Source organism: Periophthalmus magnuspinnatus, chromosome 11 (assembly GCF_009829125.3).
Source record: "Periophthalmus magnuspinnatus isolate fPerMag1 chromosome 11, fPerMag1.2.pri, whole genome shotgun sequence".
Taxonomy (NCBI): Eukaryota; Metazoa; Chordata; class Actinopteri; order Gobiiformes; family Gobiidae; genus Periophthalmus; species Periophthalmus magnuspinnatus.
This window is the reverse complement of record NC_047136.2, coordinates 4,455,723-4,527,811: the sequence shown is the minus strand read 5'-3', so window position 1 is coordinate 4,527,811 and position 72,089 is coordinate 4,455,723. Positions and strand designations below refer to the sequence as shown.

General features: G+C 41.1%; 1 protein-coding gene across 1 annotated transcript; it reads left to right on the top strand.

The window, feature by feature from the left end:
• Window positions 1-35,851: 35,851 nt before the first annotated feature.
• LOC117379045 (kelch-like protein 10) lies at window positions 35,852-71,617 on the top strand. The gene is made up of 6 exons (XM_055225473.1): window positions 35,852-35,913; window positions 68,337-68,422; window positions 68,774-69,147; window positions 70,239-70,829; window positions 70,911-71,060; window positions 71,258-71,617. The coding sequence occupies exons 1-6, from the start codon at window positions 35,852-35,854 to the stop codon at window positions 71,615-71,617; spliced, it is 1,623 nt and encodes a 540-aa protein (XP_055081448.1).
• Window positions 71,618-72,089: the final 472 nt, after the last annotated feature.

Genomic DNA, 72,089 nt, shown 5'->3' with positions numbered 1-72,089 from the left:
TGAACTGAACGGGTCGTGACATTAACAGAATTAACAGTTAAAGTGCTGAAATGTCACTGTACTGTGTCTTTGGAGCTTGTACGTAGCAACGCACGAGCTCCAAACGCAGACTCCGGCTCTGTCTCTTTATTTTTGTCCCTCATCCTTCCATAGCACGTGTGTCAAACTCAAGGCCCGTGGTCCAAATGTGGCCCGCCGTGTCATTTTATGTGGCCCCGACGAGGTAAATTAAAAGGTATGACTGTCTTAAAATATCAGATTTATCAGGAGATACACAGTCATGTTACAAATATTGCATGTGGATTTGCAAATATATGAAAAAATGGCTAAGTAATAAATATAGAAACGGTTAATAAACAAGATTAAAAAGTAGTTGCATTTATTTTACATTAAATTTGGTGACATTTAGTTACGTTTATACCGTCTTAAAGTTACATCTGGCCGTTTAAGAGCAGCTATTTTGTTGTTGTGGCCCTCTGAACATGAGTTTGACGTCCATGTTCTATAGGATGGAAAGTCACCTACACACTTCAAGACAGTTTTGATTAAGTTTATGTTATTAAAGGTTCACTGTGAAACTTTTCCAATGAACAGTCTCCATAGTTGAGGGTAGAAACGTAGATTGAACTGGTAAATCGAGGTAAAGCTCTCGATTTACAGGTCAATCTGCGTTCCTCCTAAGACTGACCCTCAACTGTGGTCATGAGCTTTGGGTAATAAATGAAAGCTCATCGTGGATACAAGAGGTCGAAGTGAGTTTCCTCTGCAGGGTGGATGAGCGCTCCCTTAGAGATGGAGGAGCCACTGTTCCTCTACGTCGAGAGGAACCAGCTGAAGTGGCTCAGATACCTCCTGGACACCTCCCTGGAGACGTATTTATGCCCCACCAGGAGGAGGCCCCGGGAGATCTCAGGACACGCTGGAGGGTCTCTCGGCTGACCTGGGAACACCTCGGGGTCCCACTGGAGGAGCTGGAGGACGTGTCTGGTGCAGGGGAAGTCTGTGGGAGTCGCCTGCTTGGCCTGCTGCCCCCACGACCTGCCCCCAGATAAGCAGAAGAAGATGAATGAAGTCTGCTGTCTAGTTTTCCCCAATGAGACGCTGTTGCTTTAATGGGAATGTCCCACAGTATGACATTGAGCTCTATCTATCGCTCTCTGCATCTCTCTATCGCTCTGTCGCTCTCTGCATCTCTCTATCGCTCTGTCGCTCTCTGCATCTCTCTATCGCTCTGTCGCTCTCTCTATCTCTTTATCTGTCGCTCTCTCTATCTCTTTATCTGTCGCTCTCTCTATCTCTTTATCTGTCGCTCTCTCTATCTCTTTATCTGTCGCTCTCTCTATCTCTTTATCTGTCGCTCTCTCTATCTCTTTATCTGTCGCTCTCTCTATCTCTTTATCTGTCGCTCTCTCTATCTCTTTATCTGTCGCTCTCTCTATCTCTTTATCTGTCGCTCTCTTTATCGCTCTCTATCTTTTTATCTATCGCGCTCTCTATCTCTTTATCTATCTGTCTATCCATCCACCCATTTCTATCTGTCGCTCTCTATCTCTTTATCACTCTCTCTATCTCAGTCAAGTCAAGTTACACGTCAGATCTCTGAAAAGGCCACACGTTTTACAATGGATTTTGTATCAATAGAAAAACTATTTTTTTTGTGCAGTTTTCTTATAACACACTGTACATGTTTTCAAATGTCCGACACTTTCAAAAACATCTTCACCCCAAAACTCAGGACTCGACGAACCAAAACGCGCTGAAGTCTTCGCTCCCCCTTCGTCGCCCACGCCCCCGAGTCCGACACCTACAGCGCCAGCGATTAAAACACATCGACGGGCGTGCGCGGGACGGCGAATATAATTAAAATATTCTTCGCTAATGTGTCAGACTTTGATATCAGAATCCGCGGCAGATACAAATGGATAAACTCACCTTGCGGCCGCTCATTAGCCAAACTGTTATACGAGCGCAGGGGGGGCTGATTGCCTGAGCTCTTCTGTTTGTTAATCTGATCGTGTTTGGAGCTGTACAAACAAGCGAGCGTCAACAAGCTGAAACCTATCCACCGCACGCACACACACACACACCCCCACACACACACACACACACACACGCTCTGGCTAAATAATGAAGATCGGGCGGCACATCGCTTAGGTGATTAATTATCCATGTCACCAGATGGGACGAAGAGCAAAGAAAAAAAGGTCTGATTTTCGTTTTTTTTCCCGCTCTTAAATGCATTTTAGAGTGAGGATTCGATTGGGGTAATGACAGCCATATGTTGATGGATGACCAGAGGCGAGTATTAATCAGAAATACACCAGGACGAAGGGTTAGATGTGTGTGTGTCAGTGTATTCCTATGTGTGTATCGGTGTGTGTACGTGCGGACCTTTACAATTCAGCAGTAGCGGCGGCGGCAGCAGAGCGAAATTACAAAAGGAGCCAAAACTTTGAAAGAAATGAGCTGGAGATTGCCCGAGGAAATATTTTGCATAATGTATTACTAGAAATAAGGTCATGAACAAAGAGTCTTTAAATACTTTTCGGGGTTTTTTGTTTTTAATTAGTTTCTGCGGATTGTGAAAGCGTTTTTTTTCCCCGTTGTAAACAGTCTCCTTGTTGTTCGCCAACACTCAAAGCATGTCCGTTTTTATAAATCTCCAGTTCGTTTGTTTAAATCTTCGACGTAATTTCGCCAATAGGTTTCTTTTCTTCCAATTTAAAGCGAAACCGACTCGATTAAGACGTTCCTTTGCGTCCGAAACATCTGTACGGACTGACCTCTTGATGTTCTTAGTTTGAAAGTGGAGTTGACAAGAACAAAGAACAGACAAGGTCAAAAAGACTCGCGTCCGTTTTAACTTCGCCACATCCAGCGCTGCCTCTTTTTCCTCCACAAAAGCAGCTTTATGTCGCAGCTCGGGACGTTTCAAATGATTAAATTAAACTTGTCTAACTTGTATTTATTACATAACGGATTATTTTTGCGTTTGTGCCGAGTGGGTGTCACCAAACTGCACTCGTCTAGTTCGTTTATTTATTTGAAAAAGGGACGTTGCAATTAATCAACATTAGACGGTGTAAATGTGCCTGAGTTCGCTGATTGAGTTTATTTTCCGCTGTAGTCCCTTGGCCAGATGTAAGAAAGGAAAACTAAAAATCCAATCACGCAAAAAATGTCGCAGACGCATGACGACGGCCGCTTTAACGTGTTAGAGGTCAGTCAACTCCAGATGGGGCCTGACACTTATACCTTTAATGTGACTGAGACTTTTTTGAAGCTTTAACTGTTGCCATTTACGTTTTCACAACACTCATTTAAGTTAGATTTTTAGTTTTCCTTTCTTACATCTGGCCAATCACAAAACATGTCGCAGATGCACAACGACGGCCACTTTAATGTGTCAGAGGTCAGTCGACTCCAGATGGGGCCTGACACTTATACTTTTAATGTGATTGAGACTTTTTTTTTTTTAAGCTTTAACTGTTGCCATTTGTTTTCACAACACTCATTTAACTTTTTTAAAATCATTTTTGCACGTATGAGTGACAGTAGCTCAGTTGGTAGAGTGTCCACTGATCTGAAGGTTGACGGGTGCGATTCCAGCTCCCACAGTTAAATATAAATGCTGTCGTGTCCTTGGGCAAGACATTTAATCCACATCGCCCCCGTGTCTGCGTAAACTGTATGAATGTCTGAGTGAATAGATGAGTGGTTCCATCTTCGTTTGAGTGTCTAGAACAAGGATCGACAACTTTTAACCCCCAAAAAAGCCATTTGGACCCAGTTTTCCTGGAAAAACAAAACAAAACAAAAACACTAGGAGCCGCAAATACTTTGACATCTAAAATAAAGATAACACTGTATATATTTAATTTGATTTTTTATTTATTTTGTTATTGTGTCTTGTCATTTAATGGGTTTATACGACACCGGTAACAAAACACAACAGGCTGCGCAATGAACAAATACAATGAGCTTCACTTTTCACTTCTCCAACTCACTTAAATCAGAGTTTTTCTTCTTCAGGGGCTTGAGAAAACCTCAGATTCTAGGGTGAAAGGAGGGATCTCTGTCGCATCTGTGCTGCAAAGATCTTTACTTCCTGCTCAAATTTGCTCTGACATAAAATTCAGTCTTAAACTTATTTTTTATTTGAATATATGTTCACAACTTGGGTTTAGCCAAGATCCCACCGGTTTTTGCTCTTATTTTGTTAACGCTGCATGGCAAATTTTTATGGAATATATACTGAAGTTGTGATTCCGCCTCTATGTTGTATTTTATTTATTTATTTTTTTAATTTACGCTTTGTATAAACAACTATAGGGTGTTACTTATGAAATCCATGAAGTCCTACAGAGTCTGCAAATCGGGGCTGTGTCTTTACGCAGGACTGAGGTGTAATGCTCATTTTGTGCGACAGAAAACAATAAAATAAAAACTTGAATATTTGAAGATCATACCAAAAGTTAAATCCGTCAACTGGACAAATCGTTGTAGGAGTGAAGACGTTTCGCCGCTTCGATACTTGGACGAGCCGCCCCATTGACAGATTTGAATTTAGTTTTTAGGATCAGACCTGGACGACTGAGGGATTACACAGACATATTTCAAGATCGCAATAATCTTCCAATGTAAACTACAATTTAAAAAAGAACTAATAATTTATTTTCCCAAGCCACACAGAGTCGCAGTACAAGGATGAAAGAGTCGCTGGTTGCCGACCTCTGGCCTAAAAGGATGAAAAGTGCTGTATAAAAACGCGACCATTTACTTTTACCAGCTTTTAACCAACAGCTCCAACAGTCCGGCCTCGTCTGTGTCTGAATCCCAGGGTCGTTGGTTCAAGACCAGACTCTGGCCGTGACCGTGATCTCTGCGTAATGGCTTCAGCTGCTGCGTCTTTGCGTCTTGTTCAGCCTCATTGTTTGAACAGTTGAGGACACACTGAGCAGAACCTCCCGGGCTGTTTGTGGTTGACGTACTGTATGAGGTTGAAGTCCAAAGGCCTCGGGGATGCTGGGCGCACACAAGAGACCAGTTATGGAGCTCGGTCAGGCGAAAAGGGAAGAGAAGGTCTTTATATCCCTCATTGCATCGGCGTACGCGTCATATCTGCACCATGGGCCGAACCATCTCAGTACTAAAGGCTTTTGAAGATAAGGCAAGTTTATTTCTACAGTACAGTTTGCACACAAGGTCATTCAAAGAAATAAGACATTAAAATCACTATCAAAACATAAATGATCACAAATAATCATCAGATTAACGTTAAAGGAGAAAAGTGCAGAATAAAACTATTTCAGTCATATGCAAAGAAAAAAAAAACTGATTTGAGTCTGGATTTAAACATTGTCAAAGTCGAGGTCTGAGTCACATCTTCAGGAAGAATGTTCCAGGTTTTAACTGCAGAAAACTGAAACACTGATTCAACATGTTTAGTCCTGGTTTAGTCCTGGTTCAGTCCTGGTTCAGTCCTGGTTCAGTCCAGGTTTAGTCCAGGTTTATTTCATATTTAGTCCTGGTTTATTTCATATTTAGCCCTGGTTCAGTCCTGGTTCAGTCCTCAGTTAGTCCAGGTTTAGTCCAGGTTTATTTCATATTTAGTCCTGGTTTATTTCATATTTAGCCCTGGTTCAGTCCTGGTTCAGTCCTCAGTTAGTCCAGGTTTAGTCCAGGTTTAGTTCATGTTTAGTCCTGGTTTATTTCATATTTAGTCCTGGTTTATTTCATATTTAGTCCTGGTTTAGTCCTGGTTCAGTCCTGGTTCAGTCCTGGTTCAGTCCTGGTTCAGTCCTGGTTCAGTCCTGGTTCAGTCCTGGTTCAGTCCTGACTCTGGCACCAGCAGGAGGCCGGTCCCTAAAGTCCTCAGAGTGTGACATGGTTCATGTGGCACTAAAGATAAAAATAAGACAGGAACAATCACTCTGAACAATTTTGTTAACACTTTATAATACTTTAAAAGGTCTTATATCACACAAAATGTAAAAATGTACTCCTATGAGCTTTTAACCACGCTGGACTGTTGTCCCTCATCAAAAACAGACCTGGAGTCGTGTTTTGTTAGAGTAATCCTTTATTTAATTAGTCTGTACATCTCCAAAGCTCAAAATGCTCTTTCACCATATGATGTCATGAGTTAACAGCTCCTTTTTACCTTTAGCTCTGTTCGGTTCTATGCAGGATTTGTGCGTTAAACATGTGTGAATGAAACAAAACACAACTTCAGGTCTGTTTGTGATGAGGAAACAATCATAACAAATCAAAAATAGCTTAATATGTGCCCTTTAGTCGCATAAATAAAGCGAAACGTATCAAGAAAGACGCTCCCTTAATGACTAATATCCCCTAAACCTGACTCCTAACCTCTTAATTAAGCACTGACTAAGCCTGAATCAGTCTAAATAAACAATTAGTCGTCCCTTCGGTGTTTTTTTCATGCTTTAAGGCTAATTAAGACATAACGATCTTGCTTTGAGTTTGTCGGTGAAACTTGGTGTTGTTTTCAGCGAGAAGCCTCTTGGTCAGAGTTTGTTAGTCTCAGCAACAGTCCTATTTATATCACTGACCTGTGTGGCCTAGATTTTTCAAGAATGCTATAAATAACTAACCACTACCAAAGCATTATTCTACTGGAAGGTGAAAACGCAAACCGCGCTCAACCCACTTAGAAAAGGTTTGCTCGCCTGGAAAAATAAGCATCTCCTGTTTGTTTAGAGCTTTTTTTTTCCACGCTTGTATAATTGTTGGTGCAAATTCGACACCAAAATAGAGTAAAAAACATTAATTCTGCTCTTGTATGTGCACATTTTCATAGCAAATATTAAAGAAAACCTGTTGTGCTTGTGTCAAAAGTTATAATCTATGACACCTGTGGATTATTATGTTATAATTTGTGCATTTTGAAATCGCAATATTGATCTAAAACGACTTAATAAAAGAAACGAGTGGCTGACTTTCTCGATAAAATTGAAGGAGGAAGTACGTCGGCGAAAACGGAGTTGATCGGCAAAATGGCGTCGTGAAAATAAGCGATTAAAGATGAGTCGAACCTGCGCGAATCACTTCAGAAAAAACATTGAGAGAGTAAACGAGACGGAAACAACTATAACGATTTTGCAGAATAGGTCTGTTTTAAAGCTGCACAGTGTAACTTTTCAGGTGGACGGCTTTCCCACTATTGCTGCTTTGGCTTGAATGTTCCACGGTATAGCATTTATTAAATTATTATTCATCACCGACAACGCCGAAGAAAAGGCCGCATTCTTATTCTGAGCGGACTCGCCTCTCCAGAAACCTGACCTTTAACTCGGCGTAGAGGCGAAACCTGCTTCCACCGAGAAAAATAAGTTTAATTCGAAACCGTGGGACTCTCTAGAAACCGACGACATCTCCGTGACGACGAGCAGACGGCGGGTACACTGCGTATCACCGGAAAAGTTCCAAAGTGCACCTTAAATAATGCATTTTTTGGTTTGTTTTTGCCAAAGTGCTGATAGATACTACACTTTTTTTTTTTTTTTTTTCCTGTGTGAAAATCAGTTCTAGTCACACTCGTGCCTAATGCGTGACTTTTAAACGCATCGACTTTATGCAAAACGGAGTCCGCACGTCCAAACAGAAGCGGAGTGTTTGTGGCCGGACACTGGCTGTGCTCAGAATATGAAACGTGTAAGTGTTATGTATATAAGACCCAGAATGAAAAGCACGTAGACGACGGGGACAGTGAACTCTGCTCCTATTGATTCGCCTCTGTCTGAACGGACCATTATTGTGACGTGAGGAGCACATCAAGTCCAACAGCATTACGCACGCTGCTGCACGAACTTTGGAAATACACCGGGACAGTCTCAGCGTGAAATATAAACATCAAACATCGGCAGGTGACACCACAAACTTTCCCCGACGCTTAAATCAGACAAATTGTGTGTAATCTACGACACCCGTGGATCGTTACGTTAGAATCCGTGCGTTTTAAATCACAATATTCATCTAAAACAAGTTAATAAAAACAAACAAGACCGCTCATTTTCATGTTAAAGTTGAAAGAACGAAGTACGTCACAGTGGGCGTGTACGGGTGGCGGTGAAAACGGGAGTTGATCGGCAAAATGGCGTCTTGAAAATAAGCGATTAAAGAGCGCCCAAACCTGCATGAACCACTCCAAATACAGCGGTCCTTCGTTTACGTTGTAAAAATAACCCGCGATATTCGAAATCCGTGAAGTATCAGCTTTATTTTTTATAATTATTCTCTATGTTTTTGGCTGTAAAACCCCTCACCACACACTTTATACACTTTTCTCACACAGGCGTTAACATTTTCTCACGTTTCTCTCTCGTTTAAACTCTCTCAAAGTTCAAACCTTCGTAGGCGTCTTTGTCGGTGCAGAACGTTTCATCGACATTGTGGGTTTTGTCGGAGGAGAAAACAAATTGCAAACGTACAGCACTTCAGAGTCACACCGCGATCCAACGTTTATGTAAATTTGTCTGAACACATTCTGTACTGGACAGGAGACACGGCACGGAGGAGACTGATGGACAATGGTCTACAGTCCAACAGCCAATCAGGACGCAGGACACAATGCACGATCATACAATGGAAAAAAGCATGAAAATCTGCACTAAGAAAAGGCCACGAAAGGTGAACCGCGATACAGCGAGGGACAACTGTACAACTTTTAGAGCGTAAATAAGAAGGAAACGGCTAAAACATGGTTTAAACCTCTGAAAAGTCGCATAATTTGCATAATAAGTCCGCTTTAATGGAGAGGTAACCGCACGCACAGCACAAACGTAGATTTTGAGGGCTTATTTGAACACAAAAAAACAACCCTACATGAAGAAATGCAAGACAGATCAGTTTAATATCATACTGCGGGACATCCTACACAAACTAACAGCATCTCTATAGCGACAAACAGGTGGTAATTCCCCGGTGTACCTTTACCTAACTTCGCACAACCGTGACGATCTCGCCGTACAAGTGCAACGCGCTCTCCCAAAGCGCCTCAACAAGTCGCCGTCTGCACAAAGAGAGACCGAACTCTGGAAACGAGCTAATTCGTTCTCGATGCAAATTCAGCCGGGGTATTCTCCAGCCGTTGTTAATGCGTTTTGTGTTTACGTGGGACAGCTGTGAGCGCAGATATCTGTCAGAACACAATGAGGGATGGCTGCTCCGTCCCCGATATTTGTCTGTCAGGCTCCGTGCTCACAGCGTTTGCTTGTTCCACTGTCACTTACTGTAGCTGACAAGTTGTTCCCCCCAAAATCCAAAAAAAAAAACTAACGACATGAGACACATTTTTAGCTTCACTCAATTCGAGACTTCTTTTGACATCGACGCACACGCAGCACACACAGCACACACCCCGAGCATAAACTTTGGGATATATTTAGACGATAAAAATATAATCTGTAATGACCTATTTAAACATCACACTGTGGGGTGAAGTGTCAGGGTTTGCACTAATGAGAAAAGACCTGACAAGACGCACAAAACAAACCTGACAGTGACAAGTTATCGGTTCTGTATGTGGCCAGTGCTGCTCACGATCAGTTTGAAGTACAAGTACCTCACTGTTATACTCTTTATTCAGTAATACGGCGTTTCGACAGGTAATATTTTAAAAGTAAAGACTAAAGTGGTGGAATGTAACAAAGTAAAAGTAGTGAAGTGTAAGTGCGGAGTGACCCGGGAGAAAAATGTGGATTTCCTATTCTCGTGTGTCTCTGTCTCTCGGTCTCTGTCTCCCTCTCTCTCCCTCTGTGTCTGTCTCTCTCTGTGTGTGTGTCTGTCTCTCTCTCTGTGTGTGTGTCTGTCTCTCTGTGTGTGTGTGTGTGTGTCTCTCTGTGTGTGTGTGTGTGTGTCTCTCTCTGTGTGTGTGTGTGTCTCTCTCTGTGTGTGTGTGTGTCTCTCTCTCTCTGTGTCTCTCTCTCTCTGTGTGTGTGTCTCTCTCTCTCTGTGTGTGTGTCTCTCTCTGTGTGTGTGTGTCTCTCTCTGTGTGTGTCTCTCTCTCTCTCTGTGTGTCTCTCTCTCTCTCTGTGTGTCTCTCTCTCTCTGTGTGTGTGTCTCTCTCTCTCTCTGTGTGTGTGTCTCTCTCTCTCTGTGTGTGTGTCTCTCTCTCTCTGTGTGTGTGTCTCTCTCTCTCTCTGTCTCTCTCTCTCTGTCTCTCTCTCTGTCTCTGTCTGTGTGTCTCTCTCTCTGTGTGTGTGTCTCTCTCTCTCTGTGTGTGTGTCTCTCTCTCTCCGTCTCTCTCTCTCTGTCTCTCTCTCTCTGTCTCTCTCTCTGTCTCTGTGTGTGTGTCTCTCTCTCTCTCTCTCTGTCTCTCATAGAAACAAAAGAATTGATTGATTTTTTTTTACTACATGTTTTTCTTTGTATATTTTTGTTTGCTCAAAAATAAACTCTGAGCTCGATAAAAATACTTTACTTTTCGATTCAGTTCAAAACTGTAGTGGAGGAGTGTTAGGACAGAGGAAGGAACAAAACAACATGGACAATTGTAGAAGTTAGTTTTTACTTTAACATTCCGTTTAAATAAATTATAACAAAAAGACGCTCTTAACTCTATAGAGTCGAATGATGTCGTCGTTGATAAACTCGCGCAGACTTTCCATCACTGAAGTTGTGCTTCATGTAAATTCAAACGACGTCTCAAAGCAGAGACATGGGGCTCTTTAAATATGTTACTGTCATTACTGTAATGTGCTGAAGTCGCCCTCAAAGACGACCAGTCAGAGCGCAGGTTCCTAGTCACTTATTCGATGCATCAGAGAGAAAATAAGGATGGATGTGTAAAATAGAGGTAGTTGTGTGAAAAAAGGCAAAAGTACATGCTGATACTTCCTTTAACATGATTTTTATGACTAAAAAAAGAATAAAAGTCTAGGCGAGCTGTACTGGTCTATAATGTGCTCGGTCCTTAAAGGATTAAGATCCTCTTTTTATTTTTTATTTAAGATTCCTTTTAAATAAATTATAACTTTAGTTTTTATTTATTTTATTATTTTTATTTTATTATATATATATATATATATACATATATATATATATATATATATATGTTTTTCCATGTTGTTTTGTTCCTTCCTCTGTCCTGACCTGAGCCAGGTCCTAACACTCCTCCACTACAGTTTTTAACTGAATTGAAAAGTAAAGTATTTTTATCGAGCTGAGGGTTTATTTTTGAGCAAACAAAATATACAAAGAAAAACATGTAGGATGAAACTATCAATTCTTTTGTTTCTGTAAGACTTCTCAATCTGCGTGAAATACTTTTACTTTTTAAGCAGCATTTTTAAACTTTAATACTTTTACTCAAATAAAAGAATCACATGAAAAATGTACTTTGCTCTGGACAAAACTGTGTACTTGCACCACTGCTAAAATGTAGTCGACAAAATCAAAATAATACTTTTGTCAACTGAAACTAGAATAAGTACTACAACTAAAACTACAACTACGAGTTAATTATCAAAAATAAAAGATAAAAAGTACATTTTATTTTCTTTCTTACTTTGCACTTTAGGCCAAACGATATCTTGGATCATTTTATTTTTGTTTTCCAGATCAGAGGGTACTTTTGAGAAAACTTTAAACTATTTTGCTGTAATTATCCATTCAAAAGTACATTTAGAATCACTGCATTTTTGCCTTTTAGCGAGTCTGACTCAAACGCCCCAACGAACGTTACAAACAACAATCTGCATTAGCATAATTTAGCTGCGCAGACGAGTCAGATGAAAACAGTGTGTGCGATGTGCTAATAGATGTGAGCTCTAATAATAAACACAGTGACTCACTCTGAAAAGGTCTCGAGTTCTGCTGAGTAAGATCTGAGCAAAAACAACTTTTAGCGCCTATAGCAATTAAACTGAAGAAGTCAAGTCAGACGTGTTTCTGTTTCTGCAGCAGCTCTGGGGGAAGGACTTTGTAACTGCAACATGTAAAATGTGACACTGCTGTTTTGAAACGGAGATTATGACTGGCTTGTATGTGCTTTTTTTTTATAATAATAATAAAATAATGAAATTTTAATTGCACTTTTGTGTGTGGATGCAAAACAACTGTCTCCAGCTAAACTCAAACATAAAGTGTCAGCAAAGACGATGACTTCAGTCTTGTCTATGTGGACCAGTCACCTCCAGTCTCTCGAAAACCTTCAAATCAGGCTAAACATCTAAGGGTAATAATGGACTAAGACTTTGAACTTTAACAGCCACATCAAATCAATAACATCTGCAACTTTTTACCATCTAAAAACAAAGATAAACAAATATATACTGTCAAAACTAGACTTACAGAGACTTATCCATGTGTTTGTCTCCAGTAGATTAGACGACTGTAACGTCCTCTCACTATAAGACACTGCAGAACATCCAGAACACTGCTGCTCAGGACTGAACCAGGAAGTACTTCACACATGTGTCCTGTGGCTCAGGTCTCTGGCTCCTGTGGCTCAGAGACTTTAAAGCAGCTCAGTGTGAACAAGTCTCTCCATGGACCAGCACCAAAGAACATCTCCCACATGAGCCACATGAACCATCAACACTCTGAGGACTGAACCAGGACTGAACCAGGACTGAACCAGGACTGAACCAGGACTGAACCAGGACTGAACCAGGACTGAACCAGGACTGAACCAGGACTGAACCAGGGCTAAACCAGGGCTAAACCAGGGCTAAACCAGGACTAAACATGGACTAAACCTGGACTAAACCTGGACTAAACAGGGACTGAACCCGAGACTAAAACCAGGACTACATCACGACTAAACCGGGACTAAAATTTGACTTAGGACTAAAGGACGACTAAAGCAACACTAAACCAGGACTAAACTAAGGCCGGGGCTAAACCGGGACTAAACAGGGACTAAACAGAGGAGACTGATGGACAATAGTCTACAGTCCCTTAGCCGATCAGGACACAGAACACAATGCACGTTCATACTCTGTAAAAAAAAAAGCATGTAAAACTGCACTAAAAAAATCTGCGAAACAGTGAGACCACGAAGGGTCAACTGCCATATAGCGAAGGACAAACGTACAACCCAAATGACGATGGCAACACCCCATTTTCATGTTTTATTATCATTGGTTGAAGGTCATCAATGCCCATATACGTCTTTACAACATTGTTCCATCACTGACCCCTTGCAGTTGTCAGGACTATTCTCCCATAAAGACTAAAAACCCTCAAGTAATCTCTACTTTAGAAATCCAAATGTCACCCTTGGCATACTGACCTTTACAAAAACCTAATCCAAATCTAACAAAAATTCTAATCAAAACCTGCATCCATTCTTTTCGGACGATGAAATTATATTTGACTTGGAATGAAAACAGAATTTGGTTTCGTTCCCAGCGCTAGCTCTTAAGAAACCTGGCTCCCCGTTGCTCCGCCGGCCCAGTGAACATATTCCAATTAACCTGGAGGCCAACGTGCGCCTCGAATTAGCAGCATTTACTCAAAGCTGAAATTTGCCCGGGTCTGATTCCGCTCGTTAGCTGCCCCTCCTTCGGTTTAACACTCGCTAATCACAGAAATCAGCCTCCGTGGCATTTAACTGGAGAGAGAGATCCTGTTGTTTTGCATCACCCATAATATAGCGTAGAGTCCTCGGGCGAAGAGGCGGTGTTTGTGTTTGAGTGTGACTTTTGCGCGGCTGCTCTATCCCCCCCGCTGCGACACGAAAGCAGGTTAAGTACAAGCGCAAGGGACAAACTAGAATACGAGCGAACAGTGGAGTGTCACAGCGGGCTGCGCGGCGTAATGATACAGTAGAGTTTGAAGAAAGATTAAAAAGACTGTGCAAAAATACGCTCGTGATTGATGTGATGTTGTGAATATTGTCCCTGTTTAGACCAAATTCTGACTTCAATCCAGAGTTTTCAGTTTTTCAGCGAGTTAACCTAAACCCTGAGTCAATCGCCATCGTTTCCTCCAAATATGAGTTTAATTTCTGACTCAGACAGGGCCAGTTTCCTGAAAACAGACTTTGTTCAACCTGTTTCGTGAAATAGGTCCATTGTATCCTTAATATTTACGATTAAACTAACACAAATGTAGATCACAATGGCTTTATAACACAAAAAAGCTCTGTCTTCCTGTTTAAACTGAGTGAAATTTTACCAAAGCAACCAGCAGACTTACATTTGTGCTTTGATTACGGCTACATGTGTGACCCGGAGTCTTTTTGAAGAATGGTCAATCAGTGCAGAGGAGCGGGCGAAGACGGGTCGCTGAAAACAAACATCGTCTTGAATGCAACACAGGATTACTCAAACATGCTTGGATTTAACTAAATGCAACTTGGAGTAAGCTTTTAAGGGCTCAAAGTAGATTTCACAAAACACACGGACAAAATTGTTATCCGTCGGTTAATAAAAGAAAAACTCGGTCACAGAAATAAGTGGAATCTGACAAAAGTAATAATAAATAAAAATTCTATAAAATTTAACGAATGAAAGTCAGATAATGCTTTTCAACCATGCTTCAACAGAATTATTTAAAAAAAGAAACTCATGAAACAGGCTTGGACAAAAATGATGGTTCCCTTAACTTAACCTTTTGAGGCGATCACTGCAATCAAACGATTCCTGAAACTGTCAGTGAGACTTGTGCACCTTTCAGCAGATATTTTGGGCTCTAGTTGTCTCAGGTTTGAAGGGTGCCTTTTCCAGACGCCATGTTTCAGCTCCTTCTAGAGATGCTCAATAGGATTTATGTCAGGGCTCATAGAAGGCCACTTTAGAATAGTCCAATGTTTTCCTCTTAGCTTCTTGTGTGTTTTTAGCTGTGTGTTTTGGGTCATTGTCCTGTTGTACGACCCGTGACCTGCGACTGAGACCAAGTTTTCTGACACTGGCCAGGACTTTTCTCTCTAGAATCTCTTGATAGTCTGGAGATTTCATTGTCCCCTGCACAGATTCAAGACGCCCTGTGTGTCTTGATAGAATTTGTATTATTACTTTTGTCAGATTCAAGTTATTTTTGTGACCATTGTGAGTTTTTCTTTCATTAACTTGTCCACATGTGTAAATCGTCCGCTCTGACTCTGAGCCTTACAGTTCAAAGTTTGAGCAGGTGTGAGAGAGCGTCTATGCCCCTTTATCTTCGTCTAATGGTTCATAATGACCAATAGTAAGAGCGAGATTTCATGCTGGATTTAACCGGTTAAAACACAAGATAAACTAAATGTCCTCTGCTCAAGCCTCATAAAGAACCATCTTGTTTTTAATTAACCCAAATTGTCTAATGATCCCATTATTATCAGCTGACAGACTTATCCAATTTAAGATAATCCATGTAAATTGTTTTGATCTTGTGTTCAGACGGTCCCAGATGAATCATTATGAACGTTTGTAAACCAGTTGTGTTACTCCCTTATTAGTCATAAACTGAATGTTATCATTTCTTAGTGTGTGTATGCAGTATATGTGTGTGTATATCCACAAGTTTTAGGCTAAGTTACTACAAAAATAATATAGAGGAATTAATAAAAAATAAATTAAAAATGCATAGTTTCTTCATGATCACCTAAATGTCAATTATTTCCCACAGAATACATTTTGTTTGTGGTTCCTTTGACAGCTCTTTGGTCTTGGTCATAGTGGAGTTTGGAGTCTGACCACAGTTTGTGGACAAGTGTCTTTTATACTGATAAGTTCAAACAGGTGCCATTAATACAAACGAGTGCAGACAACGGAGCCTCTTAAAGAAGAAGTTACAGGTCTGTGAGAGACACAAATCTTGATTGTTTGTACATAACTAAATACTTATTTTACCAAGGAATTTACCAATTCATAAAAAATCCTACAATGTGATTTCCTGGATTCTTTCTGTCCATTCTGTCTCTCATAGTTGAAATGAAACTATCATTGCACAACTGAATAAATACTTTTTTGCCCCACTGTATGTGTGTGTATTATATTTTTTTCTGTGTATTTTCCACAAAAATGCAGTGAACCCTTTTACAGATCAGATCTTCTAGAACAGGTCAGACATGACGTCACGATGTGACTGGAACGTGGTCAGTGAAGTGTCCGGCTCCTCTCAGGCTCATTTCGAGAGTTGAACTGAACCGTGTGTGTGCATTTATACAGTCTGTGGTCTGATCTTGACTTTTTGTGTTTTTGTCTTGTCACTGCGTCTTGTCAGACAAAACAAACAAGTATTATGGACGTCACTGCAGCAACAAAGGTTGCGCCAATTAAGGTAGATAAAGTTGCAGTCACTTTTGTGTGTGTGTGGGCGGGGTGTGTGTTTGTGTGTGGGGGGGGGGGGTGCATGTGTGTGTGTGTACGTGTGTGTGGGTGTGTGTGTGCATGTGTGCGTGTGTGCGCCAATCTGTGCATTTGAAACGTAACATTTTGAAATGTTAAATTCTATGTACTGTAGTTGTCTAATTGTATTTCTTTTTGGCAATGTTTAGGAGCTGTTTGGGACAGTATTATATAACTCTGCCCTGCAGTCCTGTTGGCACGTGCCCGATTATGAAACCGATTTAAGTACCACTTTATTTATTTTTATAAATGTCTGAGAATATAATTGTAACATGGTTTGTTTTTCTTTTTGTGACTCAGATGGCTCTGGTCGTGCAGCTGTTTCGGTTGAAGAGGATGGGCCAGATGTCCCGAGCCGTCACCACGGGGCACATGGTCCGTGCACTGTTGGAGCGGCAGAAGTTCAGCCGTGTGCGGTGAGTTAAACTGTTTACCAGTGTAATATTTAACATGTTAACACCAGGGCAACAGTAAACCAGAGGCGACCTCCATTTTAGAGACAGAGGGACCAGGAAGTCATGTGACTGCGGACACGTTAAATTCAGGTTTGATTTTAAAATGGGATGTTAAGTAATACTTTTAATGCATCATATAAATTATTCTTTAAACACATTTATTTTTCACACATCTCATTAAATGCTGTTTTTAAACTTTAATTGTACACATCTCTTTGTGCATGCTGTAGCAGTAAATATACAGGCACTCCAGCAGGTGGTGAAAGCAGCAAAATCAATCAGATCAATCATCTTCACTCGCTGTCTGAGAAGAATGCACAACATCCTGCGGGACCACATCACCCTGCGCACCATCTTTTTCACCTGCTGCCCTCAGGGAGAAGGTACAGGTCCATACGGGCCAGAACATCCAGACGGGCCAACAGTCTGTACCCACAGGCTGTGAGGCTCCTGAACTCTGCCCCTCTCCCGTCTCGGCCCCTCTCGGCCCCCCTCTCATGGACAAAAACCACATCCAACTCTCAATAACACTGAACTGGTTGCATTGTTGCATTTTGTCATCATTCTCAGGTCCCTGTCTGCATGTCCCTGTTTTGTGCACCTCACTGACACCATCATGCTGCTACAAGACTGTCTCATGTTGTACTGAAGCCACACTGGGTCAATGTTTACACTTGGGTTTAAGGGGTATTTATTATTTATGGGTTTGCCCTTCATGGGATGCTCCAAACGCAATTTCGTTCTGTGACAATGACTACAAATAAATTGAATTGAATATACTTCAGCATTTGGAGCGCAGTAATGTACTTTGGTCTAATTATTGATTTTGTACCATTTTCCTCCACTGCTCCCACAGTTGAAAGTTGTTGTTGTGTCCTTGAGCAAGACACTTAACCCACCTCGCCCCCGTGTCCGCGTACCCGAGTGGCTCCTTTAATCTAAAACGCTTTGAATGCCTTGGAGGTGGCAAAGCGCTCCATGAAAATGTGACTTTTTGCTTCTGTATTTCCTTAAACTAATTGTTACAACCACAAGTTAATGGAGCTGTTCCCATTTATTACCGTCTCACAAAACATAAAAACACAAAGCTAGTTCATTTTAGACTACGGACTGTGCTCATTTCTCACTTTTATAATGCGTTTCTGGCATCCTAATTATTCATCGCGAGTTCCTTGTTTCGCAGCGTTTAGGGGCCAGGCAGAGCTTTATTATCAGCCCAGACTTAAATAAAAATGGAACAAATTGACAAGTACATTTCTGTAAACATGACATAATGCTTTTTCCTGGTACATTTTCATTTGCAATTATTTAAAAAGTCAAGAGTCCGACAATGTGGGCGGGGAAAGATGGACAGGAATTATCTGAGCAGTCGAGCTTTGAATGTAGGACAATATAGGAACTCAGTTGGTAGAGCGTTTGTCCAATGTTCCAAAGGTCTTGACATAATTTTTGGAGCGGTCAGACCCACGAGTTGCGATTCCAGCTCCAACACACGAATGCCGTCATCGTGCGCTTGGGCAGGACACTGTGGACAATATACAAATGCTTACTTTCTTACAAAAAGGTGCAAAAAGTTGTGTTTCCCATGCAGCAGTCGTCATATATCACACTAAGGGACGATAACAGCCATGTTCTAGTCATTTTCTGTTTGGTTATCTGTCGCCCTTTTCTCATTTCAATGGGAGTTATAGAATGAGGGTTACACAATACTCTGGGGAGGGATATAAAACACTCACTTTGTTCGATTTTGCTTTAAATTTCTTATCTATAGAATGTTTAACTTACTCTTCTAGTATAAAAACCCTGGTACAATTTTTGAGAGCTTGGACTCTCCCGGAGCTTGGACTCTCCCGGAGCTCGGACTCTCCCGCCGCTCGGACTCTCCCGCCGCTCGGACTCTCCCGCCGCTCGGACTCTCCCGCCGCTCGGACTCTCCCGCCGCTCGGACTCTCCCGCCGCTCGGACTCTCCCGCCGCTCGGACTCTCCCGCCGCTCGGACTCTCCCGCCGCCTGGACTCCTTCAGACATCACTACTCACTCGACTCTGCTTTGAATTTTGCCGGACACTGCCTTTAACCCGACTATATTTCTGTAACCAACAATAAAAATCTACAAAACAATCCCCAAAACACCAAATTAAACCAGGTTTTTTACTTGGTTTTTGCATCATTTTCCTCGCACCATCCAAAGACCAGGGCAGTTTTGACAGTAGCTCAGTTAGTTGATTGATTGTCTAGTGATCTGAAGGTTGGCAGTTCGAATCTCACTCTCAGAAAACAGTGGTTGAGCGTTTAGATCCACAGACTCACACATCTCCCATAGTTGAATGTTTGCTGTGTCCTTGGGCAAGACACTTCACCCGCTTCACCCCCAGTGTCTGAATAGGTGAGCAGTTCCTTCATGTAAAGTGCTTTGAAGGAGGAAAAGCGCTATTCAGAAATATGTTTACAGGATTAGTCAGAAGATGCACGACGACTCAAATCAAACACAATTCTGATGATTATGAGGAGGGACCCGGGTTAAAAGGTTAAAAGCTCATTAAAGTAGATTTAGCTGCTTACGTCTCCTGTACGACTTTAAAAAGATGCTCGATCGGCTCTGAATAAACGCCTTGAAAAACACTACTCATCTGAAAAGACGTGAAAATATCGCTTTTTACCACCTTTATTGCAAAACTCCCCAAGGACGCTCCTTCTTTGCGAATGTGTCGTGATGAAGTGGCCAAGTCTAGAGGTACAATTCAAATGAAATCAAGTCTCTTCCAATGAGCCACCCGGGAATACAGGCTACTGGGAACGAGGCATCGGAGTTACAACGGCAATATATCTAAACTAAACAGAAGACGCTCTCGCAGTCGCTCCATCATCCCTCTGTTTGATAAATCGCTACAGTAGCACGCACTCACTCCTCTATATGAAGATAGACAAAGTGAAGAAGACACATAGGGGACGCAAGTTCATGCTAGGATGAGTAATGGGACTACCTGAATGGGGTCAATGTGTTTTTTAAAGCTAAACGTACCTGCCATTAGCCAACGCCGGAGGGTCCCTTAGAGCCCACTGCACACTATTAACCCACACAGAGGCCAGAGCGGTGGGAATGTGCAGAATATAGGCCTGGATGCCTGGAGGGATTCTCGATACGGAGGGTACAGAGGGGCCAAAGCGCACTCCCCTCCAGTGTGGCCCATGGGGGATGGAGCAGAGAGGAAGATGGTGGATGAGAAGAGGCTTATGACATAACTTAATACATTCCCATTTGAGTTTTGTATGGTTTCATTTATATATACAGTACCAGTCAAATGTTTGGACACTCCTGGCTCTTTCTTCACTACATAATTTCTTCTATCTTGATCTTCATATATTTGATGTCTTCCATATGTACCGTAAATTTCAGATTATTGAGCGCACCTGAATATAATACAAGCAAAACTTTGAAAGAAAATGCATTTTATACATATATAAACCGCACCTGAATATAAGCTGCAGGTTTTTATGTTTTACCATGAGATATTTACACAGAAAGACAGTACATGGAGTTTTTTTTGGGTTTTTTTTTTAATCTAAGATGTGCTTTTTTTCAAACTGTCCCTGAAAATCGACAGTACGGCACCAACATGCCATCAACACAGAATTAAGACGCACCCCCCCTTTGCGTTTACTGCGAGAAAGTGCCCCCCAGTGGCCATTAGTTAGCCAGTAAAAATCTATAAATTACCCTTGTTTATGGCGCAGTGTTCAAAGCGCGGGGAAAAAAGTAGCGGCTTATAGTTCGAGATTTACGGTATAAAAGGTCGAATGTCTTAAACAAAGGAAACCAAAAAAAAAACAGAGGGTGTGTCCAAACTTTTGACCGGCAGTGTGTATATTACATTTGTGCTCAAAAGTCTTTAAAGCCAACTATTTTTAACCATGTGCCATCAAGATTTTTGGGTTTTGTAGCTCTATACCTACTGTTGAAATGGTCGTTTTGCTTCATAGACCTAAATTTAAACGTTTGTGTAAGTACTAACATTAATATCAATCAATCAACATTTATTTATAGAGCCCTTTACAACACTCAAGGCGACCAAAGTGCTTTTCAGTGAAATTAAACTAAGAGCAAGTTAAAATCAGACTAAAACAGTAAAATAGGAGAATAAAATACAATAAAATACATTAATACAACATAATATAAATGATGTGTCACAACATTATTAGGAGTTGAAAGCAAGTCTGAATAAATACAATGATATCTCTTAATTATCACACTGGGAGAAGGCCCCGGGGAAGAGCCAGGACACACTGGAGGGACTTTGTCGCTCGTCTGGCCTGGGAACGCCTTGGGGTCCCACCGGAGGAGCTGGAGGAAGTGTCTGGGGTGAGGGACGTCTGAGAGTCCCTGTTTAGACTGGAGCCCCCGTGACCCGGCACCAGATAAGTGGAAGAAAACGGATGGAAGGATATGTCTTAAATAATAAATGTCTTAAAAAAAAGTAAAAAGTCTTGAAAATGTGGTCTATAACTGGCAGCTGAAACCTATGAATAGACACGTTTTATGCCAAACTGTTGAGTTTTCCAGACAAATAACATCTAACAATCTTAATGAGACGAGATGTAGGACCATAAGAAAAGTTAGTGTGACTTTAATGAACTTGAATTTACCATAGAACAGATTAAAGCATTTATATCATGCACATGTGTTTGCTCAGCCCACACAGAGCGCAGTGTGTCAGACGCAGCTGTCAGCTCTGCAGTGTGTGTGTGTGTCTGATGTATGAGCTCATCCATAACCTCCGCACACACACACCAGCCCCTCTGTCACTTCCCATCACCAGTCGGATCACTTTTCTTCAGCGCAATTTCCAAATGTTCTCCATTTTTGTCATTGTTTATGTTGAAGGGTTGATTGATAACAGATAAATATTAGTTCTCAGCTTTCATCATGTCTGTTGTGCACATGGGTTAGACAGAGACACAAATACAGCACACGAGTCACAATATTAAATGTGGGACTGGCTTTGAGTGCTACACAGAATGGCATAATAAATGTATTTCTGGTAAAACTAAATTTTTAAAAATCTATTCTTAATGTTAGTGGGCTTTTCTCACTAGATTTGATGGATAAATTTAATGCCAAAATTGTTAAACATTCCCAATAACAGCCACATTGAGCCAGGGCAATGGACCCTCCTCCAGAAAAGTCCCACACTGTCCCATCTTTAATTACAAAAGTAACTAGCAACATTTGAAAATTAGCAAATGGTCCAAACTAATATGTGAAGAAAGTGTAAGAATGTTCGTTTCCATGTGAAGCAGGTGGTCACTGCATGATAAAAGTACTGAATACTAAAACTATTAAATGGAAACAGGGCAGGTATTGTACTATTAGCCCAAAAGTCACTGACACTTTTAAATCTTCAATAGCTCCAATAATTTGTAAGTTTATATTCACCAAATTTTGGCAGTAGGTAAATTGAACTTTCCGAGATTTTTGGAAATATATACGGTTATAATTTTTCACTTACACTTGAATTTATCACTACTTAAACTAGGGGAAGTCCACCTGATTCAACACACTTTGCGTCACATTTAAAAGCATTTCCGGGTTTATGTCTCTTATTAGATCCTCGATATTACGTTTTAAGTCGTTTATTATCTGAGGTTTATTCACAAACACCTTTTCTTTAAGATTGCCCCACAGGAAGAAATCGGGACTCGTCAGGTCTGTGGAGATACTGCCCCCTGTCTTTGAAAACCACTTATTATTCCTTTAATGGCATTTACGCTCGGGGCATCTCTGATATTAAAATGTCGATTTAACACCTCTGGGTTTGTGAATTTGACCCATGTGACTCAAAGTACCACTGTAAAATGAGGGTTCATTCCTCGGTGCTGGATTTACTCAGATTAATGTCGAAAGGGTCGTTCTAAATGCTCTGAAAAAATAAAATAAAAATATTTAAAAACAAAAGAGTTAAGGATTTTTTTGTACCATGCTTGATGTTACTGGCAAACCTTTGAAAAATGGTCTGTGCAGCCATTTTCGTTGGTCATATTTCTGCAAATTTACACAATCTACACTGCGTCCGACATCATAATATCTTTTTACGCAATCTGAGGTTTAAAAAAAAAAGTGTATACTCCCATCTTTCCATCGTAACACTCCCTAATCCCATATTCCTCTGCGCAGTGGCTGTAGAGCTGCTGCAGACAGTGACGCCTGAGCACACTTTAGGATGACAGAGGTGAGACAGACAAAATGGTGAATGGAGTGTTTATTTTAGGAAAAGCAGAGCCAGGAGAAGTCAGTCTGTGTGAAGTGAGGTGCAGCCCGGGGAATACGACGAGACACTGCTGACAGAGACGGCTCCGCTGATTAAAATGACTTCAAATAAGTCAAAGTCCTCACAGGCTCAAGCTGCTAATATTCTGTTTGTGAAATGACATTCAAATGCGCCCTGTTCGGAAATCTCGTCTTGTGTCGTTCTCGAGGACCCAATCTTGTGTCTCATCTGGGTTTATGGGAATTGTGTCTCGTTCCTCCCCTCGTAGTATTACATCTACCAAAAACATTGCAATATATTTGTGTGGCTAATGTGTCTGTACAGAACTCAAGAACTGATTAAAATGACTCGCTACAAAAAGAAACATCACAATCTGCATAAGGACAGAAACATTTACTGACACTACACTGGTCCCTCGTTTATCGCGGGGGTTTTGTTCAAAAAAAAAAAAAAAAACCCGGCTTGCATAATGTTTTGAGCGAGACAAACAAAGACCAAAGTGTAATGGCCCGACGAGTGGGTCAAAGGATCTGCAAAAATACTTATGTTTGGGTTTGTCGGTGCTGCATGAAAAACCGAAATGAGTTTGAACTCGCGCCAATCTAACACTTTATGATGGATTTTAATAGTCGCATCGTTAGGTTTATTGGGAATGAGTCAGACTTGGTGACGACTGAACTCCCTAAACCCTTAAAAAGTCGATCAGTCTTAGTAAACTGTTTGTGTACTCAGCAAATATGTCCTCTCCTCCTGCAGTTGGTCCGGTCTAGGTTCAGCAGAATGAGGTCAGCTGACACCTGAATATACTGAATGACCAGGTTATTCCATCAATGGATTTTCTTCCCTGATGACACGGGGCATATTCCAAGATGACAATACCAGGACTCATCAGGCTCAAATTGTGACAGAGTGGATCAGGAGCATGAGACGTCATTTTCACACATGGATTGTCCAACACAGAGTCCAGACCTTAACCTCATTGAGAATCTTTGGGATGTGCTGGAGAAGCTTTGTGCAGCGTCAGACTCGACCATCATCAATGCAACATCTGGGTGAAAAATTAATGCAACACTGGATGGAAATGAATCTTGTGACGTTGCAGAAGCGAAATCGAAACAATGACACAGCGAATGTGCGACGTAATCAAAGCTAAAGGCGGAACAACGGAATATTAGCGTGTGTGACCTTTTATTTTGCCAGGTAGTGTATGTTTTTGTCTGTAAAACCCCTCACCACACACTTTATACATTTTTCTCACACAGGCGTTAACATTTTCTCACATTTCTCTCTCGTTTAAACTCTCTCAAAGTTCAAACCTTCGTAGGCGTCTTTGTCGGTGCAGAACGTTTCATCGACATTGTGGGTTTTGTCGGGGAGAAAACAAATTGCAAACGTACAGCACTTCAGAGTCACACTGAGATCCAACGTTTATGTAAATTTGTCTGAACACATTCTGTACTGTACAGGAGACACGGCACAGAGGAGACTGATGGACAATGGTCTACAGTCCAACAGCCAATCAGGACAAAGAACACAATGCACATTCATACACTGAATAAAGTATGTCAAAAATCCACGAAACAGCGAAACCGCGAAAGCTGAACCACGATATATTGACGTACAACTATATACATTTTCAGGCTTGTTCCGTCCATTTGAAAAACAATAACACACTTTCCCAAAGACCGAAGCAATAAAATATATAAACACTGAAATCAAACATCTTCCTTGTTCCCCTCGTTCCTTTTTCCTCCAATCACCATCCCACCATTTTTCTTTTTACCATTTTATATAGAATTCACTTTGGCTTCTGCCCCTGATCTATTTCATTTTTATTTTCTCTTTCAGTGGCTGTAAGCAAAACATATTTTAACCAAACAGCACAGACCAACCTACATTCTACAAAATCCATTCCAAAAGAAGAAGTAGTAGTGGCTTAAAAAGACTCTTCCCTTACGGCGGCGCTCCTGAAAGTATTCCAACCTCCATTGTCAGACTTTGAGGCCGGTTTGAAATAGTGTGTAACCTATTACCTCATGTGGCTAGTCCCTCTTCCCTTGCAGCGCACGGAGCAGTCATCACCACACTCCCTTTTATGGCTGTCCATCCTGTCCGCTGGAATTACATATCACATCTATTCTACCTTTGTTCGTGCGTACCAGCGCCAGCAGCTCCGCACGGCTGACACGGGCATAAATCAAAGAGCGGTTAACTCTTCAGATTAGGCTTGGGCGGATACAAGTCATCAGCGCAGTCCTGAACGTTCACCTTAACACCGCGAGCACATGCAAAAGCCGTCGCGCGGGGCCTGGCAGCGGCGCATAAGCGTGTTTTATACGGCGGGTTTATGGCCGGACATGTGTGCATCAATCAAACGGGACGGGAACATGCCCTTCAAACTGTAAAGAGGCTGGAACGGGCGCCGATCAAGACATGGTTCACTGTCAGTGTACATTTACATGCAGAATGGACTGGCGGGGAGTACCGAGCGCACACGGGGAGCAGCAGAAGTGTGGCCACGCTCAGGGTTATACGGCGGAACCAAATTGTTCTAGATTAAATATGAGCCAGAGTCTCTCGTCGTACTCGGGTGTATGTAGTGTCGGTTTGGACCTACTCCAACCAAAGACTAATATTTGAAATAAGTCCTTTTTTTTTTTTTAAATGGAGCGACTAGGTTAGCAAAAGAGCTGAGACTTTCCACATACATTTACACATGGTTTGGCGTTGTCTGGTCTGCTTTTATTTAGACAGGGACAGTGCACGACTTTACTTTGACCTTAAAAAAACAGTAAAGATGTTTGGTGCCAGGTTGTAGCAAAAATACTAATTTCCACGTCTAGTCCCAGGACAGACTGATGTTAAGTCAGAGTAACAGTTTGGTGCAGGTCAGGGGTGTCCAAACTTCTCATTAACGGTCACATAAAAACACAAACAAAGCTAAAGGTCGACTGAGGGCCATAGACTGGTCGCGAATACAGCGAATACTTCAAATCTGCGTTATCGTTACAAGTTAGACTGAACCACTAGACATTTATTCACGCTTACATCCTCAACGGGACACATTAAATATTTGATATGGGCTCGTTAAAGTAGATTTTCAGAAAAGCGCAGTAAAAAAGTACCGTTTAAGAAATATGGGCCAATCACCTGGAAGCTTAAGGGCCAAGAAAAATTGGTATGAGGGCCGCATTTCGCCCCCGGGCCACAGTTTGGGCGTGCCTGGTGTAGGTGGATGAAAGACCTGTAAATATATGGTACATACGTCTAATACGACACAACTCGACCCTAAAAATATGACATTTCTAAAAACATTCAGTCAGTTTATTCATACACAATCAGTCAATTTCAGATATACAAATACTTTCTTTCACACATTCACTAATCGGTGCAAACTTACTTGGATATTAGCCATTTCTTTGTCACATGTGCAAACTTTTGAAAACTTGTGCATGTTATAATCTCATTTGGCTTCAACTATTCCACTGACTCGTAGCAACGATAGAAAGAAAAAGACGATTTAGCGAAAGACGTCGTACATTTTGGACTGCTGCACTGTCCTCTAGAGGGCGCACTAGTGACTCCTGTTGTTTTTTCTGAGCTCAGTGAGACAAACCTTAAGCGAGGACTAGCAATACCATGAATTATTTTAAATAGTAAACAGATGTTCGCGTACATTAGCTGATTATCGAAGAAAAACATATGACCGTCGTGATATGTCTGGGTTTTAAGGCTGTTTTGCAGTACAGAAAACGTGACATACGCACAAAAAGGCACTGAAATTCATAATGTGTAACTCTTTATTATTGCATTATCAGTGTGTTGTAATGACGATGTATTAATTAATTAAACTTTCAATCTGTCCAAGGAAGTGGAAGTTAATGAGGGTTTCCAAAAAGAAGGAAATATTAATGTGAAATCTACACATTTGATATTAATGTTTTAAAACACCTGGGGGGTTTTACATTGAATACTATGAGCCATCTCTCTGCTCTTTAACTGCTTGAGCCGAGTGAAAAAATTGAAGGAAAACTATTTTTTATTGGATTATTCCTTGGTGAGAACAGAGCGTGTTAGTAAGTGCGTCGGGTCAGACACAGTAACACAGAGATGCTCCAACCCTCCAGCCTTTTTTAAATCAAACTTGAGAAAAAAAAGTAAAATATTAATCATATTTTTAAAACTTTTAATTATCAATATTTTGCACTTGATTGATCTGATTTGTGTTTAATTTCTACAAAATGGACAGTTCGAGATCGATCTGTCCATCACTGCACAGATTATAAAAGGGACTAAACTATCACAGCCAAGATCTTGTCTCAAATGACTTTTTTCTGAGATTCAGGTGCTGTGTGATAATTATCCAATGCTTCCATAATAATACAACAGTTTCTTTATGTTCAGGTCAGACAGTGTTCAGTTTGTCCACAGGCTGATGCCTCCCAGACCTGAGCTGCACAGAACCTGAGAGAACAAGGGAACTATGTATGTAGATATGCATATATATAAAAAACTTCAAAAAAGCTTTTCACACACTGTATGAATTTTTCTGTTAAGCCAAATTATATAATGTCTTTTACACAAAAGGTACATCAGTCTGGTGCTTGTCGTACATTGAGCCTGAACCAAACACGGCCTTTCAAGCTGATTTGTTTATTTCAGATTTTGAAACAAATGGTCATTGGTCATTTTTGAACTAAATCAAACTTCCCTCACCTTAGATTTACAGTTTAGTGCTTCCACAATGTTTTTCAATCCCGTGTGATGTTTTTTCCTTTTCCTTGTAAGCAGCAAAGTGGACACTTTTTACTTTTATTCACTACATTTGAGAGCAAGTATCTTACTTTTCAGTCCTGTTAAAAAATGTAAAGTATTACAGTTTGAGACCTGCTGAAAAGGCTGAGGCTTTATTTTTAACACATTTGTAGTTTGTAGATTTGTCTTTGCTGAAATTCAATAGTTTCTGTTGAACAGAATTCAACAGAAATCAAAATAAATCCATTTGAAGCTTTATTAAACAGTAAATGGTCACATTTTTATAAAGCACTTCCACCTTCAAGGCTGAAAGCTCCTCACTTTAGGGAACCACACACATTCACTCACATTGTGTACACAGTGTACACAGACACTGGCAGTGAGGTGGGTTAAGTGTCTTGCCCAAGGACACATTGACAGTATTCATCTGCACTGCACTGTCCTTTTCAATGTTTGTTTTTATCTGAATGCTTTCAACTGTATGTTCATAAATGTAGATTTTAACTGTAAATTGTAAACTGTATTGTATTGTAAGGTGACCTTGAGTGCCCAGAAAGGCGCCCTATAAATAAAATGTATTATTATTATTATTATCTGTGGGAGCAGGAATCGCACCTCAGTGGATCTGACCAACCAACCATTGAGGTTTATGCCGAGAGCAGGATTTGAACTGCCAACTTTTGGATCAGTGAACAAACACTACAGATTGAGCTGCTGTCACGTTAGATCTCAAAATCTGCGCAAAATACTTTTACTTTTTTATACTTTCAGTACATGTTTAAACAGGTCCTCTTAAAACTTAGTAAAGTATATTTTTTTTCAGGTGATACTTAAAAATACTCAAAAGTAAAAGTAACTGAGTAATTCTCGCCTGACTGGTTAATCCACCTGTCAATCACCTCCTAAACTCTTCATAAAGTATTGGAGAAGTGTTCATTCTGGATCCTAACCTACACCTCCCAATAGACTTGGCGCATTGTTTTTGCAGCGTGTAAAAAAAAGTCAGCCGTAACAAGCCAAAAACAAACAGGGAAATAAATCAACATGGGCAAATCTCTTTCCGCTGTTGGTTATTTGCTTGTATCACATTGTCTCGTCTTTGCCCGGGCTCCGGTGTCATCTTGTGGGATTTCCATTGCACCGTAAGTGACAGAGCGCTTTGTTTTAGGCCACATTTCAAGGGCTACGGAAAAATAACATCCAGGGCGGACTTGCGAGCGAAGACACGTTTGCATAACTCAAAATTATCGCACAAGCCCCATCGAAAAATCTCGTTATTCCCGGCTCTTCTTATTCCCGTATTTCTCCCCTTTACCTGAAAGACACAAACAAGAAAACCAATAAAGTGCAAATGTCAGGGGCGGCGGCAACACATCATGAAATGTTATTAACCGGACTGGCCAATTTTCTTTGAGGTGACGGAGCTTCTACTTATTCACGCTGCAAGAAATGAGCTGCAGGGAGAGGCTCGTGGACAGTGATCAAACACCGGTTGAGTCCTGAGGGACCTTCAAACTCCGGTAACTTCGGGCGACGGTGGGTGTTACGTGAAAATAAATCACGTTCGGAGCAAAACGCGGTGGAGAGAAGTGTTGTAGCCAGCTTTGTAAAACTCATTACAAGCTGCACGAAGATGGTTTGGTCAGAAAATGTCAGGATTTGGTGTTTTTTTTGTGTGTTCTGTGACATCTTTTCCTGCCTTTTGGGTCTTTGCCTGGAGCTGGGCGGAGACTCTGGCACCACCCACTACACACCTGCAACAGATGAACACTCAAGCCTCCACCTCAGAAGTAGAAAAAGGTGCTGAGGATTGCTACAGAGGCTGCCAGATCGTCGTCATCCTCCAGTTTATTCGGTTTCTTGGACCCTTTGCGCACCTCAGCCTCCGACCCAGCTTCCTACAACCGGTTTGTACACCTCAGCCTCCGACCCAGCCTTCTACTACCCGCTCCGTCAACCCGCATTCACATTACTCGTCTTTGTAATAAACTCTTAAAGCTGTACCCCGAGTCTGTATCTTTGATCCTGCAGATATTACAACAGAAAAGGTCCGTGTGGTGAAGTTCTGTGGACTTTCATGAAGGCGTATGCTTTTTCCTGCCACTTGACATTAAACTACAACATAATAAGCTCACTCTTCTACATTATGTTCACTGTAAAACACAAAGATAATCCAAAACTACGTAATAGAAATGGGAATCCCTGGCCTTCGTAGTGGCATTGCGTCGTAGAATACACCAGATTTTCATTTACATTACATACGCAAAACAAGATTATCTAAAACCTGGCCGCACTAAAACAGAAATAGGAAAAAAGCTTTTGGTTATTTTGCGCCTAAAAAAAACAGGAACGCATTTCAAGGACGTGCAAAACTGGATACATTGGCGCCACTGCTGCATTTTAAAAACAGGAGCAGGTTTGATTATAAATGTTTATCACCAGATTATTCATGTTTTAAATGAACCTGTGCAGTTATTTGTTTTGTTTGTGTCGTTCTATATTTTAACAAGGCACTCATGAAAACAAAAAAAGTCTGGTACTCTTATTGGGCTTTTCCACTTTAAATAAAGATGAATGAAATGAAACAAGCATCAAAGTGACACACATGGGGTTAAAAATCTGCAGCCATTCAACAATAAAACATGAGTCTTCTGATAACTGCAACTACGTGCGTGATGAGGGTGGAGATCATTTTAATAGATGTTTCTTTTCATACCTGATAGTTTTGGCACTATTTTTCTACCAATGGAGGCAGGACGACAGTATCCCAGGTGTGTGAGAGTAAAAAAGCCCCCTCGTCCCGGTTTAAAGCCCCGTAGGTACGTTTTTTCCTTATTTTGATTGGCTCCTTAACCCAGCGATGATGTTCCTTTTTGGCTTTGTTTTTTGTCATTTCCTTCTCACATTCTGTCCCTTTTTACTCTGATTAGCTAATCCATCTGTCAATCACACCTAAGTTCTTCGTAAAGTATTGGAGAAGTGTGTATTCTGGATCCAAGGCAAGTATCTAAAACATCTAAACTTATACCTCCCAACAGACTCGGCGTATTGTTTTTGCAGACTGTAAATAAGTCGGTCGTAACAAGCCAAAAACAAACAGGGAAATAACTCAATATCTGCAAATCTCACACCTGGGATACTGTCCTGAAGAAGACGGGCTGCAGATGGCGCCGTCGTCCTGCCTCCGTCGATAGGGAAACAACGGCAAAACCTGTTTAAGTCAGCGGACCGGACACGTCGCAGCAACATCACGTGACCACTCTGAGGCGCTAGTGAGGAGTCCAAACTGTCAGGTATGAAAACAAACTAAATCTTGGTCTGAAAAAATATTAAAATAAATTATCAGAAGACCAGATGAACCGATACTGTATAAAAAAGTGGACCCACAGCGCTCCAGTCAAACGAAGCTAATCGAGGCTAGCAGTTGTAGTGACGAATTTAGCACCGAGTTACATATTTGGAATCCTGACCGCGAGTATCATAGCAACCAAAGAGCCAATCCGGAGCGAGGATGTAGCAGGTAACGCCCCTTCGCGCGTCCTCCACTGGTTTAGCAGGGAGCGGGCGCTTAGCAACACTCAATCAAACCTGTTGCTAACGCTAGCGGAAGCAACTTCAGGGAGAGAAGGCACTTGATTTGTCTGTTGTTAATGTTCATATTTTGATTTGCGAACAAAACAGTGAAATAAAAACACTAGGATCACGTAGAGCGGGTTAATACGAACATTTAAAACCAAAATGACGAGTCTGACAGCAGCAGGTACAGCGAGAGGACACAGTTTGCCAATAGAAAGTGAATTGGAGCCAGAAGCGCTACGTTAGCCATGTCCATTTATCACAGTTTAAACCTCATTGGTCCAGTCTCGTTATCTGTCAGTTGTTGCTACAGCTGCCTCGTCTTCGTTTAAAGATATAAACCGTTCTAAAAAAAAAAAAAAAAAAGGACTTGAAGCAGCACAGTGAGTCACGGCGCTCGCTCTGACGCTAAAGGCTAAGTAGCATATTTTACTGTCGGTAGCGGCGGCTTGAATCGCTGCGTGCGGAGCTTGAGGGGGTCTCATCGCTGTCGTGTGTGGAGCTGACGGAGGCTGACGGAGGCTGTATTTCACTGTTAAAGAGTCGGTGTCATGTCGGGCTGTCAGCGCAACTTTAAAGACGATCAGAAAGGACACGACGCAACCGGAAACAGACGTGTGGTCATCAGGAGGAGGTCGGGGACGTGGAGTTGCGTTTCGAGCTGTAATGATGCTAAATAAAATGTCCAGGCGTTAAATCAGAGCACGATGTTCCAGAACGACGCCAACGTGAACGGAAGAACAAGACGATTTAAAGACATGAGCATGACAACAGACATGAGCGTACGCCAAAGTCAAGTTTATACGTCGGCCACCTGCTCATCTCCATGGAAATAAATTGGTTTGACTTGAATGTTCCACAATTTAGTATTAAACATATATCCAGTGTCTTATCTTACCTTTTCTGTTGTTTTTTTTAAATGCAATGGAAAAAAAAAAAAAAAAAAAAAACTTATTTAGCAGAGTCTCTTCTTCACATCTGACCCGTAACATTGATTATTATCAATCTCCATGGAGACACTTAAATGACGTCAAGTGTAATGTCGTACTGTGGTACATTCCAGGCAAAGCAATAACATTAATATTAAAATAAGAACTAATGTTAGACTAAGATGTCTGTTTTAGGAATAAGACTTTGGAATGATCTCAGAGATGAATTTAAGTTAATTAAAAGTGTCTAAATAAAAAAACAAAAAAAAAACCTTTAAAACATTAATTCATTCATACATATACATTGGTGTAGGTTATTTGAGACAAGAAATCTGTGTTTAAGATGTGGATTTAAGTAAATAAAATGTGTTATGTAACTGTATTGTGGAGTTACATAAACATGTGACTTCAGCCCAGTCCTTTTTTGGTTGTAATTTATTCAATTCAATTCAATTCATCTTTATTTCGGACTCGTGGTCCATTCAAAAAACAGACAGACAGTAACAATACAAAACAATAAACATCTATGTTTTAAAAAGACAACCATACCAATGTCTCCACATTCTGGATTGGTAGTGAATTGCACTGCATCTTATGCTTGTGAGTGACAATATAATTTCATTTTCTGACTTGTTCAGTCTGCAGATAAACCTGTACATTAAAGTTCTCAGTACAGCTTGCAATGTATTCACTCGTGCAGTGACAAACATTTCAGTCGCACTGGTCCATCGTGGCCTCCTCAAGAGCACCCGCAACGCGTCATTATAAGCCACCTGCAGCCTCTGTAGACTGGATTTTTTGTACTGAGTCCAGAGGTGGGCAGTGTATAGTGGTGTGCAATATGATTTAAACAACATTAACTTTACATCATCAGAGCATGAACCGAACTTGAACAGAAGAGTATTAGCTTGTGCATACAACATCCTGCATTGTCTATAAATATCATCATCTGCCATGTCCGCAGTGATGATATGCCCAAGATATTTAATTTTAGCTGTAACATTCAATACAACAACATTAGACAGGCAAAAATCAGGATACCACATGTGTTTATCCTCTTTAGTCCTACAAATCATGATCATGCTCTTAGTTGCGTTATACTTGATGTCATACTCCACACCATAAGCTGAACAGATGTTGAGTAGCTGCTGTAACCCAGCGGTGCTCGGACTAAACACAACCAAGTCGTCTGCATACATTAAATGATTAAGGACAAGATTCCCAGCCACACATCCAGTTTTACATCTTTTGAGCTTTGTAGACAGTTCATCTAAATACAAGTTGAACAGAACTGGGGACAAGATTCCTCCTTGTCTAACCCCATTGGTGACTCTAAATGGGGCAGAAACCCTGTTTCCCCACTTAATCTGCACTGTCTGCTGTCCATACCAATAAATTAAAATACGCACAATATATTTGGGTACACCTTTCTGAATCAACTTCATAAATAATTTTCAGTGATTCACTCTGTCAAATGCCTTGGATGCATCTAAAAAACACATAAAAACTGATGAGTTCTGCCTCCTGTATTTGTCAATAATATCTTTTAGAGCATATATACACATGTCTGTGCCCAGCAGAGCCTTAAACCCAAACTGATTGTCTGTCTGTGGATTTAATACAGTGGGAGATCCTGTCAAGCAAGATTAATTCAATAATTTTTGAGACTATACTGGCCAGAGCTATAGGTCTGTAATTGTTAGAGCTGCCAACTTTTCCAGTCTTATCTTTAATGACAGGGACTAGCAGTACAGTTAACAAACAATCAGGTAAAATTTAGAAAATGTTTTGTCTTAAAAAAAAAAAAAAAAAAAATGTACACAACCAAAATAAAAATTCATTCATAACATCTGAGTGGAGACGGGCAGGTGGTGGTGGTGAACTCCTCAAACGTTTCTAATTTAGTTTCACGGAGACGGAAATAAAAAGCTGTTGATTCAAATAACTTTGGAAATGAGATGATAAAAATGTGGATGATTATAAACTTCTTTTTGTAACTTTTTTAAGAGCCTCGGTGTTAAGAGCTGAGGTGTGTGTCTGAGTGTGTGTGTTCACTGGTGTTATGAGGTGTGTGTGTGTGTGTTCTCTGGTGTTATGAGGTGTGTGTGTGTGTGTTCTCTGGTGCCATGAGGCGTGTGTGTTTCCTGGTGTGAGGTGTGTGTTCTCTGGTGTCATGAGGCGTGTGTGTTTCCTGGTGTGAGGTGTGTGTTCTCTGGTGTCATGAGGCGTGTGTGTTTCCTGGTGTGAGGTGTGTGTTCTCTGGTGTCATGAGGTGTGTGTGTGTTCTCTGGTGTCATGAGGTGTGTGTGTGTTCTCTGGTGTCATGAGGTGTGTGTGTGTTCTCTGGTGTCATGAGGCGTGTGTGTGTTTCCTGGTGTGAGTTGTGCGTCCTCGCGGCCTCATTTATTCCTCTCGTGTGTTTGTGGTAAACGAGGATAAACAATGTGGGTTTCACTCCAGCGTACATCTCATACATCAACATAATTCCAATTCATTACAAAGTCAAATTTCACCAAGTGTGAGACTCGACGCTCTAAGCAGCAGCAGCTTATGCATGAGGGGAAAGTTCATCCTGTGCATATGCTTTTAATCACAGAGAGGCCGTTTCAGCGTGGAGATTGTTCTATAAGATCTGTGCTTTATAAGATTCATCCAGAAAATATCAGATAAACTCACATGTTTTCTACACTTACGTTTTTTCCTCTTCTGTGGTTTCCAAATCTGCAGAAAATCTGATCTTTTTTTCCCCCTTTTTTTTCCTCATAAACCGCCATATTTACTTTGATACACACACCACACGTGTCTCTGATTGGCTCGTCCACCTGTCAATCACTCCCATCTTTGTGAATCATAAGACTCACGGGCAGAAGTCTTTTACCATCCCAAAAATTGCTATATATATATTTGACAAATTATTCAATATTTTTAATGAATTAAATTTATGATGGTTTGCACGGCCACATGGCAAGTTTATTTGTATTGCACAAGTGGTACACAAAGCAATCCAAAGTGCTTTACAGAATAAGACATTAAAATGACAAAACAAATAAAAAATAATCATAAAATTAACATTCAAAGAGAAGAGGCAGAATAAAACCAGCTAAACAGAACCGTTTGAGCCTGGATTTAAACATTGTCAAAGTCGAGGCCTGTCTCACGTCTTCAGGAAGAATGTTACAGGTTTTAGCTGCAGAAAACAAACCTTTCGTCCTCCCTTTCGTCCTCCCTTTCGTCCTCCCTTTCGTCCTCCCTTTCGTCCTCCCTTTCGTCCTCCCTTTCGTCCTCCCTTTCGTCCTCCCTTTCGTCCTCCCTTTCGTCCTCCCTTTCGTCCTCCCTTTCGTCCTCCCTTTCGTCCTCCCTTTCGTCCTCCCTTTCGTCCTCCCTTTCGTCCCCAGAGTGTGAGATGGTTCATGTGGCTCTAACATGTGGGAGATGTACTTTGGTGTCAGGTCATGGAGAGACTTGTACGAACCAGATGCCCTCCCAGACATGACCTTTTTCATTTATACAGTCTTGGGCGTGGCAGACAGACAAAAAAAATAATGACCTCAGTAAATGTAGGTCTGAAACAGAATGGTACGTCTGAGCCCACCGTACAACGAGCAAACCAACTCTGGACTTTATCCGAACTTCCCGTAACCCTCACCCTAACCAGCACACGGGCACAAAACGACCCATTTTTCCTGCTCTCCGACTGTGAAATCGCCTCCTAAAAGCACGCGCGCTGTGTCCGGACGCACCGTGTGGACTGGATCTGACCATCGCTAGCATCAGTAATGTGCTAATTAGCTTTGGCAGTGGAGCGTGGACTGGGGCGAGTGTCCGGTCAGTACTGAAGGAGGATTTCACACTGTGTGCTGTCTGGAGACTCGGGCAGGAGGAGTGGACGCACACAGACACACACAGACACACACACACACACACACACACACTCCAGCACATGCTCAGGCAGATCACACAGAGGAAGGTGAGTTATTAGATCACACTGTAGAAGAGCGTGGCATTAGAGAGAAATTGATAAACAGTCGTCTAAATGAGCTCCCGACAACACGACCAGCTCAGTCTCATGATTTGTCTTCGTTTTCCAGGGGCTGATTTTAAGTAGGCGGGGTCAATAACTAATACTCATGTTTGCCATTTCACTACTGACCCTAAACTTACACAGCTACATGGATTCTCACGATAGTTCCAAGTTCACAAACAGTACAGACTCCATTTTGTTGTGCTCCCGCTGTAAGGTCGCACCAATCAGAGCCGTGTTGAGGTGTTAGCATCAATACGACCACGGTGTCTGTGAGAAACGTGCAGAAGGTCAGAGCTGTGGGCATTTGTGGACAGGAGAGAAGTCTGGAATTTTCTCAACTGTGCAACATAAAAGTAACAAAAAGTTCATTTTTTTTGTCTCGTGCTGCTGTTGCGACACTTTGGAAAACGTAAAATGTCACGACGATTCGAATCTGATTTGTCAAACGCTTTCATCGAGCGCCGTTTCAGACTGATAATGTGTAAAACTCAACGCAGTGACGAGACGTGAGACAGTTTTTGGATCAGGCCCAGGTTCTTATATATTGTTCATTATTGTATTTAATTATGAATGATTTTTTTTACAGAACACAGCTAAAAATACAACAAAAAAATGAATTCACGATAAGTACATAAACATCTGACATTTGTATTGATGTTGTCGCTCCTCTAGAACTCATCAAAAACCTCATTTCGTCAAATCTCAGAAGGTAAGACCCGGTTTGGACGGGAGACCACCACAAACACCAGATCGTTTTGTTTCGCAGCGAGGCACTTGACCCACTTTGCCTAGTATAAAAGTGATGTGCGTGTGTGCTGGTTGGAAGGGAGCTGAAGGTGCAAACTGGCAGCCTCGCTTCCGTCAGTCCGTCCCAGGGCAGCTGCGGCTACAATCGTCGTTTTTACCACCAGCGAGTGTCGACCGAACGAACGACGCTCCGTAAATTCGACGCGTTATCCTTTTAAAAATCATCATCTTTGCACCAGAATCCGGTTGCGTTTGGACTCGCCGTATTCACCCCTGTGCCAGATATAAAACCGTCACCTCGCATCAGCGCCACACTATATATTATTATAGTTAATATTAATATTATTCCAAACTAAGAAAAAAAAACGGAAAGCACAACCTTAAGAATGAGTTTATACGAGGGATTACACGGAGCGGCGGGTTCGTCACTCTGTACGACGCATTTGCAGCGACTGACACCTGTAATCTGCTCATCAGCCTCCATCAGTCCACATTAAGCCGTCACACACTCACTATAGGCCCGTGTTGCTTTACTTACTCTTGATTTGCGACGGCGTTTGTGCGTTTGTGTGCGTACGTGTGTATTAAACGGACTGGATAATATGTAACTGCATGTGTGTTGAATCGGCTGCACTCACATCACACGGTGGAAATAGTCAGTTTGAAAGATGTCGGTCGCTGAATGAATCACACCGCACTGTCCAGACGTATGTTTAATGGAATAAACACTAAACGGCGTATTTATGTTTGACAATGAACGGAATATTCTGGTCTATTATTAAACTAAAAATACATCACGAGCAAAAGGAGGTGGTGTTTTTATTTACGTTACAAAACCAGCTCTACTGTCGTGGTCCAGGTCAGACACATTTGATTTTGTTTAGTTCATGTAGCAAAGAAATAACTCAAGTAAAAGTTGAAATATCACATGAAAAATCTACTTGTAAAAGCATTAAAGTACTCGTTTAACAATGTACTTAAAATGTAAAGTATTTCACGTGTCTTATAAAGCTTCAAATGTAGTGATTTTGCGACAGATTTGTGCTGAATTTTGTTCAACAGAAACAACTGAGTTTATCATCTTTTTTCCCTTAGCCGTTTTTATTTGCATATTTTTGTTTTGCTCAAGTTATGAACGTGTTAAAAATAAACTCAGCCTTTTCAGCAGGACTCAAACCTTAATAAAAGTACAATTTACTACATTTTTCTACAAGACTGAAAGGTAGAGTAGAAAGTACAGATACTGCTCTCAAATATAAAGTGAAGTAAAATTAAAAAGTATCCAGTACAGACACCTAAAATGTTTATTTAAGCGCAGTACTTTACTACTTGTACTTCGTTACCTTCTACCTCTGCTTCCTGGTCCTGTGACTGCAGTTGTTAACCAGAATGAACCAACACAAACATGAACTTACAGCTCTGGGTTATCTGGATAATATGCAAATGTCTTTTCATTATTCTGTCCAGTTGACAGATGGATCTTATTTTATGAACTTCCTCTCTTCCTGTACCTCACTCTTTCACTTCCCATTCAAAATATTTACACTGCTGGGCCAAAAAATGTCTCCACCAAAAATAAAAAGGTGACAAACTCTAGCTTTTACAACATCTCAAGATTCATTTCCATCCAGTGTTGCGTTAATTTTCCACCAGGATGTTGCATTGATGATGGTCGAGTCTGACGCTGCTCAAAGCTTCTCCAGCTCATCCCAAAGATTCTCAATGGGGTTAAGGTCTGGACTCTGTGGTGGACAATCCATGTGTGAAAATGACGTCTCATGCTCCTGATCCACTCTGTCACAATTTGAGCCCGATGAATCCTGGCATTGTCATCTTGGAATACGCCCGTGCCATCAGGGAAGAACAAATCCATTGATGGAATAACCTGGTCATTCAGTATATTCAGGTGTCAGCTGACCTCATTCTGCTGAACCTAGACCGGACCAACTGCAGGAGGAGAGGACCTGTTTGCTGAGTACACAAACAGTTTACTAAGAATGATCGACTTTTTAAGGGTTTAGGGAGTTCAGTCGTCACCAAGTCTGACTCATTCCCAATAAACCTAACGATGCCACTATTAAAATCCATCATAAAGTGTTAGATTAGCGCGTGTTCAAACTCATTTCGGTTTTTCATGCAGCACCGACAAACCCAAACATAAGTATTTTTGGAGATCCTTTGACCCACTCGTCGGGCCATTACACTTTGGTCTTTGTTCGTCTCGCTCAAAACATTATGCAAGCCCGTTTTTTATTGCGTCTTTACTTTCCCGCCGCTTTGATAATCCGTTCCTCTCCGCCGTCGTAACGTGACGCCTTATCGGACTCGGCCTTTGTGAAATTATTATCGCTGAAATTCACATGGACACTGCTGCTACTGTTCTCCTCAAAGCGTTTAAAAAGATACGATGTGTAATATGTCCTTTTAGTGAAATAAACCGCTGTAAAATGATGAATCCCACCAGATCATCGCTCCGCACGAGTTGGATTAAAGGTACACTGTGTAACTTTTCCTGTTTGGGGTCCACCAGCTGCTCATTTCCGTTCACTTTGTCTGAAAAGTTACACAGTGTGACGTTAAACTTGCTTGTAATTGAAAAAATGCAAAAGATGTCACAAGACGGTCTCCATGACGATACATATACAGTTGTTCCTGATTATATCGCGTATCGCCTTTCGTGGTCTCGCCGTTTAGCGGATTTTTAATGGCAAAATGTCGATGAAACGTTCTGCACCGACAGTATTTCTAAAAACGTGTGATGTTTCGGCCTGAAAAAAGGTCTTGATCTTAGGTTTTGTTCTACAATACTGTACTTATTTACGAAGGTTTGAACTTTGAGATTGTTTAAACGAGAGCGAAAAGTGATAATGTGCTAATGTCTGTGTGAGAAAAGTGTATAAAGTGTGTGGTGAGGGGTTTTACAGCAAAAAACATAGAATACTTGGGGGAAAAAAAGCTGATACTTTGCAGATTTCGTCTACTGCGGGTTATTTTTAGAACGTGACCCCCACGATAAACGAGGGACCACTGTACACGTGTTCATAAAGTCTTAAATGAGGTAAAATCTTTGGAAAGTTTATGGACACCCTGTATTTAATGCCATACTGCGGAACACATTGGATTTTCAAACGTTCGTAAATTATACACTTTCTTTAAAAAAGCGCCAGATAGAATCCTTTAGCAACCACATTTTGATCCTTATTTTAAAAGTTTTGAAAAAAGGAGAGGAAAGAAAGGAAAGGGAGAAAGGAAAAGAGGAAAAAAGAAAAGAAAAAAATAATTAAGAAAATGGAGACTCAACCCTGAAACTGAATGTCAAAACTAGTTATAACTTCATAATTATACTCACTCATTCATTTTACATGTTACAGATTAAATGGTATTTGCTTCCATTCGTCGTTACGTTTAATTGGGCTCATGTATTTTAATTGAGTAGCGCCCTCTTGTGGTGACCCTGGCATCACGAGCACATTGCCAGTTGATGAGAGTCGGGCATGAGGTGGGTCACTGACTTTAGCTCCGTCATTATAAATTGTGTATTTCTGTTTAATTATATAATGACTGCCCAAGTGTACACATTAATTATGGAATCTGGGAAATTTGAGGTAATATTTGTACAACATATGAGTTATTACACTGTGCTGGACTGTTACACGTCGTGACAAGCTAGCTTTTAGATGCTAATGTGACTTGTTACCCTTGTAGAGTGCTTTCCTGACCAGTATATATGTTGATTGCACAGATTAAAACTACAAGAGACCGCTCCGTGTCCTGGCCATTTGTTCACAACACAACGCAGATAAACTGTACGACAATCAAGGACGAACACAGACGGGTAACCAGCAGCAACCAAGATGGACTTTTGCACAGTTCAGCACGGTGACACCTGCTCAATAATAAAACATTAGCTCATTGTAAGCCCCTCAGCCGCCCGCCCCCTCAGCCGCCCGCCCCCTCAGCCGCCCGCCCCCTCAGCCGCCCGCCCCCTCAGCCGCCCGCCCCAACCTCTGATCGTTGCTTTATTTCTGTTTGTCCTTTGCTTTGTACCAGGTTTATCATTTTGTCTGTTTCTTTGTCTCCTTTGCATGTTTCTATCTCTTGTCAAGTCCTGTTACGTATAAAAAAAATAAACATTTACAATAGAAATCATTGTTTCCACTCTACTAAAGCCAGGTAGCGTACTCCCTCCCTCAAAAGTTACACTGTACGCCTTTAGAAGTCATTATTCTGTACGATTCGTTTTATACTGAGGAGTTTATTTTGGGCAAGCAGCCAAAATACTCCAGGCTGTTTCTGTCTCGAGCTAAACATGTTAAACCCACAGCAGCAGAGACCAAAACAAGAAAATAGTAGGAAATATAAAAAATAAAATAAAAAATGAAGGCTTTTGGTTCCATTTTGAAGTGTTTTCCAGTCTGGCTCTGTGCCCTGTTTTGAGTGGCACTTGTTTGCTGTTTTGGCCCTCGGGTACTTTACTGAAATCACAGTTCTGTTTTGCCTTGGCCCCCTCCATAGTCATGCCAAAAATACTTCTTTGGTTTCACACCATCCACACGGCAGCTGCAGCTAAACAGCCAAACAGCAGTGGGAGGAGAAGAAGTGGCACCTTAGTAGTATTTTTAAGATGGACTAGTATCGTAGTAGAAGTAGTGTGCAAAGTAATCGCATAGAATGACTTTAAAGCTGCGCAGAGTAACGTTTAGGATGGTGCTTTTCTCCACAGACATGTTGCTCTTTTGCCTAGAATGTTCCACAGTATGGCATTCAATTCATCTATGACGATAAACAGATGATGCCAACGGACCAAGTTACATTCAGAAGAGAGGAGTGTCATTGTGTTTCTCTCAAGGAATATTTGAGCTATAAAAACATCTAACTGAATACATGGAAAGGCGCGATTGACAAGGTCCTACGTTACAAAAAAACTGACTCTTTTGAGCTTTCAGCCACGTTAAAATGATGTTAGCTCCTCCAAAACATACCTGGAGTTGTGTTTTGTTTCACTGACACTGTTACGACTCAGCTCATGTGGGGACAGGGAAGTAACAAAAGAAAACCAAGATGGAAAATGGTAAAGAAGTAATTTAATTAACAAGGATGGTAAGGGTAAACTGCAAAAAACAGGGACTAAAAATATATAAACAAAGGGTCGTAAGGGTTTAAACAAAAAAAGTTAAGTTAACTAAAACACAAATGTTACAGTAACAAACAAAATCTTGATGAACAGAGTCAGTACTAGGAATGAAGTGTCTCACCATAAAAAGTTATTACCCCTGTAGTGACTTGACCAAAAGAGACACGTGTGAATTTGCAGACTGACCACTCCAGTCCAGCAGCTACGTGTCCTGAATCTTCTTAAATGGAGGGAGGTGGTTGAAGATGGGCCCCAGGATTGGCCAGGCTGGAAAATAGTCCTCCAATCACATCCACTTTCCCCATAATCGTGGCTGATGGAGACCTTGGAGGATTCAGGGACGCACAAAATTTATAAAAACAAACCACAAAAAGAACTTCAGGTCTAGGGCCGTAACACACACGTTTAGGTAAATATTATGTTATTAATAGTAGCTCTACATCTCCAAAGCTCAAAATGCTCCGTCCCAACCCACAGACTGTGTAAAGAAGTGGACTAAGTGAGTGTGACGTCACCCACAGCGTTCAGCTCCAGTCAAACGAAGCTCATCGAGGCCGGAGCAGCTAAATCGGCGAATAATACGGAGACGAGTTCCACATTTTGAAATCCGACCGTGAGTATCATAGCAACCAAAGAGCCAATCAAGAGCGAGGCTGTTGAAGGTAACGCCTCTTCCCGCCCACCCTGCTGGGATAACGAGGAGCGAGCACTTGGCAACAGTGTCAATCAAACCTGTTGCTAACGCTAGCGGGAGCGACCTCTTGATTTATGGACAGAGTTGTAAAATAAAAACGCCTGGATCAAAATGACTGACACTGCAGCGGTTACAGAGAGAGGCAAGTTAATTGGAGCCAGAGTCGATGGAGCCGGACGCGCGCCCATGCTCGCTTCCCATTTAAAAAGTGGCGGCTAGCGTGTTAGCTATGCCCATTTACATATACAGTCTGTGGTTTCACCTTGTGACGTCATGAAGTGGTAGTTAACAGACTTTTGTTTAGGAGAGATTGGAAAATTTCAACCCTGGTATTGCCAAAGTGTGGAGTTTAAAAACACAGTGAAGCACTTCCTGTATTACCACATGACGACATCACAAGGTGGAACAGAGCATTTTATGTTTGAGAGAAGAACTCAGCCTAAATGTGCAGGGTTTGTGCGTTAAACTTTTTTTTTGTGAAGGATCAGAAAATAGCAGAATATGGGAATTTTAATGACATACTGTGGAATATAGTCGGGCAAAGCAAGAATAATCTCTGAAGACAAGCCAAACAGAAAGGTTACATAGTGCAGCTTTACTGTATTTTCCGGAGTATAAGTCGCACCAGCCAAAAAATGCATAATAATGAAGAAAAAAGCATATATTTCACTTATAAAATCACATCTGAGTATAAGTCCCTCCCCCGGCCAAACAAAAAAGCGCAACTTATAGTCCAGAAAATACGGTAATTATTCGAGAGCATGTTTTCATTGCGTTCATTGCTGCGGTTTAATTAACGTCAGGCACATAAACAACTAAATAAACCCCATAATGTCGACCTTTTTACGGCTGCCACTTTCCACTTTCTCCCTGCGACCTCTTTTTGACATCACCACACAAACACGAGTCTTGTTGCCAGGTCACAATATTCGTAGCTGAGGTTGGGATCAAATTAGCCCCCTCTGCCTCTCCACCCGAGCGAAGGCTATTTACACATTTCCAGGCAATTACGCTCTTGTCTGACATGGCCCGCGCTGACGGCCCACAGATTCATCACGTCAAACTGAGCTGTGAAATCTGAGGGGTCATTCGGGGCTGACGGTTTGCACTGATACTTTGCGGTGACGACACGCTGTGGGGAGCGTTCAGCGTGTATGTGTGTGGCGGGATGTTCAGCAGTTACCGTGGAGACACAATGCGCACATTAGCAGACACTGTCCAGAAAAGTTTTAGTATGAAAACTCAAGAAAAAAATATACAAAATGGATTTAACGGCGCATTTTCAGGAGTCTGATCAAGCTGAGCGTTCATGTTCCTGTTTAGATGTTTGATTTTCTACAAAAAGGTGACAGTGGCTTTTGAAAAACTGTTGGGCTAACGCTAGCTAGCTTGCGACTGTGTTTTGAGAGATTTGTTTAACAGCACAAACCGTCTGACTTGTTGCAGTTCTAAATCAGTTGTTTCTGGTCAGATTATGCTAAAATGAAGCTCGGATTTACGTCTACTTTGTGTAACAGCTTCAGACAGAGCAGTGCCTACAGTTAGCGTCACCTCTCAGGGAATGTTAATGACATCAGCTGCAACGTTAAAAAAAACTGCTTTTAAAATGGATAAAGTGCGTTTTAAATAACAAAATGATCCATCCATTTTCTTCCGCTTATCCGGGGCCGGGTCGCGGGGGCAGCAGTCTAAGCAGGAGCTCCCAGACTTCCCTCACCCCAGACACGTCCTCCAGCTCCTTCGGTGGGACCCCAAGGCGTTCCCAGGCCAGACAAGAGACATAGTCCCTCCAGCCTGTCCTGGGTCTTCCCGGTGGGACATGCCCAAAACACCTCCCTAGAGAGGAATCCAGGGGGCATCCGGAACAGAAGCCACCTCAGCTGCTTCTCTCGATGTGGAGAAGCAGCGGCTCTACCCCGAGCTCCTCACCCCATCTCTAAGGGAGCGCCCTGTGGAGGACACCCATTTCAACCGCTTGTATCAGTGATCTTGTCCTTTCGGTCATTACCCAGAGCTCATGACCGTAGGAGAGGGTAGAAATGTAGACCGACCTGTAAATCGAGAGCTTTGCCTTTTGGTTCAGCTCCTTCTTCACCACAACAAGACAATAAAGATCTACAAATGGAAACTGTCTTTTTTTTGATTGGTTCTTCAGAGCTCCTTATCCAAGACACTTCGCTCTCTTCCCTTGACTTTGAGCGTAGGCGCAGATCGACAGCCACACGTTTATCAATCCTCAGGACACATCAGATGGAGCTTTAGACCATCAGCGAGAGAAGAGTCAATAAATAACACATCATTATTGTGTAGCAACCAGAAAAAAACACAGATACAACCGAAGAATCATTCGTTTCACCCCTGAGAACAAACATACTACTGCAGCTAAAGGCAATTTTGTCCAAGTTTACGAAAGAGCCAAGACGATATTTAAATCTAACAAGTTCAACGCTGCTACTTCAACTTATACTCAAATCTTTACATCGATATTCTCAGTCAATGATGCAGCTGCCATGACGACCAGCGCCCGCATCAAAAATACATCATTTATGGAACGAGATATGAGAATCCGAGAGATGGTTGGAAGCAAATACACAACTTACGTAATGTAGAGCAAGACTTTGGAACTAATAAAGAACGCAGCATGTGCTTGACACGCAAATGAGACCGGCGTTACTGCCGTGGTGTCTGTACGCGGCGTCCGTCTCTGTCCTCACTGAAGCCAAATGAATCTCCACAGTTACAGCCCGACAGTGACGATCGACCAAGTTGTTCACCTTTTTACTGAGGGACGTGCTGCAAAACTATAACACGTCTGTCATCCCTCAGTCGTCCAGGTCTGATCCACAGCATAAAAGCTCAAAGTTAAATCCGTCAACTGGACAAAAAGTCGTCTCGTCGTGCGAAAAGATTTAGACAGATTTAACTTTGACTATAACAGAAAAACACAACTAGTTCATTTTAAACATTTTGCAGTGGTCCTAAATTATTCTTCAGTTACCTTATTCATTCAGAACTACAATATTCACAGGCCAGAGCGGAGTTTTCCCGTGACGTTTAGCCGACAACGACTAGAATGCCAATGTGCGTGCGTCCTGATTATCGGACAATAACTCAGTATTTAGATGCAGACAGCGCACAGTGGACTTATTCTGACGTCTGTACAATGTGTCTGTTCTACGGTAAGAAACTTTGCTCAAATTCGTGGGGAAAAAATCTGGAAGAGGGCCTTTAATGTGCCATTTCTTTAATTGCAAATACTAGGTTTACTATAAATGATTAGGTTTAGCATTTGTGGATTTTCCTTTTGGACATTTACTGGGAGCAGGGCTGTAAAACTATAAAACCTGACAGTTTCTTGACATTGGATACGCGAAGGACTTTTACGAGCATTTTGCCTCCTTTGCTACCCACCAAACAGCGCCGCCGCTAGTTTTAAATGTGCAAGTACAGTGAGACTTCTGAAGAACGTAGTGCTCTCTTCTCCCAGTGTCACGGTAAGAACTCTGTAAAACGAGTGGCGCATTCGAGAACCAGTCCATGTCTCTCGCTTCCCCCTTTTCGCTCTTTCTCTCCGACTCTGATGTACGACAGGTCCACGCCGCACGATGTGTTCAGGCCTGACAGGACACGTGCCCATCACACGTTTTAATTCCCGACGCGCAGCGGGAAAACGTAACGCAAGAAGATGACGTACACTTATATTGTAAACCACGAAACTCAACGGCTCTTTGGGAAACTGCAAGAAACGCTGCGGATATGAGATGGGAGTCGAGGATAGTGAGAGAAAAAGGAGATTTGAACCTTGAAAAAATGAGAACGGAAGAAAGACTGAAGGAAGAGCGCGGAGGAATGGTCACAAAACGAAAGGGAAACCAGGGAAAAACGCAAAAATAGACCTATTTGTGCGTTCTCTAAACTGCTTGTGGAGGATCTGTCACCTACTTCGCGTACTTTGCTTTTAATGTTTGATTTTATGTTGTAAATTTTGTGATATTTTATTCTTGTATGTATTGTGAAGCGACTTTGAGTATCTTGAAAAGCGCTATATTAATAAAATGTATTATTACTAGGCGTTGGATATTGAAATTTTGTGTGACATGTGATTATCATGGCCAAAATAATTGCATTTACCAATTACATCCCAATCTTGATAAATAAAATTGTTATGGATATGAATAATTATAATTTTAACAGAATATTATAGATGAGCAGGGCCGTCATCTGAAATTTGGAGGCCCGGGGCAATAAGTCTCACATGCCCCCCCCCCGTTTTATTGTGTTTTAAATGTAATATGTAAAGTGTGTAATGTATTTTAAGCATGGTAGTGTGTGCATTAGAGTGTCTGAACTGGATGAATGACTGAGACGTGCGAATGTGCATATAAACTATAAGTTCTTATCTGTTTTTTTATTATTGTGATTACTGTATTTTTTCTCTGTAAACCAGGGACTGCAGATGGAAATTAGCTATAATCTGGTGCATTAGATCTGTTTTATGCTTAATGTCTCTGTACATGGTCCCTTAAAGACTAAACTAACCAACTAACTAAACTAATACAAATTAATAGGAAGACGGTTCAATTCTGGGCCCCCTAATTCCCTGGGGCCCCGGACAACAGACCCCTTTCTACAGCGGAGTCAACAGGGGGCGGACAAATAATTTTTTTCTGCACATTTTGGTGATATTTAGTGCGATTATCACGATTATATAAAATGTCTCAGGAACGATTATTGTTGACCCTTTTTAAAAATCACGATTTATGGTTCCAAAAAAATCCTGCAGGTGCCTCTGGTTACAGCTACGTACTAAATATAGGCTCCAATCCAGTTTTTTTCAGTTGTGATACGCCCAATCAGCGTGACAGATTTGTGCTGAACGTTGTACCTTTGCGTTCCCAGATTGATAATGTGTGTAACTCCGGAGCTACACAAACCGTCTGGCTTCTGCGGGATAATGTTTTATTCACAAGGGCCAAAACCAATTGCCTTGGAACTTCCACGTTAGTCTTGTCCAGTGTCTTCTACAAACCCTGAATGTGCTGTTCTCTGGGAATCTCAAGACATTTCTGAAATTAAATGCTTTTTGTTAAATAACAGTCATGATATCTTTAGTAGTGATGGGATTTTTTTGGATCCGTTCATTTGAAAGAGCTGTTCAAAAGACTGGTTCTTTTACCATTTATATGACAGAAAACAATGTGAGAACTCATTTTATCTACAAACTAAGCACAGAAATAAATGACCAAGTCTCAGAAATGTGTTAAAACCATTTGAAATTATACATAATCCAAATAAAACTTTTCACTTCACTGTCTGTATAATCCCTCAGTCATTCAGGTCTGATCCATAGTAAAATAAATTAAAGCCACAAGCGGCATCGAACGGCCCTCGCAGGACTGTAAAATGTACAAAAAATTAGGAAACTTTCCCATTAGGATAACATGGGATTTTTCACGCATCGCCATGGCAACCCAGTGAAAAATATGACATGGTTCTGCTTTAAGCTTTTATGCTATGGATCTTCATGTCATCCCGATCAAAAAAGTAAAGTTAAATCCGTCAACTGGACAAAAAGTTGGAGTTAAGACGTTTTGCTGCGAAAAAGTGTCTTGGGTGAGCAGCGAAAGATTTAAACATTGATGGATTCAAAATATATATTCAAGTTATATTATGTTATCTCACTGTTCATTTTAAAGGTACTGTAGGTACTGTAATGTTCACTCTTACTATAATCATTATATTCATCTCAACTATGTAAACTATGTAATCTGCACTAATGTTTGTTCTTGAGTCTTGCAGAAAATGTCTTTTGAAAGTTGCAGGATCCCACGGGAAGAAGGTCACTGTGAAACCCTGAAACAGAAACATCTTGGGAATGACCTTTAGAAATGCAAAAACAAAATATATTTCTCTGCAAACAGTGTAAAAACATATGACGAAATTCACAAAGTATGTAAACTATGTCCCCCATCCCTTGAGAATGCATTTGTAACTAGGGTCCCTAACTAAATAAAAGGAGGAGAAAGACGGAGACTTCAGAAAGGAGTGAGGTTGTAAACTGAAGGTTTTGCCTCCCCGCTCTTTCTCCTCAATATTGAGACAAAATAACCTCTCTTGTCTTCTCTTCTCTTTTGAACTGTAATATAGGTTAAAAAGGTGAACCTATCAAACATAGTAAAAGCTAAAAGTTAAATCCAACAGAAAAAACAGAACTAGTTCCCTTTAAACGTTTTACAGTGGTCCTAAATTATTCTTCAGTTACCTTATGAATTCTGAACTACAATATTGAGGCCAGAGCGGAGTTTTCCCGTGACGTTTAGCCGACAACAACTAGAATGCTAATGTGCGTGCATCCTGATTATCGGACAATAACTCACTATTTAGATGGAGACAGCGCAGTGGACTTATTCTGACGTCTGTACAATATGTCCGTTCCATTTTCTCATTAGCGTAACATGGGCTTTTTCACGCATCGCCACGGCAACCCAGTGAAAAATATGACGAATATGAAGAGTCATTGTGCCAAATTTCACATTAATCCATGAAACTAATATTTTTTCTGATGATTAACTGGACAAAAAGTTGTAGGAGTGAAGACGTTTCGCTGCTCGTCCAAGTCGCTTCTTCAGTTCGGGTCAGATTACTGCTGGACACTGACTTCTATCTAAATTATTACATCTGAAGGGAGGAGCTAACGACACTGAAACTAGCGTCTTCACTCCTACAACTTTTTGTCCAACTGAGAGATTTGAATTGTTCTTTACATGTTTCACGACAATGACAATAATGAATTCAGTAATAACTTGTTGTGATGCCAAAAGTGTTATTTTTTTGTGCAAAAACCTCTTCCTCGCGTCGATTTAGCCTTAATCGGTGTCAAAATGCATAAAAACTACAATGAGCTCTGATTCCAATAGCTCACATTAAAAAACTGTTCAAAAGAGCCGATCACTAATCTATCGTGCACAGTTCACCGCTCGTTTCTAGTTGTTGGGATTCGATTCCCGCTCTACACTGAAACTAGCGTCTGCACTCCAACTTTTTGTCCAACTGAGAGATTTGAATTGTTCTTTCACTACAATGAATTCAGTAACAACTTATCGTGATGCCAGAAGTGTTTTTATGCGCAAAAACCTCTCCCTCGCGTCGATCCTTGCGCCGATTTAGTCTTAATCGGTGTCAAAATACATAAAAACTAGAATGAGCTCCGATTCCAATAGCTCACATTAAGAACTGTTCAAAAGAGCTGTTCACTAATCTATCGTGCACAGTTCACCGCTCGTCTCCGCTTGTTGGGATTCGATTCTCTTCCTTATTGTCCAACACTTAACGTAGACGTATCCATGGTGACAGATCGTGTTGACAACTTAACACTGATTAACCAGGTGTAAACACGCAGATAAACCTTTGAGCTTTTATTTGCGTCGCTACAGAACACCGGAAACGTGATTGAGTTTTCCCCCCATTTGGTTCCCGTCCCGTTCAGATTACCACGCACAAATCTGCACGCCAACCTGAGCAGGACCGGCGCGCCCCACGCCCGCTCCCCCCCGGGTGCTGTGGTCCTTTTATTAGAAGCGTATTCTATCAGTGCTTTTAATGTAAAAACGTAATAAAGTCATTTCACGCCGTGTTGAGCAACTTTGCCTCATTATTGTTCGGTCTCTGTGGTTTTTTTCCGCAGCGGGCGACGACGCACGCGGCTACGCACTGGCACAAAATAGCCCAGTGATCTCAGCAACCCGGCGCACCTAAGTGAGAGACAGATGGAGGCGAAGGAACGAGCAGATGAACAGGTTAATAATTTAGTGTACTCGTATGTCAAAGGAGTCCGAGGAGTAAGCAGTTTTTGTACTGAATGTGTAGCAACCGAATATGTAATAACAGCCAGGAACGTCGGAATTTTGGACAACGTTAAATGTAATAAGACCATAATGTGACAAGACAAGGCAAGTTTATTTGGATTACTGTATTTTCCGGCCTATAAGTCGCACTTTTTTTTCACCGTTTGGCCAGTTGTGTGACTTATTTCACATATAAAATCGTATCTGAGTATATGTTTTCTTCATTATTATGTATTTTTTGGCTGGGGGTGTGACTTATACTCTGGAAAATACAGTATTTTGTGTACGAATTGTGCTAAACAGAGTGCTTCACAGAATAAGAAAGACAGAACTCACAATACAACAAATTAAAATATAAATCATCATAAAAATCATAAAATTAACGTTCAAAGGAACAGTGCAGCTTAAAAACCTTTCAACATCAATCAATAATGTCGTAATTTTCGCCAACTTTAAATGTAATAAGGCCATAACGTAACAAGACAAGGCAAGTTTATTTGAATTACTGTATTTTCTGGCCTATAAGTCACAATTTTTTTCATGGTTTGGCCAGTTGTGCGACTTTTAATTCACATATAAATCGCATCTGAGTGTTTTTTTTTTCTTCATTATGTATTTTTTTGGCTGGTGCGACTTATACTCTGGAAAATACAGTATTTTATGTACAAATTGCGCTATACAAAGTGCGTTTTAGACATTAAAATCACAATACAACTACTAAAACACTAAATAATCATCATAAAATTAACATAAGAGAAGAGGGCAGAGTAAAAACCTTTCAATAACAGCCAATAAAGTCATTACATCTAAAGTTGGCCCAAATTATAGTCCAGTAAATACAGTAATTCAAATAAACTTGCCTTGCCTTATTACATTATGGACTTATAAGTCACGCTTTTTCATAGTTTGGCCATGGATGTGATGTTTTTTTCTTCATTATTATTCTTTTTTTGCCTGGTGCGACTCATACAAATACAGTATTTTGTGTACGATGTGTGCTATACAAAGTAATAAAGACATTAAAATCACAATACAACTAAAAACATAAATAATCATCATAAAATTAACTTTAAAAAAAGAAGCATGCAGCCAATAACATCATTTTGGCCAACTTTAAATGTAATAAGTCCATAATGTAATGACTTGGGTGAGCCAAAAACGTAATAATGCCTCTGATTTTTGATACTTTTGACAATCTTAAAAAGGTAGAGTAGCCAAACATTGTACGTAAGAGTAAGAGTAAGAGTAATGTAGGGAGGGTTTCATCGCACTGATCTGGACACTCAAGGCGTTTCAGCTCCCATCCAGACGCCATTTTCACTTTGATGTTTCTAGTTTGAGACACTGAGTTGACCAAGTCCAGCCCCAAAGGGAGGAGTTATAGCGTGAAACTGCCCTTGTTTACCAGCAACGATCATGAAGGGTCGTTAACTCAGAGTATCATAAAATCCTAAATTACTCAAACATGCACGGATGTCGTACAAAAACCTCTTCAAGCATGTTTTTGACGAGGCAAACGGTATTATAACAGTGGAGTGCGGACAGGGCAATCAATAAAATCTCAAATATAGTATAAGTATAGTAAATAGTTTAGAATTATATCGAAATAATCCCATTTTCGCTTCACTTCTGTTTGCAGCATGGCTCTAGTCACTGTGTCCTTTAGTACACCCTACTGGCCACTGAGGAGACTGCATCAAGCGCAGTTCCAAATGTCATTAAGTTGTGTTGTCTTATGCTACGGAGATTGTGCAGCGCCGCGACACTGAACTTGTGCTTTTACGACCGCAGATGCTAGCCGCTTGTTTTAGAAGCTTGTGCATGAGCTACATTGAGCTAAATTACTATTAAAAAGACGACGTATCTGATTTTTACCGTGTTAAAAACGTGAGAAACGGAACTAGGTGGTCCAAATTTATTCTTCAGTTACCTTATGAATTACAAACCACAATATTCAGAAGCCAAAGGAGTTTTACCGTGACGTGAAGCAAACAACAGCTAGCATGCTAATGTGTATACAAGCTGATTATCAGACAATAACATTTTCTAATTACCGTAAATTTTGGACTATAAGCCGCGACTTTTTTCCCCACACTTTGAGCCTATACAACAGTGCTGCTTATTTATAGAATTATACTGATAACGGCCACCGGGGGGTGCTCTCTAGCTGCAAACGTAAAAGTGAGACAGACGTGCTCACTCCCACATCATGGAAAACACACGAAGAAATGGATATGATGCAGTTTTTAAGATAAAGGAGGAAATAGAGCCACTGAACTTAAGCTCGGCATCCATGAATCGAACTTGGTCAATGTAAAAAGACGTCAAAAGGAAATAAAAGCAGAAGGCCCGTGTTGGTACAGCTTTATTTTCTAAACCTGCAGGTGTGTTTATCCCGTGTTGAAGGCGTGTCGGTGCCAATTTTCAGGCAGTTTAAAAAAAAAAAAAAAGCATGTCCATGTACCGTCTTTCTGTGTAAATATCTCACGTTACAATATGAAAATATACATACTTATACATGTACAACAATTGATTTTCTTTTCAAATTTAGCTGGTGCGGCTTATATTCAGGTGCGCTCTATAGTCCGAAATTTACGGTTGATGCAGACAACGCACAGTGGACTTATTTTAACCTCTACACAATACATCTGTTCTGGGATAAGACAAATTTTGCTCAAATACATGGGAAAAAAATCTCAATCTTTTAATGTGCTTTTGCAAAACAGCAGCTCGAACGGTCTGATCAATATAATAAATGACTAGGTGGAGCATTTGTGGATTTTCCTTTTGGACATTTGCAGTGAAATCATTTAAATCTGGTGAAGACCGTAGAGCAGAGTCTACATTTGTGCAGCTGATCAGACTGAGGATGGAGCACACGTGTTCTTTGCTAATGGAGCTAAGTGCCAGCCTCACCGTGCAACCCTCAAGTCAAATCCCTTCCACTTAAAAAAAAAAAAAACACAAAAAGGCCTGTGTCATTAAAAAAAGGTTTCCAATAACGCGCCATGTTTAACCACTGCACATTTGCTTCAGCTTGTTTGAGAGAAGAAACCGTTTAGATCGCCCGTAACTAGAACAGATTCGAGATCAAGAGGTTAAACTGTGACATTTTCAAACTCGGGAGCATAATGATGAGAAAGTGATGTGATATCTGCATTCAGAATAGTTTTAATACTGCTTTAACAGAGAGAAATCATATCAGATCAAATCATTTAAAATTAGCATTGGCTTTCAAACCAGATAAATGATTTGGCCTTCGCTAATGGAAGTTCTCATTATAGCGCTCATTGTCTTCAAGCAAAAGGTCTGCGCAATAAGAGCAATTATATTTTTATTTGGTTATTGGTTAAATGCCAGGGGCCTCATCAAAGTTTCATGTGCTGGAAACGATGACATAACTCACAAGTGCGTTGGACGTCATGATTTGGCAAGAACAGCCGCTAAACGTCCTCAAACTACCAAAGTTTTGTCTCAGTATAAGTGAACAGTCGGGTAATTTCATTCTGAACCTCAACCATGGACAACTATTCGCTGCATGTGACAATGAAATAAAGCAATGTTTGAACTTTTAAAATGAATGAAATGTTAACTTTGAAATATTAATAAGTACATAGAGTATATATTTTGCTCAACTTACTCGCGGTCTGTCACCATGGTTACAATCTACTCATTTCCATTGGCCATTTTTTGTCAACTGTTAGGAAATTAAAAAAGTGCTCGTACCTGTTTTTTCCCAGTTTTAATACATAAAGAAGTTATTCCTATTTTTTTCCTGTATATTTTTGTTAGTGTAAGTTGAGAATTTTTGTCTATTTTTTAAAGTATTTTTTCATCGTCTCCTTTGCGCCGCCCCAGCTCCTTTGCGCCGCCCCAGCTCCTTTGCGCCGCCCCAGCTCCTTTGCGCCGCCCCAGCTCCTTTGCGCCGCCCCAGCTCCTTTGCGCCGCCCCAGCTCCTTTGCGCCGCCCCAGCTCCTTTAGTTAGGCCTGGTGAGTCCGGACGTCCTGTTGTCGTTCTTCATTTATTTATTTATTGTTTTGTCATTGTTGTTAGCGTAGGGACGGCGGCGGCAGCTTCTCCCGCTCTGCATAAAATTGTCCTTCCCAGCGCACCGTCCTTATTTTACATTGTCCGGCTCAGCGTGATCTTTTTCTTCAGCTTTAAAAACTTAAGAACCAGAAGTTACGAAAATAATAAACAGCTTTAAACCCTTACCTCTGTCCTCCTGTGTCCTTCTTAATTGACTGTTGACCTATTTGTATGATGTTTATCGTTTTTAATGTTGTACAGCACTTTGGTCAGCTTTGGTTGTTGGAAGGTGCTATAAAAAATAAAGTTTGATTGATTAGTTGTTTTTATTTATCCTTGGGTCGTAACATCAGCGCATTGTTTTATCTGCCTGATTCTCTAGTACAAAATGCTAAACTTACAACTTTAAAAATGGCGTCTATTAGTCATGGGACGATATTGAAATTTTGTGCGACGATTATCACGGCCAAAATAATTGTGATTAACAATTATATCACGATAACGATAAATAAAGTTGCTATGGATACGAATAATTCTAAATTGAACAGGAGATTATTACAGATGAGCAGGGCCGTCAACTGAAATTTAGAGGCTCGGGGCAATAAGCCTCACGTGGGCCCCCCTGTAATACAAATTCACAGTAAGAGGTTTAATTCTGGGGCCCCTAAAAACTCTAGGGGCCCCAGACAACAGACCCCTTTGTCCCCCCCGTTGACTCCCATGTGGACACGTCTTTTTCTGCACATTCAGGTGATATAATGGCGTTTATTTTTGTTTGCGATCATCACGATTACATAAAATGTCCCGGGAACGATTATTAGCCTTTATCACAATAAACGATATTATTGTTTATCGTTCCATCCCTAGAGTCCACCCAGTCGCAGCTTTTAGAGACAAGGGCTAAAAGACAAAGCTTGATAATCATTTTAAACAGAATTGAAAACCGAAGTAACAAACTCTTCTCGTTGCCGTTTTTATTGTTTTATTGTTTTGTCGAGCCACGTAGCCTCACAGTCCCAACGCAGACAGAAAAAGAGTTGAATCCAGGTAAGTCGTCTTAAATTTTGCACGACAATATCACCTGCCCAGTGCGCTTTATTTTTGCAAATTAGTTGTAGACGCATTTGGTGAACTTTGACCTTCATGTACGTGTTTTCCAGTGTGGTTTTCAATTACAAATGGCAAATAAACAACACCTTAATCTTATCACTCACGCTCCACTAAGATAGTTTTGAAACTTCTTAGCGCGTATGCTAACAACGATATGGAAAAATACAAGGGACCAGCTCTGAGATTTTTCATTTGCCTGATTAGCATCTAGTGGCAGCTATAGCGTCTCCTCGTATAGAGTTTGCATCGTGAAATAAATATGCGATATAAGCAACTTTTACGTGATGCTGGGAGTGCGCTTCTTTTGTACGGTAAAATGTTTGAAGCTTGTTAAGGTGGAAAGATCCAATATGTCTGCTCACGTCTTAGTCTCTAACGCAAACGCCGCAAAAGCCGTGTTACTTTTGCACTTTTTAAAATGATTTATCTAAAAGGTGCAATATGAAACAATAATACAAAAAAAAAAAATATTGCAGTGTAGATCGGAGATAATGTTTTTAGATGGCGGTTAAAGCAGAAACTTACAGCAAAAGCAGCATAAACGACCCAAATACAACAAAGATGAGACTGCTGCGGCTACGTTGTGTCTCAATTTAACGGTTGCACACTTTGAAGTACCTTTCGAAGTACCCGGCTGATGAAGGGTGCTCCTCCGTGTAGCCTCCATTGACCACAAAGGCCGTGCCGAAATTAGCGTATTAGCGTATGACTCATGATCTAAAAGTGTAAAATGGACATAGTTTCATTTGTAATTCTTTATTATTTCATAGAAGACGAGTCAAGGTGGCGACTTCACAGCCATTTTGTTTCTGTTTACACTGAATGAGATAAGGAATTAATCTTTCCCTTCGAATATCAATAGACGAATATAACATTTGAGGTGATTTTTTTCCCCGCCCAACTGTAGCTAGTGTTACATAACTTTAAGAAAATATAGCAGCGCGTGAAGTCTGCTCAGATGCACGCTTCGTTCACAGCTGAATTGACAAACTATTTCCGGGTCACGGGCCAAAAGTAAATATTTACAGTAAAAACAAAGTGTATAATTAACACTACATCACTAAATACATATTGTTATTTACAGTGAACCATAACCATTAATAATAAAAACACTAAAAACACGACAAAATACAGAGTTAAACAAATAAAGTTCTGGCAACATTACACATCCACCATCCTCCACAACTCAACTACCAACCTCCGCCCAAATCAATCAGCTGAGTTTAAAACCACAATGAGAATATTACAAACACAAACACACAACAGCGACACAAACACAAACACAAACACGGCAGGACTAAAGGGAGACTAGACCGGGACTAAAGGAGGACTAGGCCGGGACTAAAGCGGGACTAGGCCGGGACTAAAGCGGGACTAGACCGGGACTAGACCGGGACTAAAGCGGGACTAGACCGGGACTAAAGCGGGACTAAAGCGGGACTAGAGCGGGACTAAAGCGGGACTAGAGCGGGACTAGAGCGGGACTAGAGCGGGACTAGAGCGGGACTAGAGCGGGACTAGAGCGGGACTAGAGCGGGACTAGAGCGGGACTAGAGCGGGACTAGAGCGGGACTAGAGCGGGACTAGAGCGGGACTAGACTGGGACTAAAGCGGGACTAGACCAGGACTAAAGCGGGACTAGACCAGGACTAAAGCGGGACTAGACCAGGACTAAAGCGGGACTAGACCAGGACTAAAGGAGGACCAAAGGTCTAAAGGAGGACTAAAGCAGAACTAAAGCCCCATTTTACACATCCATAATCCATGAGGCTCAAAGATGAACAGATTTCTTACCTTGTTCTGCAAATTCTGCGTTGTCCTTCTCCAACAGTTTAGTGGTCGATGTCTGAATCCGAGCCCAATCTGGTCCAGGGAGGTCGGGAGATTTAGTCCAAAATACATCCACGTGGACTGGGCGAGGATTTGGGAACGATGTGCACTTTTAAACTCTTTGTTGTTGGTGTAAAGAGCCAAAATGGACCCAAGAGGAACTAGGTTTATTCAACAAGAGTCTTGGACCAGAGCGAGGAAAAGACAAAGGTAAAACTTTGTAATTATAAGTACAAATACATTTAAAAATAGGAACTCACAGCCCATTCGATCGCTGAGATAAGCTGGATGAGCAGGGCTTGATTGCAGATGCAGAACAGGTGAGTTTTGGCCAGAGAAGACTCCGCCCACAGGTGAGGGGAAAGAAAAGGGGTGTGGCCTCGAGGACGAAACAGTAGAACATGTTATTTTAAACTGTAACAGGTAAAATGACAAGAGACGGAGTTTTAACAAGAATTTTACAAAGAGAAAAGTGTTGCATTTCATTTGAATAACATGCTAAATGGTTCACGTGAGAATTAGGGATTTATCTGTGTAATTTCTCATTTGTCCAGGTCTGAGCCACAGCAAAAGGAAAAGAATTTGTCCAGTTGATAAATTTTCAACTTTCCTTTTGCGATTTTTAAAGGAAATGAATCTTGTTATAAAAGGATTTAGCTTCACTAAAAACGTTTATAAAACTGTGGACCACACCTCAGCACAGGAGGTGGTGGAAATGTGCACCTACAGGCTAAAAGAAGGAGGAGGAGGAAGAAGAGGAGGAAGAAGGAGGAGGAGGGAAGAGGAGGAAGAGGAGGAGGAGGAGGAGGAGGGAAGAGGAGGAAGAAGAAGAGGAAGAAGGAGGAGGAGGGAAGAGGAGGAAGAGGAGGAGGAGGAGGGAAGAGGAGGAAGAAGAAGAGGAAGAAGAAGGAGGAGGAGGGAAGAGGAGGAGGAGGGAAGAGGAGGAAGAAGAGGAGGAGGAGGGAAGAGGAGGAAGAAGAGGAGGAGGAGGGAAGAGGAGGAAGAAGAGGAGGAGGAAGGAGGAGGAGGGAAGAGGAGGAAGAAGAGGAAGGAGAAGAAGAGGAAGAAGAAGAGGAGGAAGAAGAAGGAGTAGGAAGAAGAAGGAGGAGGAGGGAAGAGGAGGAAGAAGAAGGAGAAGAAGAGGAGAAAGAGGAAGAAGAAGAAGAAGGAGGAGGAAGAAGAAGGAGGAAGAAGAAGAAGAAGGAGAAGAAGAGGAGAAAGAAAAAAAAGGAGGAGGAGGAGGAAGAAGAAGAAGAAGGAGGAAGAAGAAGGAGGAGGAAGAAGAAGAAGCCGTTCATACTGAAAACACCTCATATCAAAACTAGCACTAAACAGATTAATCACGGATCTAAACCAGAACCAAACCAAGTCTACATCAGGACTAAACTGGGCTCAAACCAGGACAAAGACCAGACCAGAACAAGTGTGAATCCAGACTAAGACACCTGTGCCAAAGCAGAGAAAGTCTTGTTCTTCCAGAAATCAACAAAATATCGCTAGTCGTACATTTTTAAGTTTTATATCTTTCTTTCTTTACTCTTTTACCTTGTACAAATTCATTAATCTTACAAAAGAAAAGATGTACCAGATTTAGCTACTGTTACTTTCCACGTGCAGTCCCTGGACACAGCTGAACACACATTAAAACACACATTTCATTACAAATACATTATAAGACAAACAGTTCATCATTGACATTAGCAGGAAAATACAATAAATGTCCCCATGTCCAACAGTATATTTCCTACAGTCCAAAACCAATTTAAAAAGTCAATTATGTGCAGGTTTTTACATTGAAACAGAACATTACAAATGAACCAGACTGACATGGACACGTTTGATTTTTGATGATCTAAAATATGTAGTTAATCATCATGACTTTTCTCCGCTCTTACGGGGGTGAATCACAAATGTGTCAAAACTTTTAATACGTTTAAACTTCCTGCAAACTGAAACATAACGCTGCAAAGTAACAAAAAAGGGCCAAAACGCTGGAAATTATCGCCCATTTCCGAGCTCATCTAGTCAGAGAAAATATGAAAACTACGCCCCCTTGTGCCACCTGCCTTCAAATTATGGACTGCGACGTGGATCTGTACATCTGGACTACGCTACTCTGTTGGACAAAGCTGATCCGTTTGATATTTTAATGATATAAAGGCGATAATCTGCTGCGCTAACTATGCTAAGATAAGTAACAGATATAAGTGCCACTGCAGTTTAAACTATAGTCGCCATAGTTGTCAATAGAGAGACATTTCAGATGCTAACTCCAAACTTTTCTGCCTCCCACAGAACAGAACTTCTGCAGAAAGACACAGCAGGCACCGGGGAGGCAGTGAAAAGACAGTGGTGGAAGTTGGAAAAGTTATGCAATCAAACCAGTCTGGGGAATGCTCATTATACGTAGCTCTGCTTTTGTTTGTTTAGCTGTTAGCATTATTTGTGTTTATGTCTCTTTTTTTCACTTTTTATATTACTTGTAGTTTAAAATATATGCAAAGAACACAGTGTCTATGTAGTTTTTGAGAGACTGAAATCAAATTTGGGGCTGTTGAGGCGACGTAAGTTGGTGTTTTGGGAATGTTTTGAAGCATCAGTCATTTCTTACGATTATTTCCATAACTCAAGTGTTTTATAAGGTCAATGTGCGTTTAAAGTCGGACATGACCAACTCGTTCAAACCAAATGTTCCACTTCCACTCTAAATTATAATCATGGGCCAACTGTTTATTATTATTATGATTTTTAAATGTTCCACTTCCACACTAAACTTTAATAATATGCCAGCTGTTTTTATTTTTTTTAATTATTATTATTAAATGTTCCACTTCCACACTAAATTATAATAATGGGCCAACTGTTTTTATTTATTTATTTATTATTATTATTATTATTATTATTATTATTTAATGTTCCACTTCCACACTAAATTATAATAATGGGCCAACTGTTTTTATTTATTTATTTATTTATTTATTATTATTATTATTATTATTATTATTATTATTATTATTATTATTATTATTATTATTTAATGTTCCACTTCCACACAAAATTATAATAATGGGCCAACTGTTTTTATTTATTTATGTATTTTTCTTCTTATTATTATTATTATTGTTGTTGTTTTTATTATTATTATCATGTTTTTTGCTTTTGTTTTTCTTCTCGTGCCACTCATGTTCCCACTTACACACATACAAACTTCTTGAATATCAGTTTAAGAGCAGACATGGAGACACTTGTATATGAGCTCTCACTTGAACCTTTATGTACTAAGTTAATTATGTACCGGCACGACCAGTTTGCGTCTGTAAAATCCATTTCCGCTCATCAGGAAAACTCTCGGACCTCCTCCTGCTCATTGAAGAGTCAAACAGTTTGTCGTGTAAACAAACCTGCCTCACATGCCCAGCGTCGTCCTCTTATGTTCCACAAGATCTAATCAAGACATTCAATTTTCAAGAGATAGAGAAGATCCAAAGCAGTAATTGAAATGAGTTAATTCAGTGCACAGTTAGGAACATCATTATCGCTACTCTACGTGTGAGAAATTAATGAAACTTCTTTTTTTTTCATTTTGTGTATTTTGCATGCGTTGCAGCAGTGTCACAATTAGTTTTACTATGCTTTAAACCTAAGGCAATAACCGTTTCATGCTAATTAACTTTTGTTTTGCAGACTGCAGACTCGTTTTCTATTCAGTCCAAACTATGCTCTGGTCACGACTGTTAATCATAATTAGCACATAGTGTGTACTGAGCCGTCATGTGACCATCAGCAGAAGTACAACGGGCCCAATACTGAACCTTGAGGAGCACCCCAGTACAAGAGTATTAATGATGAGAGCATGTATGTTTTTTGTTTTGTTTTTTTCTTTCAATATTGTCTTGATTTGTCTCTTGTTTGTTTGAGTTGTTTGTACTTTGTGTTTGTTTTTTTTATATTATTATTGTTCATATTATTGTTCATTCTTTTAGTTTTCTTTGTTATGTGTAATAAGGCGAGAGAAATCCGGTCCTGGTGTCGCTACTTGCAGGATCTGAGATAAATCATGGCTCTGCGCTGGGGCAGTTTGTCCAGTGGTGTGAGGACAACTACCTGGATTTGAACGTTGCCAAAACTAAGGATATGGTTATTGATTTTAGACGTGCACCTTCTCATAGTGTCAGTGTCATACATGGAGATGTTGTCGAAATTGTCGATAATTACAAGTATTTAGGCACCGTGATAGACAACAGATTGAGATTTGATCTAAACACTGAAAGTATTGTTAAACGAGGGCAGCAGAGAATGTATCTGTTGAAAAAACTGAACTCTTTTAATGTAAACAGAAATATTCTCAACAACTTTTATTGTTCTTTTATCGAGAGTCTGCTCACTTTTTCTTTCATTTGCTGGTTTCAGTCCCTGTCCTTGAAAGATAAGAACAAACCTGCTAAAAAATTACAGGGATTAAGCAGAGGGAGCTGCATTCTCTGTGGGAGGAGCTGAGCAAAGCCGAGTGTCTCCTGGCTCCGCCCCTCCATCCTCTGGCTCCTGACGGAAAACAAATCGTTTTTCAAATTCTTTTGTGCCCTCGGCTATTAAATTGCTAAATTCTAAGGGTAGTTTTTTTTTAAGTTTTGCACTGTTTTTATGTATATTGTTCTTATATTGTGCTTTGAATTCCACTGTGGACTGTAATGGACTGACACACTGTGTTTGTGTGTGTGTGGGTGTGTGTGTGTGTGGGTGTGTGTGTGTGTGTGTGGGGGGGGGTGTTTGCGTGTGTGTTTGCGTGTGTGTTTGCGTGTGTGTTTGCGTGTGTGTTAGAGTGAGAACTGCTTTGAGATGCTGCAAATGAATTGCCCTCTAGGATCAATAAAGTTTTCTGAATCTGAATCTGAGAAATGTAATTTTATTTGTAAATCATAGGTGACAAATGAGCTCCTCAGTTTCACCCACAGGGGAGTGGACTAAACGGGGGACAAAGGGCCCAGAATTGGACCTTCATTCTATTAATTTATATTAAAGGGGGGCCCATCTGAGACTTCTTGCCCTGGGCCCCGAAATGTCTGTCAACGGACCTGTTCACACTGAGGAAAACAAATCTGACTGTACGATCATGTTTGACCGGGTTTGAGACATAACAGAGTGTGTCTCTGTGTGTCTCAGTGTGTCTCTGTGTGGGTGTGTGTGTCTCTGTCTCTGTGTGTCTCTGTCTCTGTGTGTCTCAGTATGTCTCTGTGTCTCTCTGTGTCTCAGTGTGTCTCAGTATGTCTCTGTGGGTCTCAGTGCGTCTCTGTGTCTCAGTATGTCTCTGTGTGTCTCAGTGTGTCTCTGTATGTCTCAGTGCGTCTCTGTGTGTCAGTATGTCTCTGTATGTCTTAGTGTGTCTCTGTGTGTCTCAGTCCCTCTCTGTATGGCTCTGTCTGTCTCAGTGTCTCTGTGTGTCTCAGTGTGTCTTAGTGTCTCTGTATGTCTCTGTGTGTCTCTCAGTGTGTCTCTGTGTCTCTTTGTATGTCTCAGTGTGTCTCAGTGTCTCTGTATGTCTCTGTGTGTGGGGACAGTGTTGAGGAGCGAGCTGAGGCACTTTACACTTTATTTATTTCACTATTGTTATCACCGCTGCAGTAAGTGTCTTGGATCTGTAAATATATAAATTAGAATCATTGTGAATACTGATATTATGAGGTTTGTGTGGCTTGTAGTAATGCAAGTACAGGAAACATAGTAGAAATGTATTTTGCATGAACAACACGGGGGTGGACATGAATAAATACTACTACATCCCACTGATGTAGTCTAAAGACAATTTGTAACTGATACATTCAAAGTGTTTTCATGTTTTTCGTTTTGTTTTTTTTTTCCTTTCTTGAACAAGTATGAAAAATTATCCTGGATCAATGCTCGAAATAAACAAATCATCATCATCATCTGTACAAAAATGCAGAGATCATTTTATTTGAAGACATGGTTCTTCTTATTGTTACTGTGTTCGTGCAGTTTGAGTCAGATCATAAACCGTATAAAGAAGTGAACTGAGTGAGTGCGACGCCACCCACAGCGCTCAGCTTCAGCCAAATGAAGCTCAGCGAGGCTAGAGCGGTTATAGCGGCCAATTTAAAACCAAGTTGTATATTAGTAATTCCGACAGTGAGTCTCATAGCAACCAAGAAGCCAATCAGTCTGGAGTGAGACTTTGGCAGGGAGCGGGTCCTTAGCAACGCTGTCACTCAAACCTGTTGCTAACGCCAACGGGAGCGACTTCTGGGAAAGAAGGCGCCTGATTTGTCTGTTATTAATATTCATATCTTGATTTATGGATAAAATAGTAAAATAAACACACCGGGATCATGTAGAGCAGGAAAATACAAACAATTTAAGAGGGGCGACAGTTTTCCAGTGCAAAGTGAGTTGGAGCCAGAGCCGATGGAGTGCACCCACGATCACTTCCTATTTGAAACGAGACGGCTAGCAGGTTAGCTATGTCCATTTATATATACCACATGTGTCAAACTCTAGGCCCGGGGGCTAAATGCAGCCCGCCATGTCATTTTATGTGGCCCGCGACAAGGTAAATTTAAATGTATGTCATGTTAAAATGTCAGTTTATCAGACGTTATGCAGTTACATAGACATATTTTTATATCTTTGCAAATTTGACACGAACCATTCTTCTGATGTGTCCCTCAGTGAAGTTGAGTTTGACTCCCCTGATATATACGGTTGTCCCTCACTATATCGCAGTTCACCTTTCGCTGCCTCGCTGTTTCACGGATTTTTTTAGCGCAATGCGTTTAGCCAAATTTACATAAACGTTGGATCGCAGTGTGACTCTGAAGTGCTGTACGTTTGCAATTTGTTTTCTCCTCCGACAAAACCCACAATGTCGATGAAACGTTCTGCACCGACAAAGGCGCCGACGAAGGTTTGAACTTTGAGAGAGTTTAAACGAGAGAGAAATGTGAGAAAATGTTAACGCCTGTGTGAGAAAAGTGTATAAAGTGTGTGGTGAGGGGTTTTACAGACAAAAAACTGTATAATAACTGTAAAAAATAAAGCCGATACTTCGCAGATTTCGCTTGTTGCGGGTTATTTTTAGAACGTAACCCCCGCGATAAACGAGGGACCACTGTACAGACTATGCCTTACTAACTTACTATATGACATATTGCTAAGGTATACGGGTATTACGAGGATATTTAGAGTTTATTTAAGTCAGCTATGTATCTTAATAAACTAAAATCCTTATATAAATTGAAAAAACTGCACTAAAACATCAGATTATACTTGTGTTCCACTCTGTTTCTCTGCTCCATAAACCCACTCTGTAATAACGGTGTAGCAGAGGTGCACGGCTGCTGCAGAGCTCCTGACCTAGAAACAGAGGCGGAGGGGGATCCAGCTACACCGCACACCACTTAAACTGTCTCACTGCTGCACCACCGGAATCTGCATCCACCGCGAGCTCCCCCCTCCCCTTATCAGACGGCGTATTTGAAATAATTCGGTGACAGCCTGTGATGTCTTGCTTTGTCAACAACGTTACAGCAGCCAGCCGAGCGTGATCCTGCTGCTTTTGGTTGACTCAAAAATGCAAATTCAGACTTTCGCTGTCACTGTGGAGGAATCTGGAAAGCAATCACGGCTACCCCCCCCCCCCCTCCCCCCAAGCGGGAACAACACAAGTCAGCCCGGAAAATTCTCTTCAGAGGCATTTTTAATATAGTGTTAACCTCTTAAATGGCACCAGTTGAAAGTAATGCGGACTTTTCGTGTCGTTAATTATCTTGTCGCCCCCTCAGCGTTTGGATTCTCCTCGTGTGATTCCAGGCGACATTTTAACATCTAGAGATCAGGATTGTGTCCAAATGGAATTTTCAATAGACCCAACAATAAACCGATGGGGATTTTAAGATGCAAAGTACTTAAAGGTCCTATGTTACACAAAATGGACTGTTGTGAGCGTTAAGTCGTGTTATAAAGCCGCTACATCATCAAAAAACAGAGCTGGAGTTGTGTTTTTTTTCATTCACACGTTTGAGTTACACTTTATTATTAGTCTGTCTACAAAATGCTCGGTTCCACCTTGTGATGTCATGAAGTGGTAGTCTTCAAGTTAATAACTGCCTTTTATCATTAGTTCAGCAGAGATAGGGAATTCCAGGAGCTGAAATTATGCAAATTATTCTAGTGAAGGTGTATGGAGTTACAGGTCAGATCTGTGAAGAATCGAGCCTGTAACAGTGAGAATGCATCATTTTCAAGATATTTATTTATATATATATATATATATATTTATATATATATATATATATATATATATATATATATATATATATATATATATATATATATATATATATATATATATATATATATAAACATACATATGTGTGTGTGTATATATATACGAGGGTCATTCAATAAATAAGGTGAATTTTTCGGTATAAGGACTTTTAATACAGTTAGAAGCTTACGTTTTTGTTTGTTTGTTTTATTTGTTTTTCACATGGATTTAATTTCTTTTGCAGATTAAAAAAAAACAACTTAACGATTAACAAAGATGGCCGACCAAGAAGCTCCAGGATTGAACAGCGGTCAGTTGTCAAGTTTTTGGTTGGTGAAGGTACAAACCTGTTGAAATTCATAGGAGAATGTCACTGTGTCTGGTGTCACATGTTTCAGCCAAAAAAATGTCTACAAGTGGCTAAATTGTTTAAAGAAGGACGGAGCAGTGTTGAGGATGAAGGCAGGGAGGTCTACAGAAATGAGGTCTCCTGAGGTGAACCAGACACAGTGACATTCTCTATTGAATTTCAACAGGTTGGCACCTTCACCAACTTGATAACTGACCGCTGTTCAATCCTGGAGCTTCTTTCATCTTTGTTAATCGCCAAAACTCTCAAAGTTTTTTTTTTTAATCTGCAAAAGAAATTAAATCCATGTGAAAAACAAGTAAAACAAACAAACAAACAAACAAAAACGTAAGCTTCTAACTGTATTAAAAGTCCTTATACCGAAAAATTCACCTTATTTATTGAATGACCCTCGTGTGTGTGTGTGTGTGTATATATATATATATATATATATATATATATATATATATATATATATATATATATATATACATATATGTACAGGCAAACCACCAGAAAAGTTACATAGTGCACCTTTAACACCATTTGCTAAAACATAATCCGACAATTATGTGTAAAACTACCACGAATGACTATTTACTGCAGCAGTATCTCACTTCGTAATGCTAAAAAAAACATAAAAAGCTGTAACTCTGGGACCCTTTGTGACATCTGCCGGTAATTTTATCCCTGTGATTTACTTCCCTCTGTGGCACCAGGTACAATGCTTAACCCCTCCGGCAGTGGCATTTTTAGAATCATAATGACTCCTCTTAGGGTAGTTTCAGTAATTACAGTAAAGAGCTAACAGGGCGCATCAGCGAGGTATCACGGCAACAGAGGCAGATGGACGAGACGAGTGTCATGGAAGCCTTTTCACAGCGGCACAATACATTAGTCACATAAAACACAGATTCTACACAGGCTTCAGCTCGGGCGCCACGTCTGTGCGACAAAAGACCGTTCAGTTCATCAAGAGGCAAATGAACTTTATTAACGGCACAGACCCTCGTTTAAAAACAAGAAACAGGAAGTGACAACGCTCGGACATTGTCTTCTGTGGTGGAACGTAACAAAGCAAGTAGAAAATGAAGGTGTCTGTACTTTACTTGAGTACATTTTAAGTGTATATGTTTTACTTTTACTTCACTACACTCGAGAGCAGTATCTGTACTTTCTACTCCACTACGTTTCTGAACAGGACTGAAAAGTAAAAGTGTTTGTTATTATAGTTTGAGACCTGCTGAAAAGGCTGAGGGTTTATTTTTACCATGTTCATGATTCCGAGAGGAGGCCAGGACACGTCGGACGGACTACGTCTCTGGGCTGGCCTGGGAATGCCTTGGCGTCCCACCGGAGGAGCTGGGGGAAGTGTCTGGGGTGCGGGAAGTTTGTGAGTCCCTGCTTAGACTGGTGCCCACGTGACCCGACCCTGGATAAGCGGAAGAAAATGGATGGATGGATGTTCACAATTTGAACAAAAAAAAATATCTAAACATCTAGATAAAAACAGCTATAAAAATAATAAGTAAATCTGTAACAAAAATTGGACCTCAAATTAAATGCTTTTACTTTTTACTTGAGTAGATTTTTTCATGTGATACTTTAATGTTTACTTGAGTATTTTTTGCTCCAGTATTTGTACTTTTACTTAAGTAACAAAATTCCGTACTTCTTCCACCTCTACTATTAACGTTTGATTACTGAGCTGCATGGGTGATATTAATAAAAATGAATCACTAAATATATATATTTTCTCTCTGGTGCGATCACATGGTGCTAAAACACACTGCTAAACGTCTTTGTGGAGGTTGAAGTATTTCATGTAATGTGACTGTAAAATGGAACACAAAAGTTTTAAAAGTATTGCCCTGTTTTGAGTTTTACAACAAGTATTTTTTTGTTTTTTTTCAAATATTTTTCTTAGTGTTCAATCAGTTTTTAGGCCCGAGCCCCTGCAGGGCGTAGGGCCTATTGCTTCCGCAACGATGAGTGCATGCGTTTGAACGCTGGAGCAGTCATCATATCAGAGACTTCACACTTGTTGGAGTCTCTCCTCAGATCATGGCCCTGCTGCTTGAATGGATCTACACCAGGCATGTCCAAACTGCGGCCCGGGGGCCAAATGCGGCCCTCAGACCAATTTTTCTTGGCCCTCAAGCTTCCAGGTGAATTAGCCTGTATTTCTTTAAACAGTACTTTTTACTGTATATTTCTGAAAATCTGCTTTAACAAGCCCTTATCAAATATTTAATGTGTCCCATTGAGGATGTCAGCATGAATAAAGGTCTAGCGGTTCAGTCTAACTTGTAATAATAACACACATTTGAAGTATTCACTATATTGGCGACCAGTCTATGGCCCTCAGTCGGCCCTCGGCTTTGTCTGTGATTTTATATGCGGCCCTTCATGAAAAAAGTTTGGACACCCCTGATCTACACCAAATCCACCACATTTCTGAGCGGAGAGAATGTCCAGGATGTAGTTGTGGCTGCTGACATGCTGCTGCTGGAAAACCTGGTTAAAATCTGCTACTGTTACATGGAGGACCACATGTGTCCGGAGAACTGCATTAGCATCTGGAAGTTCTGCCATGGTGTGCTTTCGCACAAAACAAAGGACTTGGCTTGGCGGTTTATCATGAGTCACTTTGAGGAGGTGGTGAACTGTAATGAATTCCAGCTCCTCACAGCACAGGAACTGAGCGGGTTCATAGAAGATGATGAACTTGATGTGAAAAATGAGACAGTCGTGTACCAAGCCGTTCTGCACTGGACCAACCATGACCTCCAGCAACGCAGAGTCGACTTTCCACGTGTACTGGCAAAGGTGTGTTACTAATGTACAGCTATAATGTCAAATTATCAAAGTTTCACATATAAGAGATGCCAAGTGATACCAAAACATTTGACCGAAATCATTAAAGTACAAACTGTTTTGTGACCCATTGTAAAAAAGGCCCCCTTGTGGCCCCTACGAGCCACAGACTCTGACTCTTACTCTCTCTCCTCATTTGCTATGCACCGCACTCTACCTGGACTCTCATCCAATCAGAGGATGCCTTGGACTTTTCCTTTGTGCAGAAGTTGGCAGTCGCTCGGAGAGTTCGCTACGAGCAGCAGTGTTTGTGTAGTCCCTGCTGTTGAACTGCTTTAATAGTTATACCTTTGCTGTCCGCTGATTCTGTGTATTGTGTGCGTCTAGTGCAAGTAAGTGTGTGACCAATGCGAGTTAATAGTGCATTATTTAATTGTATTTTTTATGCCTTTGCTTTGCTTAGTTAGCTCTAGCCAACTGTCCTTCGACGCCTTGTGCCTCCCATCTCATTTATATTGTAAAGTTCATATTTGGCAATGTCAAACGGGTTCACTATTTCATTCCTTTGTACTGTGCATTGTGCATCTTCATACTAGCGTTGGTTCTGGCGTTTACAAGTTACGCACTGCGTGCGCCTTAATTGGTTGTAGGCCCCGCAGCACATCACGTGGCTCCAGCGGCCTTTGTTATTTCTGTTCGTGGCCGATAGAGGGAGCCATTCGTGTAATTATTTTCTTAACCACCAGATAGAGCTATTTCTCTGAATGGCTTGTCATTAGGCATAAACTGACATTAATATTGAGGCTTTTTGTTTCATTGGATTTATGTCAGTTTTATTAGTTTGTAACTGTTTTATCATTGTTCATCATAGTGTGTTATTTGTACATTTACATTCACTCATTGTTGTTTGTATTTCTTCTTGTTTCAGAACCACACACACGCGTACACATCCATATTCACCATTCCTAATAAACATCACAAAATCAAGAGAAGCATCGTGATTCTGACCGATCACCTGCTGTGGGTTCTACTGTAACGATCCAGAAAATTAATATATTGAGGAAACCCATCCTTCCTCACACCCATTCTGTTTTGTGTTTCAGGTGCGTTTCGACCAGATATCTCTTGAATTTCTAAACAACAACGTTCTCAGCAATCCTCTGGTGAAGGATCACCTCCACACACGTGAAGTGCAGGCCATATATGCACTTTCCAACAGTGCGGGTTCCCATATCCGTCTGATCCGCCCCCGACTTCCTGGGGCCATCCTATTGGCTATTGGAGGCTGGAGTGGTGGCGATCCAACCAATGGCATTGAGGCGTACGACTATAAGGCTGGTCGCTGGGTTAATGTCACAAACCACCAGGAGAGGGCCAGGGCTTACCACGGCTCTGTGTTCCTCAATGGGTCGGTCTATTGTGTGGGAGGATTTGACCGGACGGAATATTTCAACAGCGTGCGTCGCCTGGACCTGGCCACCCGCACTTGGCACGAGATGCCCCCCATGTACCACCGCCGCTGCTATGTGAGCGTGGCTGTGCTGAACGGATGTATCTATGCTATGGGCGGACACAACGGGCACATACGACTGAGCACCGCTGAAGTCTTTGACCCTGAGACTAACCTGTGGTCCCCGATCCGACCCATGAACGAGCAGAGGAGTGATGCCAACTGTGTCGCAGTTAATGGCGAGGTAATGGGACAGAAAAAATATTCAAAAAATTCATTTCATAAAAGACAATTTTATAACCCTGAACCTTTCTGTGTTGTGCAGATCTACATTTGTGGAGGTTTCAATGACATTGAGTGCCTCCAGACGGCTGAATGCTACGACCCAAGAACCAAGCAGTGGTCTTTGATTGCTCCTATGACCACCAGGCGCAGTGGTGTCGCTGTCATTGCCTACGGTGACTACATCTATGCAGTAAGTATTAACTGGATACATATTACACCTTTTTAAATTTCAGTAGAGTCACTATTTTAATCTATAAGGCTTTCTATCTCATCTGAAGGAGCACATGAGCATTTACCCCTGACTATTTTTCAAACAATTGCACCACAGCCTTGATAGGTCGTCGTATTAAACTACCAGTTCATTAAGTTGTCTCTTCTCTCATGTAGGTTGGAGATTTTGATGGGACTATGCGCCTGAACAGCGTGGAGGCCTATAGTCCGCGCACAAACTCCTGGCGTCCCGTGGCGTCCATGTTGACCACTCGCAGTTACTGTGGCATTGAGGTGCTGAACGGCCGCATCTTTGCTGTGGGGGGTTTTAACGGCTTGAGCACCATGTACTCTGTGGAGGCCTATGACCCCCTGGTGGACAGCTGGAGCTTTGTCTGTGACATGGACATCTTCAGGAGCGGTCTCAACTGTTGTGTCATCTCCGGTCTCCCCAACATGACCGGCTACGCCATTTCCCGCAACGCTCTGCCGCTGCTTGACATCGAGATGGACGAGTCGGACGAGGAAGCCATCTAAACAGTGTCACCAAACCCCCAGAGCTAACACTAGTCCTGGGCTAAACTGAAATAAACAATAAAGCATCCAAAAATATGTTTACATTATGATTAAAAGCGAGAGTAAGAAACACTGAAACACCGGGCGGAACTCAAACACTCCATCCGTTCAGAGGCGCCAAAACACGGATAACTGCTCCCAACACTCCGCACGCCGGCGGAGGTCAAAACGTAACTTTAAATATAGCAATTTCACTTATAACACTTCAATTAACTAGACAACACCTGTCAGAAGATGTGAGACACATACAAGTACCAGCCTAGAAGTCAAACTCATTTTACGTGTCACTATTCGTACGAGAACGCGCATTTGCTCCGAAGCCTGGAGCTCAGACCGGGCGGAGCTCAGCCATTCTATCCACTCAGAAGCGTCACAACTCGGCCACCCGCTCCGGCCACTCCGCACGCCTGGCAGAGGTCAAAACGTCACTTAA

What these genes read in the sequence shown, in the direction of transcription:
- LOC117379045 (XM_055225473.1), top strand. Translation starts at nt 35,852, where the DNA reads ATGGTACGTCTGAGCCCACCGTACAACGAGCAAACCAACTCTGGACTT. An exon ending in TTCCACGTGTACTGGCAAAG is followed by an intron (nt 69,148 to 70,238) that starts GTGTGTTACTAA and finishes TTTGTGTTTCAG; the next exon opens with GTGCGTTTCGACCAGATATC. An exon ending in GTGTCGCAGTTAATGGCGAG is followed by an intron (nt 70,830 to 70,910) that starts GTAATGGGACAG and finishes TGTGTTGTGCAG; the next exon opens with ATCTACATTTGTGGAGGTTT.